The sequence below is a fragment of the Anas acuta genome, chromosome 7 (genome assembly GCF_963932015.1).
Source record: "Anas acuta chromosome 7, bAnaAcu1.1, whole genome shotgun sequence".
Lineage (NCBI taxonomy): Eukaryota > Metazoa > Chordata > Aves > Anseriformes > Anatidae > Anas > Anas acuta.
In genome coordinates, this window is record NC_088985.1 from 31,911,274 (window position 1) to 31,964,961 (window position 53,688).

At 37.5% G+C, this 53,688-nt stretch overlaps 1 protein-coding gene and 1 long non-coding RNA gene across 3 annotated transcripts; one reads left to right on the forward strand and one right to left on the reverse strand.

Moving 5' to 3' along the window:
• The first annotated feature begins 9,178 nt into the window (after positions 1-9,178).
• Positions 9,179-13,272, forward strand: LOC137859633 (uncharacterized). Its single transcript, XR_011098424.1, has 3 exons — positions 9,179-9,508; positions 9,698-9,844; positions 10,608-13,272. It is a non-coding gene; the product is annotated as an uncharacterized lncRNA (long non-coding RNA).
• Positions 13,273-15,044: 1,772 nt separating this feature from the next.
• Positions 15,045-31,474, reverse strand: FAM204A (family with sequence similarity 204 member A). 2 transcript variants are annotated; one of them, XM_068688953.1, is made up of 8 exons: positions 31,405-31,474; positions 30,619-30,933; positions 29,598-29,688; positions 29,063-29,099; positions 28,506-28,608; positions 26,834-26,923; positions 15,939-16,045; positions 15,045-15,605 (listed from the first exon to the last, which is right to left on the reverse strand). In XM_068688953.1, the coding sequence occupies exons 2-8, from the start codon at positions 30,868-30,870 to the stop codon at positions 15,554-15,556; spliced, it is 732 nt and encodes a 243-aa protein (XP_068545054.1). In that variant the 5' UTR covers positions 30,871-30,933; positions 31,405-31,474; the 3' UTR covers positions 15,045-15,553. The 2 variants fall into 2 exon arrangements, with proteins under 2 accessions (XP_068545054.1, XP_068545053.1); XM_068688952.1 differs by lacking the exon at positions 31,405-31,474 and adding an exon at positions 31,184-31,372.
• Positions 31,475-53,688: the final 22,214 nt, after the last annotated feature.

Here is a 53,688-nt window from a genome sequence, read left to right on the forward strand (position 1 = left end):
CTTTTTTAAAAGAAGAAAAACACTTAGATTTAAGAGGTTTCTTTTACTTCAGTAAAAGTAGTTTCACCATTTAAAAGTTTTAATTTTCTGTAACCAATAGTATTTACTATGCTGGCAAAGTATTAACACAAGAGTAAGGTTATTTTAACCTCAATAGGACTGAGTACAAAGTTACCACCAAAGAGTTTTGCATCAAGTTGTTATGGCAACTTAGCTTTCAAAAACTATTAAGTTTTAGCAATGGTTTTGTTTCATTATTGGTTACTTTTCCTTCAACTTTTTAAGTTGGAGTCGCAAAATCTTGCATCAATATCAGGTTCAAAACCATTCAAGTGACAGGAGGTCTCAGAGTATGTTTAGAACTTGTTTATGTTACAAGAAATTCCAGGGTGATGTCCAAGGCCTCCCATCACTGCCTTTGGGGGGAACCTCCTAACCTCAGTATGAGCCTGAAAGTCAGTCCATGGTGTTCCTGGCACCGAGAAATGAGGACAAAAAGAAACAAACTACGTAATTATCTCCAAAGTACCGAAAGAGAGAGGATGGATCAAAGGATTGAAGAGGGGACCGTTCTGTTCAGCTTTCAGCTTCTCCACTTAATGTGTTTATGTAGAAAAGCATCAGGAATAAGATCCTAATTGGTATTCTGGACTCAAGATACCACATGAAGAACTGGAAAAGTGAAATATGTCAGGTTTCATTGGGTGCAGACATTACAGAAAATTGTTCCAAGCAGCCTATTTTAGAACCTATAACACAGATAGGGAAGAGACAGAATTTCGGCTTTACAAACAGCTGGACGAGAGCTCTGGATCACAGAATGTCACAAAACATTCACAACAGAAAGAGCCAGTGCTGAAGGCCCTCAGTTCCTTCACTCTCATGCTGACCCTAACCCTTCTCTGTCTCAAAGCCTCCTTCATCTCCAAATGAACCATGAGGTATGGCTTATTCCTGACTCCAGCACCTCTCTGAGCTTGCCAGTTTGGGCAGGGGAGCACCAGAGCTCAGCCCAAAAGAGTCAGAGAGGCGGTCATGCAAAGGAGCAGAGTGTTCTGGGCTGATTTCCATGTGCAATCTCATGGGTGCCTGGCCAGATATTCCTGCTGGCTTCATCACAGTAATGGGTTTTAGGGGCTTAAATATACAGAGAAAGATAATAAATAAACAAATAAATAAACTTGTTAAATAAACAAGTGTAGGAGTGTAAGAGGGTAAACAAATTGGGTCTCTTGTGAAGAGGAGTTCTTTTTTCTATATTGTAAAATTTCAGAGCTTTTTAGTGAAACTTGAAGCCATGGGGGAGTCTATGTTATTTTTATCAAAACTTTGGTTCATTGTTTTTCCTCACCAGGTGTCTCAACTCCTTCCTCTACCAGTTTTCCTGTTAACATGTTTATAAATAGATGAAAATAAGCTGGAGAAATTGAAAAGAAAACCAAAATATCAAAAATAAAAAAAACTGACATGCACATGCCTGTAACAGACTTAGAAGGTGACAAAAATAATTCCTTTCTAAAATCTCATTTTAACATTTAAAATTATTATTATTTTTTCAATACCTAAATGGCATCCATTTTCCTAGAAGACAAACACCTACCTTTGTCTACCAAATTCTGCCAAAGATTTCTTACATGAACTTGGCAAATCATTGAATTTGCCAGTTTCTCAGTCTGCTCTTTGGCAAATGAGAACAATAGTACGTCCTTTTTCTCATCCTCTGTCTTGTTTATTGAGATAGTCACCACTCCAGGGAGTACACAATCTCTAATTATGAGCAACCAGCATAATAGCACCCTGATCTCTAGGACCTACCGCAATACAGAGGACCAATAATCATCACAAGTCTTTCGTTCTGATGCATGATCTGCAAGAGCTATGAATACTAACATACGCAGGAAAGTTCTGTTTAATTTAAACTCTTTGAAAGAAAATAAAAGCCTATTTTTTTTTCCCATTGCTGTCCTTTATACAAGCTTATACTTTCCAGGAAGCTTCTGCCTTTACATTTCTTCCTTCCCCTTTTCAAAATGGAATTAAAAGTCTCACTAAATGAAGTAAAGATTATGAATGGCCAATCTTTTTCTTCCTACCAGATATTGTCACTCAGGAACGTGCAGCAAAGGATGTCTACACTATTGTTTAGTTTCATAGAGATCTACAGAGGTCTGCCAGCTGCTGGCCATATGCTTAATCTCAAAAGGAGGTATCTGTGTTCTCTGTTGCCTGTACATGTCTGTTTCCCTGTTTATATATTCTTACTTGATCAGGGCGTATTATAAATCCATCTAGCTTAACTTTTGGTTAGGATCCAAATCCTCCAGTTTTTCATTATTATTATTTTGTTGTTGTTCTTCAAATGAAATTCCAAGGCCATTGTGGGAAATCCGTGCAGCAATAAAAGCGATGAAAGCAGTAAGATTTCACACAAATGTATTCAACACGAAACAAAAAGTCCACACAGAACTTCATTTGCAATTACATCCTTTCTTTACAGGGTGTTTTTTAATGACCTGGTAGTATTTCAGAGCAGACAGAATTTCCTGTCAACTTCCACAGCCCTGTCCAGAATCTCTGTCCACCAAGTGACTTGTGGGATTTCCACCACAGAAACCTCTGGCCACCCCAGCCATCGCAAGGGTGGGAATGTGTTCCTTGACTGCCCTCACCATGCCTTGTGAGAGGGAACTGTGAAACAGAGGATGATGAAGTGAATTGCTCACAGTCAGAGGAAATAGCTGACCTGGGAATTGAGTTCCAGTTGCTCAACTCTCTAGCAGGAGCCAAACCACAGGGTATTGTTTGCTATTGAAGCCTGTGGACATCCCCAGATACTTGAAGTCAGATTTTATGAGCAGGCTCGCTATGCACATACCCGTGTTGAAACGATACATCTCCGTACGACACCAAGGCAGGCTTTTATATTTCGAGGCCGTGGCAAATCTTTACCACGACAGCATTCTGAAGTGCCTTTTACATGTCAGGCTTATTTTTCAGAATGCAGGAACATGTCTCTTGGGAATGCAGATTGTTTCCTTAGGACCCAACTTAAACATTCCCATGTGGTAAAACGAAGTAGGAGGATCCAGTGAAAGGAGCTCTCACTTCTCATTTAATTTACTACCTAATACTCAGCAGCCCCAGATATATAACACACTACAGAACTGTCTACATGTTTCCCCTCGTGGCAGATAGCAGATAACTGTTAATAGACTTGCTTAGAAAGTTTATTTAAAGGAAGAACTTAACTGGGTTATTTTTCATGGAGGTGTGAACATTGCTTAAGGAGCTTAAGTCTCCATGTAGAAGTATTATCAGATAGGTTCTCGAGGATGCTAACGTGCATTAATATGGAGCTGCAAAAACAGTCCTCACTGGTGTATGTAGATAGGGCCATTTTGTAAATCATGCCCTCTCTGATATTGCAGAGTTCTGGGATTGTGGAATGTGTTGTTATTTCCAAATATAATAATATTAGCACATAATACACACCCTCTCTCTCTCCTTTCTGCAACTCCTGTAAAATCAACAACAAAACCACGGGGGCAGAATTTGGTTTTCTCTCCAGCTGTATCTGGCTCCTGCCACAATAGGATTTTGTCAGCCAGTCTAGACAGGATCATGGATCTATTCTGGAAAGGTGAAGGATGGGCTCCGAAAAAAAATCTCATTTTTCACTTGTCAGGTGTACCAACCTAGTTTCAAACACTACCATGGACCTAGCTCAAAACTTCACTGTAAGGACAACAGTGGGGAGCTCGCTGAGTGGGACCAGGCTCTTCCACATTCGTACCTTACAGCACAGCTCTCTGACCCCTTTCCATTGCTGGTGAGCAACCCTAGCACCTTCTGCCTTCAGAAAGAGTGGAGAATTCACACAAAACTCTGCTCAGCACTCTCCAGGATTTAACCCACACTCCACATGTTGTGTGGTGATGAAAACGTGATTAAAGGAGCATATATTACATTATGTCCAGATCTAGAGAAATATTTTAATGGAATAAAGCAAGAGCCATACATTTTTTAATTTTATTTTTTAATTTAATTTATTATTATTTTTTTATTTTTGGTTTAGATGTAAGCTGCACCTCCTTGTATTTACAACCTCCAATATTGAGTTAGTTAATAGGATCCAGACAATGAACCTGACTACAGGAAAAAGCAAGAGACAGTTTCAGTTTCAGCCAAAGAGAACAGACTCAGGTTGATAAATGGTAAGGAGTATATTAGATGTTAAAAAATATTTCATTTTTAATAATCCTAGGTGTTACTGACAACCCAGGTAAAAAGCAAAGTTCATTTCTTCAAAATATACTTAATCTGACAGTATCCCTTTAATTAAGTAGCAATTTAGATTTTCCTCTCTTCCACATACAAAGCTTTAATGAAACATGAAAGCCACAAAAGAAATTTGCGTGTGTTTCATGGTAAGGCGTGAGCAACGATTTTCTGTTTAAATTCACAGGCAGTAGCTATACAAATAGCATTTAATATTTGTCGGAAGTATTATCTGCCTCTTTCCCTCACAGCATTACATTACTAAGGTAATAAGTCCATGAGAATACATGATTTCCTGGCTACTGTATTGAATATGCACCTTTAAACAAAGTTAGACTTGGGAATTTACCCATATCTTAAAATGCTAATCTAACACTAATTAAAAGGCTGGTGAGTACGCTTTGATGAATTCCAGCTCGCAGAATATGACAGCTGAATTCCGATGGCACGCGTGGCTGTAGCAGAATTACAATGCCTGAGGTGGGCAAGCCGCGCTCTGCACCAGTGCCTGGTGTAGGGAGGGGAGAGATGGAGTTTGCCACAGCCCCTTTGGTGCTGCCGTCTTCACGAGGTGTGGCCAGCCACAGCCTTTGTTTCTCATTTCATAGCCGCTTTCCAGCGAGGCTGAAGCAAAAATTTGGCTGCTTTTTCGTCCCGCATTCCTTTCAATATGCCCCTGGTATTCACTGTGAAATGTCTTACTCTTCAGAAAGGACAAAGACCACCATGGGGAAGAAAAGCCAAATAGTAGCATCTCCTTTCTTTCACAAAAGCAGGTCATTCCAAAGGTTTCTTCATCTCCTTAAAACCCACACAGACCTTCTGTTAAAGAATTATAAGGAAATCAGGTAAACATTCTGAAATAAGCCTATAATATAGGTCCAATATCTTCTGCAAATGACTCTCTTGCTGGTCTTGTTAGTCTTCCTGTCTTAGAATCAGGACAAAATTCAAATCCAGCTTGTAACACAATTTGGAAGTGTACCCTATGAACATACACATGCCCCTGTTAAATTGACTACAGATCTCTTCAGAGGTACCGCTTGCATGATGATATGGGAGAAGCTAACAAAATTGTCCTTGTAGTTTTACCTTCGTACTTCCCACACGAGGAAAGCCAAGATTTAATTGAGATAAATTTACAAGTCAGGTTAAAAAAAAAAAAAAAGTGTGGCTTTGGAAGTATTCTTAGACCTCATTCAAAAAGGATTTGGAAATTGAGGTTTCCATGTACCTTTACTTACCTGCCTGTGTACAACACACTCTGCACCTCTTTCTTACACAGAGTTCCATATAAATCATAGCAGAATTCACCACAGTTCTTCATCCCTTTGGGCCTTGCAGCCCCTTATGGTTGCTTTCAGAATAATAAACACCAGTAAAGCTGACCCACCATTTGAGAAACCTGAAAGAAAAAAGATGAAGACCACTTACTGTCCTTACTGTCCTAGGAAAAGAAAGCAGTAGCAGGCACCAATACAATAAAAAATGTTTGCCAAAGGAACTGGGCTGCTTGCTTTGGCCAGACTTCAAGCACCAGGCTCAGAGAGATATTCTGGGAAAAAAAAAAAATCTTTAAGAAGGAAATTGTCCAGTAGGAGGAGGTGGAAGGAACTATGATCAGATGATGAAAGCCTTTATTCTTCTAATAACACAGAGCTCTGTCCAGGTGTATTTTGAATCAGAAAGAGCTGAGGGCTTAGGTGGTGGTAAGAGCCCGTGTATATTCACTGATACACTGCAGCCAGGGGAGGCTCCTGCACAGAGACCCTCATGGGAACAACCACCACCTGCCTGCCTGGGTGAAGTCTCTCCTTTCTCTTCCCATCAGCAATGAGAAGGGAAAGCTGTTCCCCTCTGCAGCACAGGGCACTGTCAAGATCAGATTTCTATGCATTATCTGATCTGAATGCAGTAGCAAACACAGCAAAGAACTTAGCTATAAACAGATAACACAAGCGAGGAGTTGGAAAGGAAAAATGTAATTTCTTTTTTTTCCTGATTAGAAAACAGCGGTGAGAACATCACGGCTGTGTCCCCAAACAACTCGGGTATTGCAGAGCTGCAAGGCCGAGCCTGGCAGCGTGATGTCCTGCACTGGGACACCTCCCAGCAGTGGTGCCTGTGCTGCCACCCACCGCAGCTTAGAGAGGGCCACAGCTGCTGAACTGTGGAGGAAGCAGCTTGAGATTGTACCTGAGAGGCAGAAAACAAGCATTTCTGTCAGCCCAGGTAGGATGTCCCTCCTGAGGATCCTGGCTGCTGAACTTTGCACTTCCTATATGTAATAAAGCAGAGGGGAGAGCAGTGGACATCTTGTCAGGCACAAACTTTATCACCAAAGCAACCCTCAGGGTAGCTAAAGATTTTATTTTGACTGTTTCTACCAAATTTGTAATAGAGTCTAGAGGACACCTTTCACATATCCCAGCCGCTGAGGCACTGGGTATCCTGAGGTTGATTGATTCTCCCTAATTGTGTCATGTCAGTTTGTATAAATAATTATGTTTCTATGGGATCAGAAGGAGGGTGCCTGTACTTAGGGGTTAATGCACAAGTACATTCACAGCCTCCCTGAGAGGCAGTGTCAAAGTTTGAGTGGCTTTATATATACCCTCTGGCAAAAACAGGGATTGCAACTGAGCAGTGTCTCTTAAAAGATCAGTGGCATTTTAACAGTGGGCTCTGGGATGGCTCTGTGCATTTAAAATCTGGCTCGAGGCACTTTTTCCAAGGTTTCACAGTGAAATGGTGCCAGTGCTGGATATTGAACTAATATCTTCTGGGGAATGTCTAACCAGATTTTTGCAAGTGAGGCTCTCGGAAGATTTAATAGAGTGGACACAGCTCTGCACTAATAGAGCTACGCAGATTTGGGATGGGAGCTGGCTGGGTGCTAGCCAACTTGGACTGTGGACAGGATGATCTTTAGACTGGCCTGCAAAAGACCATGGAAAAACACCCAGAGTCCCAACTCATACCTTTAAACCAATATCAAGGGGTGGGGAGGAGAGAAATTTTCCAGATTGTTCTTTTCCCTTTGCGAGGGTGGATCTTATTTTGAGCACAGCTGAATTTCTAGATGAAGAAAATTCTCCTCCTCACAAGTCCTGCTTGATCTTACTACCACAAACAGTGCGTACCCCCTTAATGTGTTCCTTGACTGCTTCTCCTAGTTCCCCTGCTCTTCGATCACAGATAAATAAACCAAAGACAGCATGATGCCCGTTATCTATAAAGATTCAGGTAGAGTGAGTATCATAGCACAATCACAGTACTTGAAAATTGTATTTTCCTGGAAAGGACTTTTGCTAGCCTTCTTGGACCGTGCACAGAGGAAGTCCTAAGTCTGGGGGGAGAAAATAACTCTTAGCAACAGAATGTTTGAACATTCATACAGGATTAATTACTTGTTTTATTTTTTTCTTTAATTTTAAGTGATTGTACTGCTAGCAAAAGTGAAAAATAGAGACTCTGATCTATGCCAGGCACTTAGTACATGCAAATACTCCATAAGTTTTTTCCTATCTTGAAGAATTTCAGCACAGACTACAAAGGCAAAGTGGACTGAACTGATCCCTGGAGAAAACATGTGCAACTCCACTTATACGAAAAGACCACTCGCTTCAATAGAGCTGTACCCACTTATCCCCAGGATGAATTCACACATTTTTTTCTGTTATTAGATGGAAGTCCTATTTCTGTTGGAGTGTATGTGATCTAAGCACTTACACTCATTTTTTTTTCCCAAAAGTAGAATTCTGTGCTTATATGATGAATAACACTGCTGAACAGTGCTGTAAATACCAATAGAGGTACATTAACATTTGCAATGCCATTATGCTAAACCTGAAATACTAGGCAGTCCAAAAAAAATATATAAATAAATAAATATATCAAACAAAGCTTCTGTCCAGATTTGGTACAGAAAATCTTTAGTCTATGGCATACCGCACTTGCAAATTAGCGCCCTAAGCTCTTGGAATGTCATCAAAATGGATGAATTTCACAACAAATAAATACTGTGGAAAGAATGGTGAATTTCCAGCAATTATTCCCCCAAACCTATTTCAACAAAAATTTCGTGTCCTAGATGTGATTATGGCACAGTAATTTCTAGTTAACACTTACTTATGACAATAGTTGAGTTGAAAATATTTAGTCTTGGGCAAACACGAAGTATTTAAGACCTAGTGGTTATGAGCAGTATAAAATAGGGGCTTATGACAGATTACTTGGGCATCACAAAGGTTGCTGCCAGGTTCCTACTGGATAACAGTAAAACGTCAGGTTGCTTGTGCTTGTTATGGTTAATGTGAGATCAGGTCTCTGTATATTTTGTGAGACAAATTCTCCCTGGCCTTGGCCACCTCTCCTAACATCCTTGGGCATCCCTGGAAGCAAAACAATGCTCACTTACTCGGACGTTTGCAAGCCAGCAGTCCTAACTAGGAGTTGTGCACATGGCAATTGTGACTGGAATGAATAACAATAAATAAGCACCAACAAAGGTAAAATTACCCCTCAAGTCGACTTCTGTTCACATCTGTGCAAGCAGTACCTGTTCTCTCCACACCAGAGGGAGCTCAGACATGACAAGCAGAGGTTACACTACAGCTTTAATGGCAACACTGCATGATCAGAGGGAGATATGTTAAAAAAAAAATAAAATAAATTCGGAAGTACAGTAACATTCTCACTACATTATTCTAGCTGATGAGCTGATCAGTTCATATTGTCCAGGAACTTCCTTCTTCTAAACCAAGCAACCCCTCCTCTACTCAGCATTGAAATATAAGGCAGTATCTATCTGTTCACCTTAACAAATGTAGGTCCTCATCTCCAGACCAAAATTTGTAAGAAAAGCATACAACCACCCTTATTTCTTCCAGTGTGACCAGCTGTGTAGTAAAGGTGTTGCTCTTCTTGATTGAGGACAGCAGAATACAATCCCCAGTGATTTTCCAGGGCCTTGGCTGTAGATAAACTATGCCACATTCATTATAAAAGAGTTTGACAACATATTTCTAGAGTATGGGTGTTCTGAGGAAAACAGGAAAAAAGAGAAAATTAATTACATCAAGTAATTCAATTCTATACTTCAAATCCATAATTGCATGTAACATAATCATCCAGCACTATCATCTGCTATCAAAATCAATGAAGGCTGATTTCAATAGGAGCACTGTCAGACTAAAGCATGGAGCCCTTGAGTACAGTATGTCTTGAGGTAACATCAGAACAAGAGATTTATTCCCTCCCTTTTTCTTCCAGGAACCTCTTCCTTCCTTTTGCTCCAACCTTCCCACTGTGCTGTCGCTGCCCCCGTTTGCCCTATACTGCTTGTTGGGAGTCACATTCTGAACCGGGGCAGTAAAAGGAACAAGCTTTAAAAGAAAGTCTTGTTCTTCTTTGACAGGGTAAGAAGAGATTGAAAATGCAGTAGAAAGTGCTTAAATACACCAGAGATGGGTAACCTAAAGTCCTGACCCAAGTGACAAGCAGTCCAGTCCAGAGTGTGAGATGTGACACAGAAGCAGGCAGACAAAACCACAACAGTATGAAGGTATGTGCCTGTTGGGGTGGGAGGTGAGAATTTTGAAGAAACCTGCTAAAGGTATGACATGAAACAGAAGTTCCATGGATCTTAGAAAAAATGGTCTGCTTGTTTTGTTTTGTTTTGTCAGCGTGCACCTAAATTCCTTATCTGAGCTGTTTGTTAAAAGCTGAAGTAAGCTGAAGCAAGGCTTATTTTAAAATGTTTGTTAAAATAAATGAAAAGAGCAAGAGAAGCAAGGGAAATAATTCTTAGCAAAAAGCATGCTGATGTCTTTATGTCTATAGGAAAAGTCCCTGGCACTCCTATGGTGAGAGTGGACGACATTTTATAAACATATTTCTACAAAGAGAGTACTATTCAAATTGGAAATGCCCATTTGGCTTACTCTCACTGCTTGCAGCTTTGGCAGGTAACAGAGAGGACAGCACTTGCTAGCAGACTGCCCTCAATGTTCTCTTAGTTAACACTGCAAAAAGTAAAAGCTCTATTCTCAATTCTTTGATGGTAATGAGAAGCTGAAACATGCATCCCACCAGCGTTCTTTGGGTGTTTGCAGTTCATACTAGCTTACTACACCTAGTTTTATTTAAGGCCTTCTTGGAAAACTGCACCATTACAGAGAGAGCAGCTTGGGGAGCTGATGTACTCAGAATACAATTGTGGAAAAGGTAGTCTAATAAGTTCTACAGGAGAGAAATGAATGCTTAAAACATCTGAATCATTTATGTTGGGAATCTTCCATTTGCAAAAGAACTGTTTTTCATCACAGATGCCAAAGATGCAGCTAATTTTTCACAGCGTCATCCCATTTATCACAGAAGATGCAGATGATTATCGCTTGTCCCATCAAGCAGTTCTGATTGATTCAGTGAGCTACTAGTTGGAAGTAATGGTCTCCACTGGTCAACAAGCACTTCAGCATTAAGAAAGATCCTGCAAGCCAGCAACCCATTTTCAATACAGAAAGGCTTAAAAACCTTACCTTTCAGGTAGGAGACTCCACAGACAGTATTATGAGACTCAACATACCTAAAGCAGCAAATCTAGGTGTGTGAGTTATATCAGCTAGCTTACCAAAAAGAATGAATAAAATTCCTTCCTCCTTACTGTAAGGTGGTTGGTTCTCATCCGAGTAACAGTTGTTATTTCTGTATCTTTTCTCTTACATGATGTGAACTTACACTCAGTTATAGCAAAAATTAAGCTGTGAGAGGACAGTTCACACTAAAGCATGTAACACAGAAATACAACTGCTTGTTTCAACCTGTGACAACTTTGTATTGACTCAAAGTCACTTTATCTGTATAACCCAAGCAATCTACACAGGAAACTCCAGGAGGAATGAACACAGTATTTAAGTTAGGATGACAATTCAGTAACTGACACACTTCTCTGTGATTTGCAATGCAACCAATGTCTTGGCACAATGCTGACTTGTCACTGCAAAGAGCTTTCTTCTTACTCAGATGGTGCCCATCATATTCATGAACATAATCAAAGAAAGAGCTTGATAAGAGCCATTCCATGCAGAACCTGTACAGCTCACATTTTATATATATAAACTTGACTGTTTGCATTTCTGAGCAACCAATTTCTATGGTTTTTTTTAATTTGTTTATTTATTTCTATTTGTGGTTTTTTGTTTTTTTTTTTTTTGAGAACAAATTGTTATATTCTAGGTCTGATTTTAAGCAAAGAAACAGAAAACCTCTCAATTCTGCCACACACAGTTCCAAGGAAACTGGAAAGACAAGATTTGATGGCAAAATAAACACAGATGTAGGCGGATACAAAACAACAGTCATTTTTAGACAAGAAGGATGACAATTTTTCTTGAATGAAATTAGGGCTTCCGCTACCTCTTGTGATGCTTAGAACATTCACATTCGATGTCCCAGTTTCTTGCCCTCTCAGCAGGGCAGATGGCAGTGAGGTACCTAATTCCCATTGGCTTTCAAACAGATTTAAACCTACCTCATTTTTTCCAGACTTCAAGTTATTTCCAACTGTGACAAACCACACACTAAACAGAAAATAACATCCATTTGCCATTTTGCTGTCAACTTGCAGGTTGTCCTTGCATAAATTGCTCAATATTTGTATTCTTCTGAGAACTCCCATTAAAGTTAAAAAACACTGATATTAATACATTAAATCCTTTTTAAAATGCTTTGAACTTCCACTAGAGGTGCATCATAAATAGATACCTATCTGAATTAGCAACGTTCAGAAGTAACAGGAATAAAACTTGGATTCACGCCATATGATCAATGCCAAATGAAAATCTGCTCTGGTCTTGTAGAGGTCACTCAGCGCTGTACAATTCTCATAAAGTAAATATTTTTGAAAATGGGGAATGCTGAGATTAAGCAATACATTACATTTTTTGATCAAATGCCAGAACCCATAGGTGAATAGGAAACAGACATCAGTAATTACAGTTCGTACTCCAGCTATTTCAAAACCCCTTGCTTCAATGAACAAGTATTAACTGGACAGACACTCCTTCACAAATTAGAGGTTGCAAAGGCTTATTACACACCATATTTATCTTTGAAACTTGTCCAACAGAATTAAACTAAAAAATAATGATACAGATTATGGTTGCAGGCAAAAAACTATTAAAACTAACAACTATATATATGTTTTTATCTGTCAAACTGTCCCTGCAGCCACTCTTTGGTTTAGGAGCTCAGGAATGTGGTATTTAGAAATACTGTTAATTGTATTAGCATGCTGTTGTCCAACTTTAAACTGTATTTTCTCCCAGGATTTGATAAACAATTTCTTTCTTAATTGTTCAGGCCTTATAACACAATAGAATTGCAAGAACATGAGTCTGGACGACCTCCAGATGGAGCAGGAAAAAAAAGTATGACACCCACGTGAGTGAGCAGCTTATACTGAAGCATCGAACATTGCTTACAGAAAATGCGGAGCCATTAAGTTGACATTGGCCAAGCCTACTGTAAAACCAAAAGCAATCCTCACTCTGCACCTGAGCTAATAGTTGAGAAGCCTTGCTGGTGGAGTTGGGCACCTAACACAGCTCTGGTCAGGCCAGGTAGCTCAAGGTAACTCAAGATCTCAAGATAAAACGTTCTTTGAACTTGGGTTGCATAATTGCACAAGGACTTTCCCCTTTTCAAAGTTAGTTTTGCCCTTGAGAGATGTCTACAAAAAACTACAAGCTTCACACACACACACACCATGATGTAGGATTACTCAACATATGAGAATCTCAAGGCTTTAGTTTGGCTAAATATGAAACTGCGGTGGGGAAAGAGTTGGTGCAGAACTTGCTCATGGATTTAGGTTTCCCTGAGGCTTCTGAGAGATGGTCAGAACTCTGGCACAGAGCAAAAGTACTCTACAGAAGCCACGAATGTAACATCTCAAATCAGATCAGTAATTCAGGAAAACATTTATTAAGGTACAATTATGCATGCATTTATTATGCATTCAGATAATCTCTATACAGATGCATTAGGCTCTTAGATTTTCCCTAATAATCAGGGTGTGGGGTTTTTTTTTGAACACTGTATAATTCCAGGAATTAAGTAACATTCTAAGTCAGTAGTTTAGGTATACCAAAATACTTGAAATTGGTTATTCATCGCATATGAATAACCAATAACTATTTCATCACATAAGGAACCCGGAACCCAAAGCAAGTATTTTGCATACTTCTCAAATAATTAGGTTGTTAACAACCTAACATAAAACTAATTAGTTATTTTAAGTGAAATTGAAAAATATTACATGAAGGTTTGTACTGCTGTGATGAATAGTGTGTCAACTTCTCAGACAACAGCTGCTATTTGAGGGTTTGGATTCTTTATAACCCATTTTCAAATTAAACAACCACACTGATCCTTATGATTAGATGAAGATCTTTATTTGACCAATATATATTAACTGTTACTATTAAGAGTACTGTCTATGAGCAAATGTATGAATATTCTTAATATACAGTACTTCTGTGTTTAAATAATGGCATACTATTAATGTTTTCAGCACAAAGTTATTAGTATCATTCTACTTTTCAGTATGTCACAAGTAGAAAGGTCGGCTGTATCTAACACCTATCTGTCAAGTGTTTAAAAAAAATAAACTACGGGCAGAGTGCCTGTTAAGTTTTAGACAAGAATGTTTTGTACACACCTATCTTCTTTGGGACTGAGTAAAAATAGACAATGAGGAAAAATCTGGACAAACATTCATGGTGTTATCTAGTTTGGTTACAACAATAAGCAGACAACTACCTTTGCAAACATTTTACTAAGAGGTATCACTTGCTTCCTTCCATACCAGTTTCTAAAGCTAATGTATTTTGTAAACCATAGTGTGAGATTTATGATGTTCTATTGCAGAAACCTGTTTAGCCCCTGATTTACAGTCCTGGCAATTGTATTCAACTCCGTCATCATAACTAATTACAGCTAACTGCAGATTACCATATTGCAAACTCTCATCTTTGTGAAAGAAATATGATGTTCTACTAAAAAAAAAAAAATCAAACATCCCGAGGGCTAATGAACAAAAATGCACTATTCCGTGTTAGACTGCAAATCTAACCTCTTCGAATTCATGCCGTAAAACTTCAAATTACTATTTGTTGGCAAGTTGTTTTAGCCTCAAGTACTTACACAGTAAATCACCATTACGCTAATACCATACCTTTGGCCTGAAACATATTAATCTTGGTTAACAATAACTGACATTTACATTACCAATTCAATTCAGGCATTGTGGTAACTAAACATATATGCAAGAGCTTCAGGGAGAAAAGTTATTAGTTCTGAATGTGTCTTTACTTTTCACTGAGAACAATTTTGTGGAAACATCATCATCAATTCTTGCTATAATTCTTAAAAGCATTCAAATCAATTTATCTGTAAAATATCTGACTTGGAGTAAAATCTGTATTTGTCTCTTGGGTGCAGCTAACTGTAAAATATAACAGATCTTAGATATTTTTGAAGATATGTTTCTATACTTGATCTACTCAAACTGGGACTTTAAGAACTTGAGTTCTTGCAAAGGAAAGGATAATAGGAATTTGAAGCATTCTGAAAAACATGGCACCAGGACATAACGAATAGTACCAGATCCTCCCAGTAGAGGGAGGATGGGCTTTTTCAGCCAACTTCTGTTTGCATTTACAGAGTTGATAAATACATAAATAAGGACAGCTTTAAACAGGTAAGGTATTCTTTTCTTTATTCAGCCTCATAACACCACCCTAAACTCTCGAGTAATCATAGAAAAAGTACTTCATTATGCCTGTATAGCATAGGGTAAAACATAGAAAACCTTATACCTCTCCTTATACCCATGGAACAGGTATATGGCAACTGCAATGAAGCACAGAGAACACATTTGGATGAAGTATTTTACTACATCTTTAGAGAGCTCCTTTCCAGACTCCAAACACATTTTACAATACAGTACCTACAGTACCTTAGATTTCTATATTTTGGAGAAAAATGCTGTTAACATAGCACTTATGTTTAGATAGCATTTTTGCTACATTATAAGAGTGACATAACAAGATACTGTAATTTAACAGCACTGAAACACAAGGAATTTGATGTGTTAGGATTTATGTGGTTTTTATTTATTTTTAAATTTTGTGTTTATATTTGAGAAAGTCACCCACAAAGATTCTTCAAGTAAAACCAGGTATTTAACTCCTGATGAAAATATAATGGATTACATGTATCCCATGTTGCTTTTTGTTTCCCATCTTTTCTTAGCTTCAAATCTGAAACAGAGGAGAAAAAAATCGTGAGGAATAGTGAACACAAACACTTCAGATATTCAACCATTTCTTAGCAATAATTACAATCAAAACTTATTTTTTAAAGCATAATAAAGACAATGTAATTTAACCATATGACCAATACATTAATCCTGGTAAAGCATCCTTAGTCTTATACACTGCTCAAAAGAAAAAAAAAAAGACACAAGGTTAAACTAAACAAATAAGATTAACACAAGCCTATTTCAACTAAGGAAACATTCAACTGAGATTGTATTGCATACACTTAGTGCCAACGAAACCACAAATGTTTAATTCCATACTCAAATGACTTACCCCCAAGCAAGCTTCTTTTTCTTCCGAGCTTCTTGGGCAGCCTCTGCTTCTTGTTTGGCTTTTACAAAGTTGCGGCAAGCGGCAGCTTTGGCAATTTTCACACCAAGCTAAGACATAAAAAGGAACAAAGGAAAACTGAATAGAAGCAAATGGCTCATATGAAATGTAAGCCTCACAAATTACTTGGTCTGGTATTGTTTCCCAAAAGTCAATAAATATTAAAATATCTTTCCAATATTAAGCTGATGCTGTACTGTAAGATTAGATGGACAAAAATGTCTCTTGAGAAATACACAAAGGAGTGGGATCCTGTGTCAAGCCATCCTTTTCACTCAATTCCTTAATTTTGAAGGATAAAAGCAAAGGGCACTAACTATGCCTTTCCCACTATGGCCTTTTTTATTTTTAAATTAAATATACACACAAATATATATACACACACACACACCCTCCCTCTCACAGTTATTAAAACCAGTCTGTTTTTAAAACACAGTTAAAACCAGACCTCAATTGTGGTAAAATATCATCTGGTCCTATCAATGTGAAAAGTTTCCTGTATACAACTGTCCTTTCAGGTGAACTGCCACTACCATGCATTTTCCAGTAGTGCCAGTAGCTGTGTTTTCATCAGTCAGTCTAAGAAGTAAATGAAACTGTGTCCTTAAGAGTCCATCTGGCTTTTAGTCTTCACACTACCAGCTCGTAGATTATTAGTGTGATAATATGCGTGCTTTCCAAATAACGTCCTAATAGGCTGTAGGTGAACACTATTTTACTTCTGTAATCTTATTCACACCATGAGAATTAAGTCCATATTAGTGCATGACAAGAGGGGGAAAAAAAGAATAGAGCAGATGAAAAAATATGGAAGAAGGCTGGTACAAACTATGACCAGATTATTTTCCTTTATCGGCATTCATAACTTGTTCGCTGTAGTTACATTTTGTAATTGCCATCATGACTTGGATGTTATTTGCAGCTAAATTATGAAAGAATTTGAAGTCTGAAGTTACCGCTTTTCTCCAAGACAAACAAGCAATTCGTTTACCCAGAACTGCGACTAGCTGTGATGTGAACAAACAGGTTTTCCTTCCCTCCAGTTTACTAACATACACTTGGATGTTCAAGATTTCCCCTGAAAGTCATGGAACCACTAAATAAGAAGCATGGGAGACCCATGTAAAAGAACCATTATTCATGGTAATACACTTCAACAATCCGCTGCACCTGTGCAGCCAATTTGCTCTGAAAGAAGGTTTACTGAAATAAGACAAGAGACAGCTCAAGAACGTAGATGTATTGACATCTACAATTCTCCCACCTAACACCTACCCTGTAGGTAGGTTGATATCCAGATCACCTTTGTTCACACAAAAAAGAAATCTCCCTCATCACTACAAACTATTTACCTTAAGGTCCTTTCAGCATTCATGAATCAAAAAATTAAACTTTCTGCAGGAGAGTTTGAAAGCCTGCAGACCTATCAGGCATTAAACATTACTTTGTGCATTGCTTGAGGCTTTAAGCACTGGCAGTAGAAACAGTTAATAGGTAAGCATAGTTTTTTTTCCCCCCAAAGGAATTGTGCACAACAACTAATGCTAGCCTTTTTTTTTTTTTTTAATCTAGTGTTTGTTATAGGGTCATAAATATGAACCTATGCAATCATCAAGATGTACAAAATGATATTTCAAAACTTGTGTTAGCTGTAATTTTCTGAGCATTCATAATACTATATAGTCTGTAATTCAATGTCAACATCTGAACCACCAAATAGCAAGTGAAAGCCTAACAAAGGATAACATTCCTTATCGTCATTTGATTTTTAGGTGCAACTATTTATGTTGTTATACTTTCACTACAAGAATGCTTATGAAAACTCACTTAAAATATTTAGAAAAATGATTAGTTGATGAGAAAGGCTCTATATTTTAAACTAATCTGATGGCTGAAGTCCATGAGAATCCGCAGAACCATGCCTTCATTATTTTTGAATTGCATTTTACCTCCTAATACGCTTGCTAAAAATGAACTCTTACTATATGATGAATAATGGTCTGTCCCTCAAAATATATTCTAGGAATCTACCGAACACTATTCACATACAGATATACACTACTGAGATCTATACAAGTGCTGTGAAAAAAAAATCCTTTGATCTGTATTTCTTGGAAGCCAGAATGAGTTCTTCCATCTTTGAAAAGTACAGAAAATGGGATAATAAGATCCTCTGTAGTGTATGTGGAAGTAAAAGCAGAAGCATTTTGCAGCAATAATGTTACCATGTCTAGGCTACACAGAGCCAAATTTGCAAGACATGAAAACAAATGTTGCATATAAACACAAATATTTCAGTCAGATTAAATGTCTTCTGCTCCCACCCACACCCAGACACACATCTTCAGTGCCCCTCCCAGAAGAAAACCATAAAAGCTTGGTCAATGGGTTTTACATTAAAAAACATTTCAGGTCATCAGATAACTCCCTAAACTACATTGTTAAAAGAAGTAAAAAAGCATGAATAAAAATATATACAACAATTTCTTGTGTAGTCAAAGTATCAGCATTTTCCATATAGAACATCCAATATTTTGCTGCATTTTAATTAAGGTGTCTAAACATTATCACAAAGAACTGCAAATTGGTCAGAGCACGCAGTAAGGAAAATTAAGCTCTAAAGGCTTTTTATCACCATATTTCAGGAACCAAGGGTGTAAAATGTTCTAATTTGGGATATATTAAAAGCCATAAAAGGTCTTTCAAAAAGATTAATGGTACTTTGCTTGGATTTAAGATAAGGGCTTTAGCTGGTTGGAAAAGCAGGGCCCTGGCTAGACCCTTGAGGCATTCATCTTTACAGCCACTTGGAAGATTTGTAAAAGCGTCTGCATAACCTCCAGCAAACGCACTGCGACACTTTTTTTTTTTTTAAATTCCTTTCAATTTTACAGGTTTAAAGTGTGTAAATCATATTGGGTAGTAAAGCTGATATGATGGTTCATCCTTGTAACACAATATATATATTTTTAAGACAAACTAAATAAAACAACTTAGCTTCTAACAGGGCGAAGACCTTTCCATTTCCAAGTTCACCAATAATCACGTTGAGTATCTTCCTCTAGCTGTTTAATGTAGCATAAGTGAGAAATTCCTCATCCATTATTTTTCATAATATTTCTATTCATCTGAAATTGTTACCTTGTAACACATTTCTGAAGCTTTGCTTCTTTCTAAATAAATGCCTTGGAACTGTTCAAAAATACCAATTATCATACTTTAACTTTTTGTGGAATAACAGGTCTCTATGAAAAATATTTATGCCTTTCTCTTTTGTTCTTTAATTAAATGAAAACAGATGTTTTCTGAAGTAAAGCGGAACCATTACTGGAGTACTTAAAGTGTTAAGGTCTTTAATTTTTATATCAGTTTGGTCTACAATTCCTGATTGTCTTTACTCAAGCTCAACATTAATGTCAAGCAAGTTACCTAGGAGACGAAAGAGATCAAAGAGACAAAAAACCCTCAAATGTCTGATTAATCAAGCCTGCAAACAGCTTATTTCTTTTAGCCTGCATGCAAGTATGAAAATGAGATTCTGGGAGCCGTACATTGTGCAGATTTGTTCATTCTTATCAGAACAAAGCCAGCGGCAGCTTATTTCATGGATCATTGGCACTGTCATCAGTGCTACACAGAACGGGTGACAGCTCCTCATTTTGAGGCTTGAACAAAATTAGCAAAAAGTCGGCACAAATTAGCCTCTCATCTTTTTAGTAATATGACATTATTCATTTACTTTTTATCCAATTTTTAATTTTTTCCTTGTCAGCTATCCCTTTCTAGTGTTTCTTGCACAGCATCATAAAACACTTTTAAAACAAGCAGAGAAATGGATGAAGTTGAAATAGTATGGAAAGTTCAGGCAGAAGAGTAAACATTTTTGTCAAGTTGCACCAGCACCTAACTTTCAGAAAACTTCCTTTAAAAAAAAAATCAAGACATTTAACATCAAGTACTACACTGTAAATATATTTCATTAAAAAAACACCCTGTGATACAAATGCTGAATGAGCCAGATAGATTCAAGAACTGCTCAGAAATATTTAGGTATGACATACAAAATGCTAAACCCACAGAAGCTGTAACAAAACATCTGTATTCAAACAGGTCCTGAAATATCCTATGATCATAGGAGAGAAGCCAAACAGCCTTTTAATACAGTGTTACAGTTCCTCATCAAATATGAATCTAGTTATTTCAGGCTTGCCTTTAGCAATGATTTTCTCCTTTTATGTTATGGAATGTTATCCATTGCTGACGTATATAAAATATATAAAGCAAACAAGAATACCGAGTGGATTTTGCAGTGAAAATTGTCCCCTTTCAATGATGTGCTCAACTTCCACTGTAAAATACTTTGTAATACCTTTGTTGTATTTTTATGCTGTGTATTACAACATCAAATTATATTTGGATGACACAGTAATGGGGCAAGGACAGAACACTGTTATACCATTAAGCTCTTCTCTAGATTTAAACATTTAAATGCTAGTAACTTCTTCCATTCATGAGAAAACACAGCATTAAAAAATTAACTATAAGCTGTTAGATGCTTTACACAGCCCCCTTATAAGAAAGGCAGTTTTAAAAAAAGAACTGTAGTACTGTTTTCAGCAATTTCTTTATCTCTGTTCTTCTAAGTAAGAAAGCTTATTAACAAGCTTTGAACTTAAAATCACATTTACAATAATGTGCCATCAACAGTTTTATAAGCTAATTAGAAAAAAAGATTAATTAATGACTGGCTGCTAATAAAATGGCAATCATGAAGAAAGAAACCAAGGGTGCTAAGCTTCAACTACCACCAATTAAGAGCTAATTACAAACAAATTATATATGTGTTTTGCTGTGGGCTTTAATTTACTAAAATGGTTTTAATTAAAAGAGAAAACATGCTGATTAATTGAACTGCAGAAAAAATCTACAGTATAAACTGTGCTTTGTCTGTCTCTTTAATTAGACTTGTAACATCTGAAATCTTTTTTTAAGGTTTGTTAAGGAAAAGATATACATAATTAAGGAAGCAGAAGAATGTAATTCTAGGTGATAACCCTGCCATGTTCCAAAGGTTAAAAGAAAACAACCTCAATGAAGAGAGATATTTGGAAGCACCTCTGCTAAGTGTTAGAAATAAAATCCCTCACAGATTAAAAAATAAATTCTCCCCCTCCCGCCCCCCCAAGTCCTTCAACTGGCAAGACTTCCAAGTTAATTGGTGCTTGGTTGCATTCTGTATAAAACTGTATCAATCTCTTCAGGTACCTAAAAGCACCACGATAGACTGTGAAAGCTGCACAGAATTTAGGAATGAAACTGTGAGACCAAAGCAAGAGCAGCCAACTCATCCAGCCCTACAAGTTGTTTGAAACAGCTCTGTACAAGCTCATGATCATCCATATCCTACCCAGATTTTCAATACGACAGCAACAGCTTACAGAATCTGTCTTGATGGTTTTGACACACAACCTTGTTTGTGCACTTCCCATTCTAAATGATATGGCTGAAGTTACTACAAACCACAGTAATTTGAACGCTAGAAAATGGTGAAAATTGATCAACACACGTTTTGAAGACAACAGCAAAACCCATTTTGCTGTAACATGAGAACGATGTGCCAGTGAATAGCTAATTAATTTGGTCAATTACGATACAGATCTTTCATTTAAACTTGACTACAATACCATACTTTCCTTGTAAATCGGAGCATTTAAAAAAAATCTTTCACCGAAATGCCAGAAGTCACAAGCTAAGTACACAGAAACAGCACTGTCTAAAAGCCTGCGCTCTTTAGAGATTGACAACTACTTCTGCAATTCAGCATGCCAAATTACAAAATATTTCTAAAGTTCTTTTTGACAGGTAAATCTAACATGGTCAAGATTTTATGGTGTTCAAGTTACAGTCCCCAGGCTAACATGCTCTTAGACAATATGGCACCTACCTACCAGGCAGCAACACAAAAACCACAAGCCAAATGCAAACTCCGAGGTTTAGACAGATTAGTTCTCAGAATATCAAAGCCACAAGAAATCTGCATGCTGCTTCTTGAGACCCTGCACAACAATCTAAGTCAAAAAAGCACAAAGAACCACTCCTGATCTGGAGAAAAAAGCCTGGAAAATATTTTCAGGTCTATAGGTTAGGGATATAGGGCAAATGTTTGAGAGTTATTTGGTTGAACAAGGAACAGAACTTTACAAGGTATCACTTCAAAGTGAAGTCAATTTACAGGAAAGTAAAATTACCAAGCATCTCCAGATACCGTCTTTACTCAAAAGGATAAACACCTCACACTACAAAGCCACTGAGCTCTAACTACTCAACTTTAATTCTTAAAAAGTATCTGGACAAATTCTCACAAATACTGTAAGAACAATTCAAGTACAACTGAAGATAATATTCCAAAAAGTTTTTTTGAAAGTATTAGAAAAGTCCACATAATTCTAAGCATCTGGTCCCACCTACATGCACATTCAAGTGCTTGCTACCACTGAATCTCAGTTAGCCTACCCTAGAGTATTCCCAATAAAGGCATTTTTATTGTAATTCAGCTAAACATACACAAACTTCAATGTCACTACAAATCTCATTCTACCAGGTTCAGGATTTTTGGTCAACTCCTATGTTACTATTACCATTTCTCTTGATCTCTCTCAAATTAAACAAGTTGTAATTAAATGCAGTGTTCAAACTAGAGCTTTAGGTATGCCATTCCCCATTTAAAAAGGGGGACTTTAAAAGCAGAAAGCCCTGGCTTTTTACAATATAAAAAAAGATAATAGCAACCAGGTTATAATACTGAACCTTAACTGTGCATGTTGTCACACATACTGTGCTGGATTGCTAGTTATTTACTACTAATAGTGTTATGATATAGGCATTACAGGAAGCATTTCCACTCTAGCAGTATGTTTAAAAACCCATAGTGGATTATGACTAAGCAGCATGACCCACCTGCATTACGTGGATGCTCAACAAAAATCCATCAAAGAAGCTGATCTTATGTGCTGTACCTGCACCATAGCACAGAAACGCTCAAAACTAGACCAGGTTCTGGAAGCAGTCTAGCCGAAGAAGCAGGGGGTTACTGGTGGACCAAGTTATTCCACATGGCATAAATGCAGACATACCCATGTTCTTTCAGGAATAATTCCACTCATAAATAATGCATCAGGAATGTCAAGACCACTGTAACTCCTCACCAAAGCAGAATGTCTCAGAAGAGGACACACTGTGGGGATGGCCCAGGCTCCTGTAGTTAAAGGTATCCACTAGCTTGATAACATCCAAACTAACGGGGGTCACTTTTGCAGTCCACCAAATGGGTGGACAACAGGAAACATGGGGTAATACTTTGCAGTGAGGTTAGCCAAGAGGTCAGACTATCAGCATCACAGAAGTACAATTCTTTTTTAATAGAAGCGAGTTAGCCAAGTTGTTAACTTCTAGCCTCCCACAGTTGAAAATCTTGAGTGCTACTAAGTGAAGACACTTTGTTTTGATGTCAGCATTTGGGTGTGTTTGACAAAGTAGAAGAAAGCAACAAATAACATATAGCCCAAAGCCTCATTTACAGCAGTACAGTAACATCCTTCTTAAGGAACCTGCAATAAGTACCACATGGAAACCAAAACACCCAAAATCTTGAAGCAGCATCATTCAGGTTTTAAGGATATACGTTTCAGTGATTTGCTCACAGCTGCTAGATTATGCATATTGCCTAAATCATCACTGATTTTAAGGGAATCTGATTTAAAAAAAGAACACTTTTTTCCACCATGTCATAATGATAGCATATTGACAGCATCATTTTGGCATTCCTTTGCTTTTCAGGACGTGTTTCTCCTGCCCATTCTCAGTCATCTGTTTATTTTTGGCTTCATTTTTCTAAATACTGAAGCTGCCCTATCAGTTTCACAGGCTTATAAATGTTATACATCAAAAATTAGTTTCACTTATTAAGGCAGGAAACGGCTTTAAGAACTCTGGGATCTGTGCCTCAAAGCAAAAGCTTTATCAGCAGGTTCCAGTCACTGCTTCTTGCAAAAGAAAATGGTGCCGATTAAAAACCCATACACCTGATTTCAAAAAGAACACCTACCCACTGAACATTTTCTCACATGGCTACAAGGGGGGCTGTACCCCCAAACGGAAGGCAGCTATTTCTCACATACATACCCATAACCCTGCAACATTGCTCAAGAAAAATGAAAGCCATACATAAAAAGATGAGGTTGAGATAAAAGAACAATAATTCATCCACTTATTGCTCTAGACTTCAGAAGTGTTGTAGTTCAATACAGTCATCGTACAGTTCCATGCCTGACTTGCTCAGTGTTGTGTTGCATTTGGAAGTTAAAACCACAAATAACCCCATGCTCTAAAAATTAACTGAAATCAGTTCTTAGACTTATTTCGTAAAATGACTTTTAAATGTTGTATTTCTCTAAATTGCAAAGAGAGGAGGAAAGTTATGACTGAATCAATACTGCACAATACAAAGATATTTTATTAATTGTTCTTGTGAACAAAACAATGATGTTTTAATCAGCCTCTCCCATAATTGAATCCTTTCCTACAGCTCTTCATTGAATCAGAATTAGCCACTGTTAGAAGGATCTCCTTCAAATAAGAAGTACTTTAAAAGATCCACTAAACAATATAAAATACAGGCTCTTAAGATCACACAGAAAAATAAAATCTTGCAGCAGGCTACACAGCACATCTTTAAACTAGCAGAGAACCCCAGTGAATTCACTGAGTTTCTGCCTTCACAGAACTCCTCATGAGATCAAGTCAGAGTCATTTGAGTTTTCCTTCTTCCAGCATGCTATTTATTCAGATAAACCCACTTAACCAAAACCAAGTCAAGGCTGTGAATACTAATAACGCTTCAAGCATTTTGTTTTCAGAATTACAACATGCTAATATTTGAAAGTCAACAATTTGGAGTTAATGTTCCACAAATAATATTATATTGCTGTAGCACCTGGGATATGCTAGATGTTGTACAATCCCGTGGCTACCAAAATCAGATAATAGTTTATCATAAATATTACAAAACCTTAAAACTTCTTACATTAATTTGTTTTTATAGTCAAACAACTTGCACTAGAACCTCAGTATGTTTTATTGATTATGATACTCTACCCACTTTAGAGTAGATGGAATAATGACATTTGTGAAGGAGAACAGCAAGAGTGCTTAATGCTGTACGCAAAAGGTAATATAAAAGTATCACCATGAGAAGGTGGCTGGGCTTAAAGGGAACATTAGGCTATGTTTCTATCCCTGTAAGGAGCTGTTATTATTTGCGCAGTGAGGTTCTGTGATCACAGGTAAAAAAGGTTGAGTCTTGTAATTAAAAACTGCCCCGAGTGACTAAGTGTAGCAGTTTCTAACGAATGTATAAGAACACGCACAGAGGAAGTTAGTCTTACCTAACTGTATTTACGGAACCCAGAGAACTGCATTTCTCGTTAAAAAAGCTCTCTCTTTTTTAAGGTCATCACAGTATTTTATTATATGGCATTAAAACAAATTTTTACATTGAAGATTAACTGAAACACCAAGTATTTCTATGATAATGAGAAGCATTCAGAATGCCTTTTTAAATGCTTTTCTAATATCTTTGTATTTGGCAGGTATATGCAGTGAGGACAAAATTACTTCTGTGAACATAGAACAGTGTGCAAGGTAGATGAAAGAATGCAAAGCCCTTGTTCAAATTATATAAATCAGGTGACTTAAAAGATATCTCTTCCACTCACCTCAAAAAGCATTACATTTAGGATTTTTTTCCTCACTTATCTTCAAAACTATTCTAACTATATTTTTACCCTCATTTTTTTTTCCTTCAAACTTTCTCCCCTATGCACAGATTGCAGTGGGCACAACAGCCTAGATGGATTTCAGTGACGTACTTCTATTGCTGCTACCAACGCACCAATAAAACTGTTTCCCTTTGATATCTCCATTTCCACAGGTTTGTGATTCCTTAACAGGTTAAGTACTTATGCAGCACTACATGCAAGTTTAAAGTATCTTTTTTTTTTTTTTTTTTTTTGCAGCAAGCAGACAAAAAAATATCATAAAATTACTCAAATACATCAACTAACAAGACAGTCTCTTCAGGAAAATGGCATTTCTCTCACCTGGATTTATTTGGAGATACACATTTATACTCAAAAATTTTAGCTTTTAAATAAAAAAATATCCATTTATTCTATGAAAATCACTCTAAAGCTACAGAAAGACATTTAGCATTTATTTGCTTCCATTCTTCTTTAAAATTCTTCCTGCCACCAACTCCTAAAGACATAGGAATTAAAAAAAGCACTGACCATCATCACCTTAGGTGAATCTGCCCTTATTTGGATAGATCGTGCTCTAAACTTCCTCAATCTTATCTTTTGCCAGGCTTACCAAGCTTTTGGAGGCAATGCAGAGAATAACCTGATGCATGGGGAACTGACAGGAAGGGAATGTCGTACCCCTATTTTTTTGGCTTGCAATGTGCAGAGAAATCAAAAGCTCAATACAGATCGCTAGTTAGTGATGACTCTAACTTGCAGAGTCTTTATCAAGGCTTCAAGGTAAGGTTACTTGGGAATATTTGTGGTTGTATGGTTGTATTTTTAATTGTTATACAATTGTTATACAAGTTGGCAACCTTTACTAAATCAGCAGCAAAATACCTGAATCACTGAAAAAAATCTGGTTAAGTCAAGATGCCCTAAACAACATTCAAAGCTATTTTAGTTAAAACTTTTTTTTTAAACACAGATGTACAAAATTGATTTTTTCCTAAAAGCTTTTGGTAATAGTCCACTTACCTCACGAATGGCTAATCTATCACTCAGCTCCTCAGCTTTATCAATGTCACCTTCAGCCACAGATTTCTCTATGCTAAGTTCAAGGCCAGACTAGAAAAAGAGAAGTAAATACCTTTAGGGGAAATAAACAGAAATAATATGTCTAAAAGAGAGAAAGAAAGGATCTTTTAAAAAAAATATTTTAATAAAATTCTTCATTTTAAGACGGTACATAAACCTGTAATTTCTACGCAACACAAATCACTTTGTCTATGTATTGTAATGGACAGCACAATTAAGAATTCACCGAAAGGCTGCCTGAGCACAAATCATTGCATTAGTTCCATCTTATGTGCAGGATAATACTGTGGGTTAAAAAAATTACACGGACTAGTTTATGCCTGTCACAATAAAATTCATCTGAAGATCTGGCTTATCTCTTCCATCCCTGGAGCTTTCTAAACAAAATGTGAAATATATGTGTCAGGTAACATGAAGAATGGCAATTACCACTGTATCGTTACAGTTCTAAGATCTTATCTTTACCCAAAAACTGAGTTCTGGCATTGTGCCACTCCACAATACTAACACATTCAGAATTCTAGCTATCCCATGGAAGACTGAGGAAATGCTTCAAAATTCAACCCTTACGATCAAAACAACTCATGAAGTGACTTTTACATATAAAGCAACAATAAAACATTTAACAGAAACTATAATTGGAAACTTCAGAATTTCACAGAAAATCACTCATTCATCACAATACACAGTTTATAGCCTCACTAGAAGTAAATGGTAATGATGCTAAAGAAAACACTTTGGTTTCAAAACATATACTTTTAAAAAAAAATAGAAAGAAACAACTATTGAGAAACTGCAAATACCTGCAATATCCGCAAATACCACTCTTAATTATTCAGGTGGAAGTTAAAGGAATGTACAACTGAAAGTTGCAGTGATATCTAGTTGTTAGATGCCTTTTCTGAAATTTATGAGACATTGTGCTAGCAATTAAGTCTCTTAACTTACATGGACAGCAGCTGCATGTTAACTCTTTGGGCCTTATTCCAGAACTAGCCTGAACAGTTTAATGACAAGCAAACGCCCATTAAGAGCTCAGACAGAGCTCAATGTCAGTGTCAATGTAGACATTTACATTATGCAAATGAAAAACTACAGAAGAAACTCAAGATATAATGCATTTGTAACTTGTCTGTTATATTGTAGCAATTACTCCAAATATGATTAGCTCTATAGTAATATTTATGAACAGAATGTGTTGTAAATCCAGTGAAACTAGATGACAGATTCAGTTGTCTAATTCCAAGAGCTGCTGGTTTCAACTAAAGGCTGACTTGACACATTTTGAAGTTAAAGCATGATTAAAAAAAAAAAAGAAAGTTACTATATTCAGACAATGCAGATCAAGTCTTTTGCCTCTCATAAAGAACAGAATACAAAATCAAACAGGAAAATAGGCATGAATATTGTCCCAAAGAACGCACAGCAACCTTTTGATCAAAGTACAATTTATGTGAAACCTAGAACAAAATTCACAAATTTTTTTTCCTCATAACAACTTGATCATTTGCTTACTTTCAATTACATTCAGTTTTGCTTTTATCTCAGTTAACACTGACTCTTTTTTTTCCTACCAAGTAGAAGAGGACATTGCTTTTGTAACAGTAATTACCTTTTGTGGAGCCCTGCTATCCACAGGTGATTCAAATCTATCATTGATTCCAAAATACTGTGTAAGTTCTTTCCAATGGTCTTCACAGGCCAACTGTTGAACACTAAAATCCCAGAAAATAAACATGAATATAACCAGTTTGCTTCCCACAACTTGTAATGCTCTTTTCAAAACCAAAAGAAATTCTTCTATTTGGCAGACAAGCCCTTTTCACCCACTGACAGTTTTTAATGCAAGTGAAATTACTCCTTTCCCTCTGTAATTGCAATGTCACAATCTTGAAAGCAAGCTTGTACGCAATTATATGCCAAACACTATCGAGAATAACAATAAGTTCTTTGTAAGTTGCATTAAATAACCAATTGTGTTGTTTTTAAATCAAGCAATAAACTCAATTGGGATCAAATTGAGCCTGTGTGACAGACACCAAGCAACTTCAGCAGATATTTTCCATGACACTCAGAGCTAGCATTTGGCTATGCATGTGGTCAAGCTTTTTACCAGTTTTGCCTGATATTAAAAACAGACCTCAGATAATCACATTGACCTGGTTATACCTCTTAGTCACTTCGTTAGGGTTCTTTTTCAGTTTTTCTAGGAAAGAAAAAGAAATCCAGCATTACACAGTAATACCCTATGGCACCCAACAAAGTTAACAGATTACTAATAAGTCACATTTCCTTTAGAAGGTCAACGCACTAGGATCCATTCCCAATGACCATGTGGATTTAAATCACTCCACTGTCAGGCTTTCATATGAAGAACCTCCTCCAACACTTGTGGGGAGCTCTAATCAGAATACACAAAGCAATGTTATAGAACTACTGAAATATGCCTAGCCATTTTAATCCAGCATTGACTGAAATAGGAGTTCTACCTTCTTTTTGAAGAGAAACATATTACCTGAACTTTAAGTAGCATTTTACAACCTAGTCTTGGAAGTGAAGCACAGCAGCCAGCAAAATAAAGTCCCAGATAACACAAGGCATCTATTAAGGCATTCTACTCGTGGTAAAAATAAAAATGCACTTCCAGTGTACTTGGATAGCAACTCCATTTTGAGAGAAATAAATTCTGGGATTATATAAACACCTTTTCTGCCACGCTTTCTTTTTCGGCCTTTGTTTTCCTGACTTGCTTGCATTTTCATTTCACGGTTTTTCTTCTGAAGCTCCAGAAATTTCTACAAGAGTAAGGAGAGGCAAGAATCAGCTTTTTCTTTCTTTAATTCTCTTTTCCTAATTATTTTTTTTTAAAGTTGCATAATACACTGAGAAATGCTGTCCCAATATTTCATGTGTCCACAGTACTTCCTGCATCTATTACACTAAAACGTATGCACTGAGAGCATCCAACTCTGACAGTGTTAAACGAGAATCGCCTCTGGTGTTTTATCACTTCTATTTCCCATGAAACATGACACTGAATACAGTTCTGATGGTTGTGTGCTCTTGAGCTATTCACTGTTTTATTATCACATAAATGGTATTTTAGAATTTAAGGATTCTAAATAGCATATTCCTTGCACATCAGACTAGTTACACGGATGGAGGACAGCAGCTAGTTTCTTCCAATTTTTATTTTGATTCAAAAGGCTGAAACACAGACTGCTTTGTTTATATTTAATCTTTTAAGTCTTTACATACAATGGGAATAAAAGGAGGGTATAAGCAAGTAGGAGTCTTAACACTTGCACCCAGCCCCTACAGAAAGCAGAAGGGTACAGGTCTACTTCACAGGTATAAGTTATCAGCACAGCAACAAAAATGCTTAGCTGTAATTCCTTACTAACACAAAAAATGAAGCTCTGAGCCCATACACTACCATTAACACAAGTCCTGTATAATTGCATGGCTACACAAAGACTTCCCTGCAATGCTTTTAATTACCACTGCACTAGGAAACAGAAATTACATTAAACTCTTAACTAAATTCCTGTCCACCCTACTTGGAAAAAATTAAGGTATAGTAAGGCGACCACACTTTGATCATATTTTATTTCTTTCTGCGTGTAACTACCTAAAATACCCAAATTGGAGTTATTTTAATTTTAAAAGTGGCCATTCAACTGGTAGCATAGTTCCAAACATCCAGAGCATGCTCAGATACCCACATTCCACATAACTAAAGAAACTCCAGGAGGGCGCGTTTCAGATGTGTTTTCTCCATCCGGCACAGAGATCAGAAGCGATTCACTGGTGGCACTGCTTTCAGGTCCATTCTCCTGCTGTTCAGGAAGCTGAACTCTTTCAGTATCTTCGTTTGCATCTTCCTTCGAAGGGGAACAACACGATTCACCTCCATCATCCGAAGACAAGTCAACATCACTTTCATTCACACCTGGAGGCAAGAGCCCGCTCCACATCTTCCAGTTTAAACGGGGCCACTCCGAATCATCTCAAATACGCGAGGAGCCACATGAGCGGACCTGTTGTGAGATAAATCCACGATTAGCTCACAGAGGGATCAGGAACAGCAGAACACACCAGAAAAAAATTTAATTTCCCTTGAGAAAAGTAACTAACATCAGGTGTTTCAGAGAAGCTCACTACAAAGCTAACACTATTTGAGAGAGAGGAGTCACATAGCGGATTTCAGCACACAAACTAACGCCATTACGACCATAACGCTGTTATTTTGTCATTTTCTTCCCCCCCCCCCCCTTAACGCCTTCTCACCGGGGCTTTGTTTACCGCAGCTTCCACAACAACACCCCCAGCCCGCCGGGGCGCACACGCAGCCCTTCTCCACTCCACGCCACCGCCTCCCGGTGGCCGCAGCCCCTCGCCCCGTGTCCCCACCGGCCGGGCCGTGCAGGGCCGGACAGGGCCGGGCCCCCCCGGCCGCCTCCCCTCACGGCCGCCCCTCAGCCCCCGCAGCCGCCTCCAGCCGTGTTTACCTGGCCGCCATCTTAACACCCTCGCAACACCCCGCCCGCCGATTGGGCCCTGCCCCGCAGCCAATCAACGGGAGCTTTGCTGCCCCCGCGCGGGTCTCCATGGCAACCGTGGGTGCGCGGGCCTAGGGCCTGGGACGGGGCGAGGGCGCTTCGGTCACAGGGCCCCGGGGCGGGCCCGGTGTCGCCGGGTGCGTCTGTCGGAATTATCGGCGGTGCTTTCACTGAAAGCTGGTTGTTCCAGCAATCCTGGCTGTGACAGAAGTGTGGAATCTGTTCAAACACTAAACCTTGGAATAAAATCATAGAACCACAGAACCATCAGGGTTGTAAAAGCCCTCCAAGATCATCCGGTCCAACCACCCCCTACCACCAATGTCACCACTAAACCTTGTCCCCAAGCACCACGTCCAACCTCACCTTGAACACTCCCAGGGATGGTGACTCCACCTCCCTGGGCAACCCATCTCAACACCTGACTGCTCTTTTTGAGAAGAAATGTCTCCTCACCTCCACCCTGAAACTCCCCTGGCACAACTTGAGGCCATTCCCTCTGGTCCTATCATAATACCCAAGTAGGGGTACCTAAGCTGGGACACAGTGACTAGGGTCCACAACCTTACTCTTCAAAGATGGAAAAATCCTTCCAAAGTTCCCCCTAATGTCTTGTAGGAAGGTGGTAGAGAGAAATCCTCGAAAAACCCAGTCCTCAGAGCTCGAGTTTTCCTTAAACTGCACCAAGAACCTGGAAAAGACACCTGTCCTCTCAGAAACCAGTCTGAAACTGTGAAGGGAATAATTTCAAAGGCAAATACTAACTCTGGAGAGCATTCAGTACAGTGCTTTTCTATTTGTAAGATGCTCTTCTTTGTCTTCTCAGCTTATAGCTGAAACAGATGAAACATGTCTTTAGGAGCAGTCTGAATCTGGTTCAGCAAGAAATCTCACATAAAAGGAGCAACAGGAAAGGTGGCACAGAGAGATTGCAAGAACGAGATGGAAATATATGGTGGAGATGAAGGGTTCACTGGCACCGACCTGTGTCTGAAAGAGGAGAGAGTTTACAATTGAAATAATCCATAGGAAGATGCATTTGGGGCATGACGTTTTGACAGGTTGAAAAGTAACTCTCAGTATCATGCCCTCTAAGAAAGAAATTGCTGACACCAGACCAAGACACAGCCAAGTTGTGGACAAACATTCAGCCATGAGAGAAACAAAGAAGAAGCAAGAGTTCAAGTGCTATGAAAGATAACGATGGACAATAGGGACTATGACACAAGTAGGGATTTCTTGTGTGGAGTAGATTCTGGGAATGGCTGTGAAAGGAAGGAAAAATAAACACCTTTCTCATAAAACAGATCTTCTGATTCATTTCCTTTCTAAGCCATGATTTTATGTCCTCAGTTTCATTTCTGAAATCAATTAATTCCGTAAGTAATCACTTTTTCATGAACTACATGTAAATTTCACACTCAGCTTGCTAACTAGCTTTTCCTCTCATCTGGGAAATCAATTTTTAAGAGATTTATTTTATTTACATTTAATAATTGATTGTATTTGGTATACAGATAAGTGGTAACTGATAAATATATTGATATTGGGAATTCATTTGCCATTTGTTCTACCTAGATGTTAGACCATTAGGCTGCATCATATTTTCTTAGTTCAAACTAATTTTAGAACCCTCCAAAAATTGAAAGATTAGGGACATCTTTATAACCTGTAAATTTACATGTTTGTAAGGGATACATTTTAAAAGGGCAAGTCTCGTTTCATGACATGGTTTGTATCTAAAAGTTGTGTTCCTAATTTGGTATCCACAGTCCAATTTCTGGCACACACATCGGCAGAGGTAGTGCACACAAATGAAATAATATATTTTAAAAGGCTGAATGAATATTCACTGGTTCTCCCACAAGTTCTGAATTCTCACAGGTTCTTCTATGAGAAAAGATCTGGAAAGAGCTCTTGCCTGGTATTCAACAGTCCAGAAGCATTTGTATTCAAAGGTTTTGTAGTTGTTGCTGTTGCTGCTGAAACAATGCATGCAGGGTCTTTTTATGTGGGGAAGGAAAGAAGAGAACACTACAGTACTTTTAGTCCATGCTGTCCTGAGGTAGTCTCACGATGAAGTAGTCTCAAGCAAATTTGCTTGAGAATAGGAGTCCTGTATTCTTTCAGAAAATCAGTCTGTGCTTCAGGTGCTATCTGTACTTTCGGAAGTGTTTGAATGGTGTCTCGAAACACCGCCACCTTTGCGGTGTGCATCATACCCAGTACTTGTGCATGGGACATAAAATATTCTCTAGTCTACAGAAGCCTGGATAGAAGAACTATCCACACCTTCTGTAGCAGCACTGAAGGGGAATGTTCTGCAAGTTTCTGGGTAAAAAATATTATGATCTACAGAACTTGGTATTGCTTCGGGTCTTTTTGGAACACTCTCTTAATGAGTAACAACAGTGGTCAAATGTTTCAAATATCAGAAAAGCTAACACCCACGTAGATGGCAGTTTCCCGGGGTACATTCTGAGATTAGAATTTTCTCCTTCAGACTGGCTGGAGCATGGACTGCTGGACTTCATGACACGGTGGAAGCCTGAACTGTTTTCTCAGACACATGCTGGAAGCCATGATTAGCTAATCATAAGTAATCATATCCATGCTTATTTCCACAAAATATATGCAAATGGTTTCCTAATACAGAAAAAAATTGCTACAACATAATTTATGCATTAACTGATTCTTGTTTTTAGCAGTAAATGAGGACATCAAGAACTTTTCCTTAAGCATGGAAATATGCTACTTCTTATCCTTTTGAGACACTGTTTTGGAAATATGTCAAAAATGATCAAGAACTGAATTCTCGTTTAAACATAATAGGAAGGCCTTATTGTATTAGCAGATTACTGTCATTGTGTTAGTATACTATCTACCTTGTATTCGTTGTTGCTAACATAATGAGAGTTTTTTCTAGCATGATTATATTTTAATACAATAAAATAGTATTGGAAAAGAAAATTAATATGATTTTAAAAAGAGATGTAAAGACAATAAAATAACCTCTGTTGTTTTTTTTTTCCCTAAACTTTTAATTCGTAGCTAACTTAAAAATACTTTTTATTAATCCTTTAAATAATTATATTCAAATGAGCATTTAAAGTCAGTTAAAAGGATTAAAGAGGTTTTTTTCACATACTGTGCCATATAAGAACCAAATTAATTCTTTGCTAAACAAACATTACAAGAACCATCATAGAGAAAATTAATGGAAATCTCCAAAGAATGTTATCTAAGACAGTACATTAAAGTATATTAGTAAATATTCTATAGGATATATTCTAAGTAGTAATGATGTTTTGTAACACGAGCTTTCTTTACCTCATTGAACGTAAGACTTTAACCCATACAAGCCCCTGCCTGAGCCCCGATTGAAAGCCTGTTAAAGTTGGTGGAAAGATTTTCATTGGCTTCATTTAATTTTGGATTAGGCCAAGAGTGTGCAGCAGAGAGCGCAAAGAGCACAAATTGGCAGCACAGGCATTCAGTTGGTTCGTTGTACTAGGCATTGTCACTTGTCAGTCGATCTAAGTCCTCTTACATTCTCATTCCCATGGTCCCAAGGATACTAAGCAAAAAATGGAAAGGGATGTAATAAGGAACAGTATTCTGAAGGAAAATGAGGAAAAACAGGCTTAATCCCCTGAGTACAGTTGAGAAGCTTTGCAGTGTGCTCCATTCTTGGCCCTTGTACCTGCTAGTAGCCATGGTCTACCATGATCAGCATCAGAGCACAACAGATATTTGCTCAAATATTTCTAAATGTGCTTGTTTGAGAACACCGCATAACTGTACAAGGTAGCACCAAGCCCTGAGCTTTTACTGAGAAGATTGTCGTATTGTCTCTTACCATGTCCTTGTTCCTCTGAGGTCTGCACTTTGGTGAAAATTATTTCCATAGACACAGAAAGAAATGTCTGTGTTTTCAAGCAGCAGGAGAACAGAAGCAAGTTGCTTTGTCTACTCCTTTGAAAAAGGCATCTCCAAAGTATTAGTGCACAGTATTCAGGGAAGAAGTAAGACCTTTTGTCTTAAACTCCTGTTAGAGACTTGGATGATCTATGTTCAGTTATCAATCTAACCACAGTCTTCCTGTGAGAAATGAGCAACATATTTTCAGCTTATTTCCTCAAAGGTAGAATTTAAAATGCTTCCACAGCTTTCATCAGGCTTTCTCAGCAGTCACAACCTCTGAAGGTTTCAATCCCACTTGGGATGTTCAGGGCATTGACAGAGATTGTCTGCTAACTAAGTTCGAAGGCCAAAACTGTCGGGCCTGCTTTCGATGGGCCCACATTCATGACAGATCCTACTTCTGCCTCAGTTAGGGATATCTGCTCAAATCATGAAGGCAGCTTTCAGTCCTGTCAATTGGCTGTATTAATTCTGAATACTGCTGTTGAATATTATGACAGTCCAGGAACTGATTCGATAGCAGGTCAGATTCGTCTTTGAAAGCGGTGATACTGACGCTGTGGACGGGGAGCAGTGCACTGAACACAAGTGTTGTAGATGTACCTCCTAACCCTTGTTTGGGTACTTTCAGTGGCAGGGCAACGAGGGCCTGAATGTCCACTGTTGTTAAGTGCCATGGCACTTCTTCGTCTCCTTGGGACCTGATGGCTGCTTGCTGACCTGACTCGTGTTGCCACAACTACATGAGCTACTTTGAATATAGCATGTTTCTATGCGACCCCCAGTCATGTATTTCACTACAGTGTAGATATCACCCTTATTTTAGGGTCTTCTCCTGTTATAGGACAAATCTCAGGGATCCAACCACATCACTTCCAGTTTTGTTGTAATGGACACGAGCTCTGCATACTGTGCTGGAGTCCTGGACACACTTACTCTGCTCCAGCTATAGAAGAGAAGAACTCTTCTGTCATATCACTAAAATAAATATTTATAACCTGATTGTTTTTACCCAAGAAGAGTCAGAAAGCAGTTTTCTTGACTTCTTGAAGACTTTTCTTTTGTATTAACTTAAACATTATTTAGAAGCGTAATAGTGAGACTTACAGCTAGGAGTTCCTTCATGTTGCACTCAGATATGGCATTAAAGCAAGTCACTTTACCTCTCCCTGTTCTGGTTTGTGGAGCAAACAACTCTATTTTATTTACTTTTCAAGGCCATTGGTTCAAGATTAATTAGTTTAGAATTTGTATTTCAATAAAGGTCTATATAATTAAAAAGCATTATGAAAATCTTGATCTTTTTAGTTTTATTTTGCACTGGTTTAACTTTGAAGGACTAGTTTTGCTACTCTGAAGAGTATTTCAAATCAGCTATTGTTTCCTTTATATAAAAAACTTCTGAATTTTTAAACAACCCTAACAAACCTAATTAGGCCATATGCGTACCAATGCCCTCTACTGGTTTGAAGCACAATTGCTCAGCAGAGGGTATCGCAATTTTCCTTTATCGGGGAAACTGTAATGTTTAAATGAGTAATTTATGAGTTTCAGAGTAGCAAAACTGTGGTTGTGTATCCGGACACTCTGTGATGTTCACCATGGGCAAGCTGACGCCCAAGCGACTATAGCTGTGCTACATGGGTACGCTTCCTGAAGACTTCTGTTTGTTTCACAGGGTTTTTTACTCTTGCCATGAATGTCAGGCTTATAGGTGGCTGTTTTGAGAGGGAAGGCACTTACCTGAAACTTGTTCAGTACAAAGCTCTTCTCCGAAGAGCCTCTTGGCTCCTCAGCTGGGTTCAAGGCCTACCGAGAAGGCAACGGGCAGTTGTGTTGCCATGATCTGGCACAAATAACCCACGAGGCACGGGAGCTGCAGAGGTAATGAAGTGCCTTAAGGAAAAAGTCTTAACTATCAAGGGGTGGATCCACTCCCCCGTGCCACAAACCAGAGGCCACGTGTCTGAGGAATGTGTATCCAAAGATAATACTACCTTCAGAGAACTCTACTTACAGGTAAGTAACTCTTCTTTAAAGGAGGTATCTTTGTGTGGCAGACTGTTTATGGGAGCAATTTGAATTGAACTTTAAATGAAAAAGGCATATCTCTGTAAGTGGTAATAATTTTAGTCATCTCGCTGTGGCTAGGGGTTGTGGAATTCATTAGCACAGATTAACATATAAAGTGGGTGAGATATCTAATAGCAAACGTAGAGGTTTAGGGACCTTAATTCATCACTGAATGAACAGCGTGTACAGTATTAGGGACTATGAAATTTTTAATTTACACAAAGTGTCCAAGAATATAGGGAATAAATTTAAACCCAAAACAGATAATGGAGCTGTGCCCTGCCTAGCTGGCAAGTTGAATTGTTTTTACACTGAGTGAAGAAAGCTAATTATCCCAAGCACAAGGAGACTGCTAAAAATAATAAGATTATAAAGAATAATTTGCTGATATAATTACAACAAAATTGGGTACACACAATCGTCAGATACATGTATTGCTTGACCTGGGCGAGAAAGTGAAATAAATCCTTCCTCTATAGCCTTCGTAAATTTGTTTTTATCATCTCCAAGTGGTGTTTGCACAGGCAGCACAATTTGCATGTGTAATGTGGCTGTACAAATTGACAACAAGTAAATTATTCAAGGAAATAGGCTGGTCGTGGGTCTGAACTATCTCGCAAAGCCTATTCATTTTGAAGAATCACTGAGACGTGAAGCTCATACATCAACCATTTTCTGACAATCCTCAGACTTATTGTCTCCTAAAATGTCATTATGGCTATTATTTATGAAGCTAATTCATTTATTAATATATATTTAACTCTGACTTGTCATGCACCTTAGCAGGCATTCTGTGCACTGCATATTTTTGAATAGATGAAAGAGTTTTGCATGCTTTAATGATTACTGTAAGCTGCTATAGATTTATAGAATGCAGCTTTATTATCTACTTGCATTAATACCTTTTTGTAACTTTTTTTTTCCTTAAGGCCATCAAATATAAATAGCAAATGACATATCCAAAAGATTGTATAAAAAGAGATTTTCTTAGAGTTTGTTGAATTTTAGAAAAAAATAAGGTAGCTAACTGTTAAGGCCTAATTCCTTTTTTAAGAATATCTAACAATTACATTAAATTTTTGTGCATTTTGCTGAAAATATAGAATGAAATATATGAATGTAGACATTTATTATATTTTCGTGTACAAATGGCCATCATTTGATTATACCAACAGGGGGAGTACCATTTAGAGGTGGGGGGAATGTAGCAGATGGAAAATAGGTCTATCCTTCTGCAGTATACATAGAATATAGAGAATTTCCCTCATATAGAACAGTCCTTAGGAAATGAATAGCACCAAGAGTATGTATGAAGAGGTTGCCTATGGTTCATGGATTTTTTCATCTTGATTCACTCATCTTTAGGGCATATTAAAAGACATAGGGATCACAATAACCATCCACAGTGTCAGGAAATTAAAAATTGCAATCTGCTATAATAAACGCATTTGGGGCAGACCTACATTTTATTACACATGCGGAATTCAGATTAAATTTAATAACAAATTGTAATTTAAATGCATAGTTATTAGGACTGTATGGACAATTTTACTTTTACTAGAGCTCATGATCACAATTTGAGATGACTGGCTAGTAGCCTAAGAACTGATTTAGAATTTATGAACTCCTGCTTCTGGTATGGATACCACCCACTGATTTGTTAAGCCATATAGTCTTGTTTCTTCAGTGTTTCCATCTGTAGGATGGGGATAAAAAGTTTGACATGTCTCCCAGTAGCATAAATAAATAATCCACTAGTGTAGAGGAACTTTCTAGTCAGAGCTGTTTGTTAGTATTAAAGTTATTGTCTTATTTTTCACCTACTCCCAGGCCATGCAACATACTAAAAGCCATGGTATACAGTGGAATGGGCAGTCTATGAATAAGGACTGATCTCATACTGTGCCTGTACCTTACAATCTCACAAAGCAATGCTCTTCATAGTTTTCTAGAAAACTATTTCCCTTTTAGCATAAGGAGAACACAAGAACACTCAATATTCAGAAGTCTTTTACGAAAGTAAGAATTGCCAGCTCCTTAGATAGCAGGGAGGTCTTTTGATGCTAATATAATGGTAAATACTAGAGATAATCCTATTGAAAAACTCACTTATTATTTTGAATTCTGCAACTTTTTTTGAATTTCAATAAAGAGCACAAAAGGACACATATGGGCAGCCTCAAGTGACAGAAATAAAGACGCTGAGAAACCAACTCAATCTAAACAAGAGCAAAGAAACTTGATGTGGTTCTGAGTATGTGTGGTGAATAACTAAGGCTTTTTCATGTCTGAAAGTTGGTAAGAATAATAACATCCTGTGGTTTGGAAATAGAAGTTTATATTTTCAAAAGTCTGCTGTCTCTTTTGGTATTTGCTATTTCAGGCGCCTGCCTTGAGACATCTTAGAAGGTAAACTGAGACTTCCAGAATTTCTGGATATAAATTTGCCCAATGCTTACTTAGAATTTTTTAAAATTTACAAAACACATTGAGCTTGTGAAACTTAAATTTAAATACCTTTTGCTACTTGAAAAACTTTACGGTGTAAAAAGTGGTTGGTCTTTTGTTTTTCTTAAGAAAAATTACATTTGCAGTCAAACTATCAGTCATTCACTATTCAATGCCTTTAAGAGTTTTTAAACTTACTGGCCAATTTCAACTAAGAGAAGTAGCTACATGACCTCCCTGCAGGTTTGTTGAATGCAGCCAGTTAAACATAGAAACAGAAGTTAATGCTACTGCTGAATTAATTGTGTAAGACTGATTTCTAACATATTTCTTGTTAGTTTACAATTGATTAGGCTATTTAGGTAGTCACAAAATTGCATGTTAAAAAAGAAAAATAATCGTTTCCCAGTTATATATGAACGTTAGAGACTTTCCAGATACAGTTTTCACAGTTAAAACAGAATTTGAAGAGAAGAGAAGATTGACTGGATTGGTTAAAAAGAGCTTTTATTTTCCTCATCCAACAAGAGATTACAGACTTCTGCAAAGATACTGTATGGCACATCAAACTCTACTTCATGCCATTTCTGTGTACAGTGGTGGAACTACATGTTTATTTTATGAAGATCAAAATTATACCTGCTCTATAAGATATTCATTCATCTTTATTCAGTAACCTGTAAAATTCAGAGTGTAGAGAGGGTGCAAATCTGCTTGATAGTTCTGGACAAAATTTTTCAGCTGTGATTTTCTGAGTGGCTCAGCTGTACAGCCGCAGAATGATGTGCGAGGAAAGTGCCCCATCAGACTGCCTATGCAGCTCTTGCTGCTGCTGCTGCTGACACTAATCCATATTCCACTTCTAAGTTGGCTGCTTCTCAGGGAAACGTTGCTGCTTCAACATCTTTTGCTGCTGATCCTGCTTTACATTTTTTGAGCAACCCAGGAATTCTCCCTTCCTCCTTTATAGCCAGGGAAAGTAAACACAATTTACTGTTTCACAAAACAAAATTCCTGAACCATAACATCATTATGAATTCTAGCTGCAATGCTTTGTGCTGCATTTAAGATGCCTTAGTGTATCCTGCAATAGTCTTTGTTGGGCTAGTATGGTATCAGCCCATATGGAGAGCGACCAGCCTGAGATTCTTCCAAGATGCTGGGACTCAGCATACAACAGCCAACTCATTTCACCTTGGGCAGTATGTGAGGAATGTGCCAAGTGATACCCAGAGGACTGCCCATAGCTAGATTCCTAATAATCCCCTGCAAGCTAAAATCAGTAAGGACACAGTGTGAGCAGTCACTGCATGCTGTAGATGCTGCAGCCAGCCTACCTATTCCTATCCCCAAATTGCTTTGCTTATAACTATAACAAATGAGGATTTGAGAGAATACCTGAACTCTCCTAAAAACCCCACACTTACTCACTGTGCAGCACCCTTCATTCAGAGGTAGTCATCCTATCAAACATTATCATGCATAATGCAGCTGAAGGACACTAACCATTCAAGATGCCATGGGAATGCAATAATAAGAATTGGATTGTAAACCCCAGCGTTCAGTCTTGAGAAATACCAAGTTAAGCAATTGTATTTGCCCCGTAGACAGATAATTAATACTTCACTTTTGTTTTAAACATTTATAACATATTGGCAAGTGATGGTGATTTCAGTACAATGGTCGTAGTGGAAGCTGACATGCCCTGCTGTTGATTAAATATGCAGAACACATTGGGATTCTTTGGGATAGCCTAGTCTGTGCAAAAGGTAAGGTAATTAGTGCGTAAATTTATGGTGTAAATTTATGGAGATTCATTATGGATAGGTATCAGTGGGGCTGATTCTTCAAGCCTGTCTGTTTAGGTGCATGCATAAAAAAGTCTGGTTTGCATCAGAACCTTAATGAACCTCAGAAAAACTGAAACTGGTTGGCCTGTCCATTTAGGGCAAATGAAAAATTGCCTTTCTTTTTTTTTTTCCCAAATTGCATCCAGTGCTGTCAATCATGAAGGCCAAAGAATGGATGCCTCTTTTGAGTTGCAGACAGTATTTGGCAAACTAAGTATTTTTTCTTAAGAATGCAAGGGATTTCTTCAACTGGCTGCTGCATTCTGCAGATGGTTGGATCAGCAGGAAGATCTATGCAGCTGTGCTTATTTGGCAGACAGGTGTGTAATTGTATTTGGAAGTTAACCAACAGCATCGGGAAAAGGAGGACGCAAGTACACACATTAACCTTGCTGTTCACAGTGCTTTTTCTGCACATCCAATGTCAAATTCTGTTTCATATTGGAAAGCTCGATTTCCTCTCCTATGCTCATTTCATGCACTCAGCTTGCACTCAATCTCTTAGTTGTGAAAAAAAAAATAAATCTTAAAATAAGTTGTGTTCATGAAGTTATAGGTTAATAAATTAAATCTTTCGGAAATAACGGAAGTATGGAGTAAATGGGTCATGAAGTGAGAAGAGTGGGATGAAAGTGGTACTAAGACAGTGAACATCTATGTAACTATATAACTTGTTTTCTTTAGGTTGGGTAGTGTCAGGTTTCTATTTAAATATGAAACAATCCATCTTTATACAAAACTCAGATGAAACTCTGAGGTTGTGCAAAGAATTTCACCTTTTTTTTTTCCACTTTTTCGTCATCTTTTTTTTTCATTTTTTATACCTTTCCAGTACCAGGCTCTGATGGGAAAGGCAAGACAAATAAATAAAAATAAATAAATAAAATTTCCAGGGTCAATTGACAACAATTGACAGGAAAAAAACAAACAAACAAACAAAAAAAACTATTTCTTAGTGCTTTGCAAAACCTGTAATTCTCCAATTAAGTCACTGGTATTCATACTGAAGCTTATTTGTCAGAACACTGTATAGTTGTTTGGTACTTAAAATGGGAAAAATATGAACTAAATGGTAGAGGAGAGAAAAAGCTAATTAGTTGTGCAAAAACCTGTGCATTGGGAAAAAAAAAAGGAATTATTCAGAATTATTCATGTCTTCCTCAAAAGAGCAGTCACTCTTGGAAGCCACATGCACTATATTTTATCTTCCTGAAAGTTACAAATACACTTTCTCATGCAATTGAAATGTGTGTATATGTATATGTATGTATGTATATTATATACATATATGGTAGGAACAAGATGGATTAGGGAGAAATTATATATTTAATGGTCTTCTGTACTGGAATAATCCACTCCCCTTTACCATATGCTTGGCTTCCATTAATTCACATAAGAAATGTTTGGAGATGGTTGCTAAACCCAATCCTGCCCCATACATTATTATTGCAGGACTGTAGTACTGGGTGTACTAATCTCAATAATATGTATGTATATATTTTCTTAAACTTCCAGAGTCATGCTTCTAAGTATTTGAAGCATAGATCCCATAGGATTATCTAAATCTGACATTTATCTGGGTAAAAGCTAGCACATAAATTGTCATAGCTAATCACATGTTTTTTATACTTTCACTTGGAAAAGAAAGAATACTGGAAGTGACACACTAACAAATAATACATAATCTGTACACGTGAAGTAATCTGTACTGCTTTGTTACTTCTTAAATATGTGACACGCACTACACACAAATACAGCATGCTATCTTTGTAGTTTAGACTCGTGATATTTATTCTAAGTAACACAATTAGTAGTTGATCACAGAAAATTTGACTTGGGAGAAATCACCTGTTTAAGATTCCAAGGCAAGCTCTTACATTTTTGGCCATGTGATTTTAAAGTAAAAATATGTGGGAAAAAACTCTCTTCTTAGTCACAGGATATGGAAAGCTAGCAGAATTATTGTGCTGTGCAAAATATGCTAAAATGTTCGTTTTCAATTTGTTATATTTTATTACATTGTAAAAAAAATAATCATGAGATTATATGAGAGGTCAAACACTTAAATTCTTATTTTACACGCTTTCATAAAGTGTGAGGTCTAGAAGGAACTTCAGGAGTTCATCTAGTTGACCCAAAGAAAGTTTTACCTATGTCATTTTCACCTTTCTCTTTTCTCTGTTGTTCTTAAAGATCTTCAAAGTTTCACAGCAAATTTGGACAACCAATTCCCTCACCTCACTGTTCAATATTCAAATGTTTTCCCTAAGCACTTAACTAAAACCATTTAGTCTGGCGGTTGAACCTATTCTCCCCTCTACCCAAATGTGAGCCATAAAACAATCTCTAACTTTACTTTTGCAAAGACAAAATACAAACACAATGACATTAGTAAATGTTCTGTTTTGGTTTTACTTACTATAAAAATCAACTTCTGATGTGAAACACCCCATGCAAATTTTGACTGGGAAAAATAAAATAAAAAATAAATAAATAAAACACATAAGAGATGACAAATATCAAGCTCTGTCTGTTTCTTCTGCTATTGTTGTGCAGGATCCATGAGACTATAAAATAATAAAATGTAATATTGTTTTGGACACAGTTTGGTAGGTTTTCTGGTCAGAAAATAACCCTTACCTTGCTTGTGCCCAGAGAAGTCCAACTACATGTGCTATTAATGAATAGCTATCATAAAAATAAATTAGCCAGTCTGCATTTTCAGGTTAATCTTCAATTTCGTAATTGAATCAGTAATTACTATAAGTTAATATAATTAGGTGCTAACACTTAATTGAGAATTATTTATTCAGGAATCTTCACTATTGTAACACTTCTTATAGCTCCAAATCATTCTGAGTAATATACTGCATCAAATAAGCTTAACCAGAAATTGAATGGACAGTACTTGGGATTCTGCAGATTAGGATTTTAAAGCTAATTTTTATCACTACGGTTCTTGCTGAAACAGGGGATGACACAATTTTTTTGGCAGTCCTTCTGATTCTGCTCACAGCTGAAGTGCCACCTGAACATTTTCAAAGGACCGAGCCAAATTATATTGGAAAGACTTTCTACTGTCTCTAGTGGTTGTTGAAGTACATCCCAAGAGGAGACTTTACCTCTAAATCTCTCTCAGAATAAGTGCTTAAAGGAGGTGAATAGCAATCTCTGATCGGTATCTAGTGATTGCACGTATGCTTGTCCCTCCAGCCTCATATCCAAACAGGAATTCATAATCCTGCTGTTTCAGAAAACATCTCTGAGCCAAGTTATTTGATATTGGTATTTTGCTAAATTATTTAGGTGCTATGGCTGCCATGCCTGAAAAGGCAGTGATGTAGTTTAAAGATTGTCCCAGAGATCAGTGAGGTTTTCTTATTTGCTCTAAATCAATATCTGCAGTCATTTGCTGAAGATGTACATGTTATTCTCTGTCGCTTTGTCTTTGGTAACTGTGATTTAATATAGGCTCGATTTTTCTGTACCATGTGGTTTGGACAAGTTGGATTTCTTTTACCCACACTGGAAAGTCTTGAGTTTGCATCAACCCATCCCTTTGTCTGCTGCTTTGGTTGGCTCACTCCAGGGTTAACCAAAGTGTAAGTCCACATGTAGGCTGTGAGGTCCATTAGGGAGTTTGGATTGGAGTGTGAGCACAAGTCTAGAGCTAACATGGCCATACTTGAAAACAAAATGTCCTAAGTCATTTAGCTAAGACTCAATATGCAAAGGAAATGAGATACAGAATAATCGCATTTTGACCTTGGTCAGTATGGTAGAAGTAAGTATGATAAAACCCAGAAGGCAATTTATGTGACACATCCAAATTTTGCATTGCTGATTCAGTGTAAATTCAACACCTCCTCCAGTTGTGTTGTAGTGGGCAGTCCCAGTGGTTCATTTGCTGGTTTGGCAGAAAAAATACGCATTTTTCAAAGTGGCATGAGAGTGTTAAGCTGTCTGACTCCCAGAAAAGTCAACATTAGTTGTGCTGTTAGATCTCTTTTTCCTGTTTTACAAAGTAACAATGAAGTGCAGTGGGTTCAACAGAACTTCAGAATTACTTTGATAAATCTGTCAGAGGAAAAAAATATTAAAATCTGTGTACTGTCTGTTTGCCTTTTTTCTTGAAATATAAATTAATTATGACTATATAAAAACCTTTTACCATAGCTAATTAATCTGAATCTCCTCATAAACTATGTGTCGACAGCACTGTATGTCTAATTATCTTTTTCACTTCAGAATTGTGCAGTTGAATAATGAAGAAAACATTACCTGATGAATTCTTTTATTTTATGATGATATCTCTAGAGACAGAAAAGACAGAGCAGCTTAAATGCCATCTTAAATTACATCTTGGCCTTGGCAAGCTTTCAGCTGGTTTTGATTTGCATGGAAACCATTTTTGTAAGACTCATATTCTCTGAAAAACAGAACTTAAAGCTATAACTAGAATAAATTATCTATAGCTATTTAGGGCTCTATTAAATCTAGATGCTAGGCACCCTTTTCACATGCAGAATGCAATGGAACAGCTTTTAATACCCTGTCAACCTGTTCTGTGAAAAGTCGATTGGGCAAGGAAGGTTTGATTTGGCTGGTTTTATTAAAATATCTTTCCCCTCCTTATACCATCATGAACCACTCAGCCTAATTTAAACCAGGCAAATTCACCAATCTGTCTTGCATGTCTCTAGAAGCAGCTTTTATTTTTTAAAGTGATGACATCTACCCATAACTGTAGGCATGCAAGCTCAGGACAGTTATTCATACACTGCTAATAGGGGATTGTTCCCTGTATGATATACCAATATAGGGATCAAATTCATGGACAATATGCATCCATGCCTCTCTTTTGGTTGCATCATCCTCTCTCAAAAAGTATCTAAGGATTTTGCCTAGGACACAGAGGGAGGGCCGTATCAAACAATTTTCGAGTGTGCATCTTGTTAGTCAAGCTTTTAAGTTTGTTATGGTTTTATAATTTAGAATATGTCCACCTGCAGTACCACTATGGAATGCAAATAGCATCACATCACACAGGGGTTCATAAGAATGTTAGTACAATAAAATTATGATCTGATCTAGTCTTATTAATTATTTAGTGTAGAGCTTAATTAAATCTAATGGCTGAATTCAATGCTTGTTTACTGTTCTGGAGAGCAGCTAAAACTAAGGAAGCTTCTTTAAAAGTGTACTGGTAAGAAAAATGAAATCAGTTATAAATATCTTAAAAGCAACTATTCATACCACTTGAATTAAAGACTTCAAAAAATTAAAGAGGTTTTCTCTCTATTTCACCTGCTGTCCCTTCTGAAAGTATTGATCTAGACTGTGCTTTAAAAACAGGAGTGTCTTGTCTGAGGGTTACATTTCCGTCTGCCAAATTTCTTCTTTGTGGATCCTTGCAAAATATTGGGAGAATTTGCTATAGCAGTAAGCATTTTTTTTCTTGTATTGCATAAGAGGAAAATAACCCTCAGACAAGACTAATTCTAGCTCTGAAATACTGACACTGACTGCTATGTACCTTTGTGCTGAGGCTATAGAAACCTAATAGAGAGGATCACATAACTCGTACACATCCTAATAAGCAATCTGAAAATGTGTACCTTAAATTCAGATTTAGAGCATGTTAGAGAGTCAGCTAGTCTGACCTCCATGGTTAATGAATTCCATAAGGAGAGAGCAAACACTAAAAATGCCCTCTAGCTCAATGTCTTCAGCCAAAAAGAACTAATCCAATTGACTGAGACCAAAGAAAACGACTGGGGATGTATGGTTCCAGAATGTCTCTGAGGTATTCAAAACCAAGTCAATTTAAGGACTTGTAAGTTAATAACTAGGACTTTACACTTAATCCTGTACTTTACAGGTAGCCAGAGAAGGTTTTTTACAACCAGGGTAATGTGATTTTCATGCATGGTGTCTGTCAAAATTTCAGCAGCTGAGTTCCAGACTAACCGAAGTTTCTCCATCAGTGCAATAGCAAGATCTACAAAATGCTGACATGGAATTGCATTACCTGGTTCTAGAGTGGATTCAGGCATTCAGATTTGTATTAGCAAGAGCAGACACCATGTTTTTTTCAGTATGTTTTAAAATAGGAAGAAATAAAATAGTAACTAGCAATATAATACTAGAAAATATGACAGCCTTAATTATCGCTTGCACTTTTATCATGAAATCTCACCAACCAAATAAATGGTAAAACACTATATTTAGGAGCTTTAAGCTTTAAAATTTGGGAGTCTTTATTAGAACAAATCCATTACATTTATTAGTACATATTTGTTAGCTGTAGTTGACATGGAGAGGGTGGGAAAGAGTTTCCTGACAGGAAAAAAAATAAAAATGTTTGTGATAAAGGATTGAGTTTCCTTTTTATGTTCAACAAAGTTAAACTGCTATTTCCAGACACCAGGTTCCTGGTTAGAATTGACTGAGTGAAGGATGCTGTTTTCGTCTTTAGTGGTTGTTGTTGTAATAATGAGCTGTTTGTACCTTAGCAGATGATAAATAGACACACAGACATTTAAGCACGGGGCCACCTGAGTTCTTCTTTATACTTGCCTTGGCAGATGAAACTTGCTTTTCAATAGCTATCCTCAGATATATTGCTGAAAGTTAAGATATGAGAATCAATCATAAGGGATGAAAGCACTGGGTATTTATAGGAGAAAGGGTTATTAAAAGAAGATCAGCAATGGTTTTACCAAGAATAAATCCTGTCAGACAGAATAGGACCAAGTTCTTTGAAGGAATGACAAAAGAAATAAATGATGGGAACGTGGTGGACATAATTTATGTAGACTTCAGTCAGGGGTGTAGCCAGCAATTTGAAGTTTGTACACATCCTGGCTGATCCCTTGCCCCCTGCCTGCAATATCCCCATAATCTCCCACAGCAGACAGGCCATTGCGTATGATCACTAATGCAGCAGGCACACATAGATGTAGATTTGTATCAGAGCTATGCTTTCAGAGCCCAGAAAAAATGCTGGCCCCAGGAAAAAACAGATTGTATTTAGCACGTGCTGCTTAAACTGACAGCATTAGAAAACGTCTTCGGTAAGACAAAATCAGAAATACAGGTATCAGCATTATAATGGCGGAATAGCCTCAGTCAATTAGAAATGTATTTCTGTTGGATATTGAGTAATATTTCTCCTGACATCTTTCCTCTGTTATTTGAAGATTGAAAATCAAATCTTAACCTTGGGAATTTCTTTTTTTTTTTCCCTTCTGAGTTTTTAAGACTGTGGGAACTCTCCCTCTCTAGTTCCCATTTCCAACACCAAGTCAATAGCATTATTCCCTCTTTCCAAAGGTCTCCTCCTCTATCATTACACCATCTTAGTCAAGTTCAGATGCTTTCACTGTTTTGCAAGTAATGTTTATCCAGTGAGTCAAAAAATCTTCTGTCACCCTTCGTTCTGCTTTCCCTGAACAGATCTCATCCATAGATGTTAGGCTGTACAGTTATTACTTGTAACCTTCTCTAATTGCACCAGCATAAAATCTTTTCTTTCTTCAATATATCTCATACAATCTATGATATATTACTAAGTATTACTTTCTTCAATAATAACATGCCCCTGACCCATATTACTTCCATTCCCCATTGCATTTAATTAACTAGATATTATTCTTCCACATTTACCTACGGCCCAAAACTCTCTTTCTCTTACAACTCTTCCCAATTCTCAGCTTAACTTGGTCTTTTAATTATTATTTCATCGTTTTAGTAATGTTGCAGCTAAGCTTGACTTAAATCTCTGGATTTGAAAAGCCATACACTTACAATTTGAGTTTAGTTTCAGATCTGAACTTTATGAGTGGGAAACCTTTCTACACTGGGATACTGAGTCTTGAAACTTGGCAACTGGATTTGTATAGCTCACCTTCATTTCTGAATGACATTGTACTAGGTACATATTCTATCTTTACAAAAGTATCTGTAACTGAAACAAAGGTAATAGATTTCCTTTAAGCTAGATAAAAAGAGCACCTACTGAGCAACCTACTGAGCAACCTACTTTTCCTAGATTTGTACATTTCATCTCATGCAACTAAGATCTGTAACATGGATATAAGCTTTTGACCCCAAAGGAGCTGGCTTTATTCTTGTTTTTGTAACGTATTTTGAACCTAACATGAAAAGTACTTTACCTGCAAGATCTTGGACTGACTTTTACCACTTGCTTTGCTTTTAGCTTTCATCTAGAACTTTAATATTTGCAAAAAAAAAAAAAAGAACAACTTTTTTTTTTTTTTTCCCAAAGCACTTTGAAATATGAAAGATTAGAACACGAGAAAAAGTCTGTCATAAAAATCATTGCTTTTTCTTTATGAGGTATCATATTTGTTTGTCTTGTCCCATTTCTACTAATGCTCACTGCTAGACAGCCGGGGAGATTTGTTCAAGTAAGCATGTAATCACGTCCTCTAAGAAGTGGTGAACCAGATTACCACAAGGCGTGCAAATGTTTGACAGATTATTACTGTATGCTTGCGTACAGGAGTCAGGCCGATCTGTCCTCCTTTCTGTGCTGTGTAGGTTCAAATACTAGCTGCATTGTTCTTTGTGTCTTATTATGTAGGCTTTCCTGAATGGCAATGTAATGATATATGGTGGTCTCTCCACCTACATTCAAGCATCGACATGTACTGAATGTTCACATTGAGTAGCAGCAGCTGGGATTTTGTTGTACGTTCATCTTTCTACCAGTTCTATCCTTCAGGGTGTCATTATCAAAGTAGAACATACTTCTCAACCTCAAACAGTGTGAGTCTTGTGAAAAAAAAAAAATCAAGCAGAGAGATATGTGAAATTCTCATTGAATTAATGGGTCTCTTTGATTTTTGCCCAGGAGAATACAAAAATAAAAAAAATTTCTAAGCCAAAAAAAAATCTGGCGTCTCCTGGGTAAAATGTGAGAGTTGAGAAGTATGACATAAGCATTAGTAGCCTTTGTGCCTCTTGATAGCTCTGCTGAATCTCCCAAGACTCTAAAAGTTGATTTGTCAGCTTAACATTAGCTTCAGCCTTAGCTGCAGCAGTAGCTGTTGTTTCACCTTTATCAGCAGAAATGGTACAGCTACTGGAGGGACTGATGTGGTAAATCTTTTTGTGACACCATTTTGTTTTTGCTACTATCTCTAATTGGCTTGCTTGTGCACTCTGCATCCCAAGCTAGATAGGCTGAAAGCTTCATCACACTTTAATTAGAAAAGAGCTATTTTAAAGTTACAGAGTTGACTAATTTTATTCATCAAGTCTCTAAGGGTCAAATTTTTAAACTGGACCACTTAAAAATGTCATTGTTGATATTTTGCACGGGCTGAATTCACAATACTGCATTATAAGCATCATAATTTGACACATTCAAAGAAATTAATGCAAGTCCAGCACTACCAGCAAAACACTGCTTTGTGTGTGTGTGTGGTGTATGTGTGTAAAAAGCTAGAGATGCTGGTTAAGACTTACTCTTACCTTTAATTCTGTCGCAACTGCTTTCATCTCCCATATATTTGATCAGGTCTGGATGCCCAGAGTTGAGTTGTTGGATATATAATCACTCTTTCATGTTTTTCTCCAGCCCCCCCCCCCCCCCCCCCCTTTTTTTTTCTCATCGCACTGACTGAAATAAAAATATTCATTTGTAAGTTAAGGCCAGACATATATCACACTCTACACAAGTAGAGGTGGCCATGCGAGGATTATTAGGCATGCCAAGGGCTGTGTTATATGACAAGAGTAAAGCTGATGGTACTGAAGTTTCTAGACACACAAATCCTCATCTGTGAAGCAGTGTTTAGGAGGGAAAAAGGGGTAAAGATTAAGGGAATCACATGAGATGAACTGTGCACTTTGGATAGTGCAATATTCCCATGTCCTTGCCCCATCTTGCAGGACTACAGGACAGTCACTTATCTTTCATCTGAAAATCACTTCCTGGCTACATCGTGTTAAGAAACATCTCTCGCTGCAGAGGGACCCACTTATTCATGGTCTTCCTCAAGCATGCAGTATTATAGCTTACACATTCCCCACAACATCCTCCGTGCTTCTACATGAGAAATGATTTCCAGTTCATTCAAGCATATTGGAATTTTTAGTGCTTCCGGTCTTGACTTAGGGGTCTCCAATGCAGACAGCTCATTTTGCATTTCACTTATTTTTCTGCCAAATAAAATCATTTTTCTGTATACGGTCTATTATTGCAGTTTGGGTGGGAATTCTGGCTTGGTATTCCGGGTAGGTAGCAAGGCACAAAGAGCCATATCACAAGCAAAAACCAGAACTTACTCAGGTATGTTGAATGTTTCCTTTCCAGAAGCAGAACCTTCTTGCAATTTTATCGTCTCAGGTATATTAATAAAGGTGGCATAGACACCCTATAATCCAGTTTCAAAGATGAAGCTCTCCGGCCATGTACCCCCAGTGCTGTTATAAGGTGGTAATAGTAGGAAGCCACTGCTGACATGCTCGGAACAGTGAGAATTCTGTGATCTACCTGCAACAAGAGGAGGCAGCTCTTTATTAGTTCTTTTGTGTTTGTGTAGAACTGAAACATTAAATTGCCCTTTGATTTTTAAAACCTTCAATTTGTTTGTTTCTCTGGTACAAAGAAACTTCTTAAGCAACAGTTAACATAATCTCATTTTCTTATTATGGTTTTAGATGCTATCGGTCACAGTATCTTTCTTCTTGTGTAAGGACAGAGAGTGGAGCAGGAAATCTATCCTCACTTAATAATCAGCAGAGAGGGATTCACCTTGATTAAATGCAGAGTTTTGCCACATCATATTTCCCATCTCTCTTTGTAAGGCTTAGTGTTAACAGAATCTGGGTCATCATGAGGTATTCAAGCAATTTGTATGACATTTGAGGCTTTTTTTTTTTTTGGTTTGGTTTGGTTTAAGGGTATGTCTTCATCTTCTTGACAAATCTCTAACTTTTGTCTGTATTTTTCCATTATTACATTTCCCCTTCTGTTCCCAAATATGTAGCTCAGGAAAAAATATTTTGTAAAATACAGTTGAAGCTGCATATTTACTATGCTAAAATGTTAGATCAAAAAATTTAAAAAATATATAAATAAATCTACAATTTATAGTAAGATAAAGTTTTGGTACACCACTTATTCTGAATTGCCAACATCAATTCTGTATGGTAAATGCTGCAACAGGAAGAGATGATGAAATTTTATGATATTTTAATTATGATATTTCAACTTATATCAACTTATGTCAACGTTTGTTCTCAATTTTATTTCATGTGTGCAATGCAGGTGGACCTCTGCAGTTGCTTCACTAGTCTCCTTTCTTTCATAGTGTTATATTTAAGATAGGTAGCAAAATAAAAATTGGAGAGTCACCCCAAAGTTGGGATGTTGGGAACACTGCCATGCTAACTTCAGATTTTGCTTTCTCGCCATACAGCCAACAAAAAAATAATTATAAATTTATATGTATGTATGCATGTGTGGAAGAATGGGTTGAAAACGGAAATATTTACTATGCAGAAGTTTTTATGCTTCTAAATCCATTATATCAGACTGATTTTTCAAAGTGATGTGTTGTTATCAGCACCTAAAAATGTTAAAAAGTTTCATTTTAGTTTGTCACACCACAAGGAGATGTTTTCTGCTAGATGTTTTCAAACTAGATGTTTTCTGATATACTGCAGTGATGTATGGGAATTGTAATTCAGATGTTTTAAATGAGACAGTTCAAATCCTGAGGAGAGGAGAGGAGAGGAGAGGAGAGGAGAGGAGAGGAGAGGAGAGGAGAGGAGAGGAGAGGAGAGGAGAGGAGAGGAGAGGAGAGGAGAGGAGAGGAGAGGAGAGGAGAGGAGAGGAGAGGAGAGGAGAGGAGAGGAGAGGAGGGGAGGGGAGGGGAGGGGAGGGGAGGGGAGGGGAGGGGAG

What these genes read in the sequence shown, in the direction of transcription:
- FAM204A (XM_068688953.1), bottom strand. Translation starts at nt 30,870, where the DNA reads ATGTGGAGCGGGCTCTTGCCTCCAGGTGTGAATGAAAGTGATGTTGAC. An exon ending in TTTCTTTAGTTATGTGGAAT is followed by an intron (nt 29,689 to 30,618) that starts GTGGGTATCTGA and finishes TTACTCTTGTAG; the next exon opens with AAATTTCTGGAGCTTCAGAA. An exon ending in CCTAACGAAGTGACTAAGAG is followed by an intron (nt 28,609 to 29,062) that starts GTATAACCAGGT and finishes CTGGGATTTTAG; the next exon opens with TGTTCAACAGTTGGCCTGTG.